Here is a 72,089-nt window from a genome sequence, read left to right on the forward strand (position 1 = left end):
ACTAAGGAGGAGATCTCCCAGCTGAAGTTTCATAAGTCCAAAGCTACAGAATCTTTCTTTGGGTTCTTTTGTTTTAATCCTTCATATTGGTTTTATGTTCTTTTACTTTAATTACATTTTATTTGTTAAACTCATCATGAGTGAGTAGTTTCTTTAATTCTGGAATTAGAAAAGTAGCACTTTTAATTTTTATTATGGATACACACTGAGTTTTATTTAATGGAATTGAGTTTTGTGCTTTGATTCAATATTCTGTGTCCTTAATACATGCTATGTGTTGGTACCCACCTAACTATGATCTAAGATATTAATTGAAGAACTGAAAGGTGAAGATTAGTATTTAAAATTAGGATTTGGACCTAGAAAATCTGATCTAGAGATATGCTGATGACCTTTGTGGAATTTCATAATTAATCAAAGATCTTAAAGGGTTTTAATTAAGATTAATCACCATGAAAGTAGGATTCGGATTAATTAAAATACATCTTAGATACCTTGAGAGAGGATCTAGGATACTTTAAGATTAATTTCCATCAAAGTGACAACACCGAATCCATTGAATGAGCAAGGTTAAAACCATAACAAGGTCAAAGTGTGAAATCTTAATTCTGGAATTGTTTATTTCATAGAATCTTTTAAATTCTCAGCTTTATTTTCTCTTGCTTTTTAATATTCTTAGTAGTAGTTTAGATTTAATTCCTTCATAACCTTTAGTAGTTTAAATAGTTAAAATTGTTGTCTAGCTTAGTAATATTACTGTCTAGTTTAGTACTTACGCCTATAAATTCCTCATGGGAATGATATTTTACTCATCACTTTATTACTTATTCATGATTTGTGCACTTGCAGGGTTATAAAACTAACAAACATTTACTTATGGATCCATAACATTCATTATGTTGCATAATCGTAAGATGGGGGGAGTCAGTGGGTCATCCAATATCCATCAATGCACCAATAATAAATTATGCAATTATGCAACATCTTCGTGCTCTAGATGCATATATCCTAAATAAATATGACATGATGCATGAGGATGCTAATTAATTACCTGTAAATAGTTTCCATTTTATTAAGGTTAGATTTACTCACCTCTTGTAGCCTATCAACCACCTTAGTCGAACAGGAGCTTTCCTCAAATCCTTACCCTTCTAAGTCCCTCAAGCCCGATCCTATAAAATCGGACCCTAAAGTGTTATACAAGGTTTTAAAAATCTACATATATCATAAACATCCTATTCTAGGCCCTTTAGAAACCTTGAAACCATGTTTTGGAATCTTATAAAAGAAGGGAGAAAAAGTCGGAAAAACCCACTTCGACTGTCAAAGTATTAGGCTTCGGACAACACTTTTGTCCAGTGCTGACTACCGAACCTAGAAAATTTTCTAGATTTTTTGAGAAACTATATGCATTTGCTATTAAACCTCTGGTTTTTGACAGCCGAACCTGGGAATTTTCAGAATTTCCAAGTTGAAAACCTGTAGAGTCTTTCTCCCATCAATACCTAAACTCATTTCAAAGTTCTAATACAATCCCATCACATATACACATCTTTGGGGCCTAAAACAATTTGAAAACATGCTTAATACCCATATAGATTAATCAAAAACTCAAATCCTAGAATTCCTCCAAACCCAACTTAGCATATACATGGATTTCTTCAAATCCATCAAGGGAAATTAGCCATTTAAGGCTCATAACACTTAAATATAACTATTCTAACCATAAAACATACAACTTCAACAGAAGATCACAAAACCCTAATAAATTTCCCTAAAACTTAACTTAAAATAACTTTTCATAAAATTAAAGTTATAGAAATATAATTTCTCATTAACTTTCTTAGATCTACACTTAGATTAAGAAGAAAAGAAGGTTATCTCTTTTCTTGGAGCATGAAAGTGAGAGGACTAAAACATCAAAGCTTGAATCCACTCTTACACACTTCTAAATAGAAGAATCCATCTCCAAATCTTCAAAAACTCAAGAAAATCTCTTCAAAGAGCTCCTTGTATGTCCAAAGTTGAGAGAGAGAGAGGAAAGAAGAAAACCCTAAATATTGTTACAATAAAAATAACCTTTGGACCCTTTTTATAGCCTCTTTGTCAAGGGTTTTTCGACTGTTAAAAGTTTAGCTTTTTAATACGCTTGTATCATATAGGTATTTTAAGGTACTTTTACATTCTATGTCATAGTATTTAGGTAGTTAATTGCATGCATTTTATTTAGGATCATTAGTTTTTGTTAGTTTTGATAATCTCTGCTTAATTTTTTTTTTATATAAATCTTTTTAAGTGTTTTAATGAAGATCCAAGGTGTAGAAGTCAATTAGACAGGTTTAAAAGTTAGGAAAAGCAAGAAAGCCTATTGCACAACATTACACAGGTCGTGTAAGCATGAACCAGGACCCGTGTAACCTTCTGGCCATTAAAACATGAAGAAACATAGAAGGACCATAGTACAGAGGCTGTGTGGTTTGCCTTGTGTAACTCACCAGACCCCGTGCAATTTGCTGTCCTCCCCAAAACATGAAGCATAGAGTGTCCAAAAAATTACACGGGCCAGGGCCATGTAGTGCCACACGAGCCATACACCTTATACCAGAAAGACTTTTGTTTCGACCTGGATTCTCTTATATTTGTTCCTAATAGACTTCTAAACTTTTGGGACTCTGAAACATGACTTTTAGGCACTTGATATAAATACTAAAAGACCAAAATAAGTAGGGGAGTTTGAAGAGTTCACCTAGTTTTCTAAGTGATTTGGAGAGAATCTGCATCAAGGCTTAAGGAGAAGGACTCTCAGCTATAGTTTCAAAAGTTCAAGGCTGCAGACCTTTGTTCTGGGTTTTTTTTATTTTATTTCTTCATATTGTCTTATGTTCTTTTATTTTAATTTCATTATGTTTGTTAAACTCACTATGAGTGATTAGTTTGTTTAATTCTAGAGTTAGGAAAGTAGCACTTTCAATTTTTGTTATAGATCTATACTAAAGTTATTTAATAGATTTGAGTTTTGTTCTTTGATTCAATATTTTGTGTTCTTAATACATGCTATGTGTTCGATCCCACTTAGTTATGATATAAGATACTGATTGAAAAGCTGAAAGGTGAAAATTAATATTGAAAATTAGGATTTTGAACCTAGGAAATTGACCTAGAGATAAGCTAAAATCCTTTGTGGAGTCTTATAATTAATCAAAGAACTTAAAGAGTTTTAATTAAGATTGATCGCCACGAAAGTAGGGTTCAGGTTTATTAAAATAGACCTTAGGTGCCTTGAGAGAGGATTTAAGATATCTTAGAATTAATTTCCATCAAAGTAACAATTATCAATCTGTTAGATAGGTAAGGTTAAAGTCCTTAATAAGGTTAAAGTGTAAAATCTTAATTCTGGAATTGCTTTAGTTAATTGTTTTCTAAATCAAAGTTTATTGCTTTGTCTTTTTTTATTGTCACATCTTTAGTTAGTTTAAATTTAATCTCTCATTATATCCGATAGTCTAAATAGTCAAAGTTGTTGTCTAGCTTGGTACTTACACTTACAAATTCCTCATGAGAATGATACTCTACTCATTACTATATTACTTGTTCATGATCCATGCACTTGCAGGGTTGTAAACCAGCAAACACTTTTGGCTGCCAAAGTCTAATCTATCCAAAAGAGCTTTTAGCTAGGAAAAAGGGCTTCAGATATCGAAAATCCATACTTTGGCAATCGAAACTCCTTTTGCCAAAAACCCTTACTTAAAAACTTTTTAGAAATAAAACTTTTAAAATATTTTTCTTTCTTAAATACATTTTGAACATTTCAAACCCACATATGTGAACATACTTTCTCGCCTTACCACTACTCCTTTGCCAGTGAAGTTTTACTTTTCACCAGAATACTTTGTTAAGGACAAATATTTCGATATCAGAAAATGGTGGGTATTATACCCCCCCCCCTGTACATTCATTCTCGAACGTTAAAACAAACACATAAAAACATAACATAATAAACATAACATACAAAACATACCTAGAAAAGGTGAGGATATTATTGTATCATGGAATCACGGGTTTTCCACATGCACTCTTCTATGTTGTGGCAGTTCCATAACACCTTGATTATAGGTATCTCCTTATTCCTCAGCTTCCTTACTTAAGTGTCTACAATTAAGATAGGTTGTTCGACATAAGAAAGATCTTTTTAAATTTTCATGTCTGGTTCACTTATAACTTTGTTCGAATCTAACACAAACTTCCTTAATGTAGAAACATGGAACACTGGATGGATTCTCTCCATTTTTGGTGGCAAAGCTAACTTATAAGATACATTTTTTACCTTTTGCAACACTTCATACGGTCCAATGTACCTTCGACCTAGTTTGCCTCTTTCCAAACTGGATGACACCCTTCATTGGAGACACTTTCAGAAGCACTATGCCCCCTTCCTGAAAAACCACTTATCTTTTATAGAGATCTGCATAACTTTTCTACCTACTGGCTACTGCCTTTAACCTTGCCCTAATTAAAGACATGGCTTGATTGGTGACTTCCACTAACTCCATTTTCGCTAAGGCTCTTTCATCTACTTCTTCCTAACACATAGGAGACCTACATTTCCTCCCATATAGAGCTTCATATGGTGCCATTTCGATGCTAGATTGATAGCTGCTGTTGTATGCAAACTCAATTAGGAAAGGCACTTTTTTCACGATCCACCAAAGTCAAGTACACACATTCTTAGCATATCCTCCAAAGTCTGTATGATCCTTTCTAACTATCCATCTATTTAAGGGTAAGAGGCTGTGCTAAAGTCTAATATAGTACCTAACTCATTTTGAAGACATTGTCAAAACCTTGATGTGAACTATGGCCCCCCTTTATCGGAGACTACTGTTACTGGAGCTCCATTCAACCTTATTATCTCCACTATGTATACTTGAGCTAACTTATCCACAGAATAGTTAAATCTTATAGGAATGAAGTGAGTAGTCTTAGTCAATCTATCCACTATAACCCATATTGAGTCATGTCTATTGGAGGCTACTGGTAACCCCACAATAAAGTCCATGGCCACATTGTCCCATTTCCACTCTAGAATGGGTAGTGGGTTGAGTATTCCTACTGGCTTCTTATGCTTCAGCTTCACTATCTGAAAGACCTCACAAGCATTCACAAACTATGCAATCTCCTTCTTCATGGAAGGCCACCAATACACCTTCTTTAAGTCTTGATACATTTTGGTGGCTCTAGGATGCACACTACACTTAGAGCTTCCCTCATAATGTCTCCCTTGAGTTGGATGTTGTTTGGTATACACAACCTATTACCAAACCTCAACACTTCTTTTCCATGGAAATAGAACTCAATGCTCTTACCTTTTTAGACCACTTCTGCTATTTGCACCAACTCAGGGTCTTCATGCTGTTTCTCTACTATTTGCCATAAGTACACTGGTGTTACCTTCATCTGAGCTCTCTAGGTACCATTGGTTGAAAACTCTAGCTGCAACCCTTCTTTATGAAGGCATGGGAAGCATGATTTAGGGCCTTTAGAAGGTTGAAATTTAAAATTTCAACTAGGGTTTCATGCAACATACCAAATGGATTATGTACCTAACCAACTTCTAATGCCCATAAGCATACCAAAACACATTTTAGCATGCATTGGAGGTTCATTTGCCATTAAGAATTGAGGTTTAGAATTTAATCTCATTAAAACCCAACTAAAAGAGGGATTATTGATTTCTAACCTCTAAGGCATAGAATCAAACTTCCTAATCCCTTTGGTAGTCTCCAAGAGCTCCAAATATAGCTCCTCTAGCTTGTCCACCATAAGCTTCACCAAGACACCAATGCCAACCACTTGAACTTTAGGGTTTTTTGCTTTGGTGAAGGTTAAATGGATATATAGGAACTAAAAACCTTTTCTAGCAATTTAATTCAAGAAGAAGTCAAGCTTTCCTTCTAGAATTAATGGAGAAATGAAGAAGAGAGAGAGAGAGTGTAACACCCCTGTTTGCATAGCCTGGTAGATTTCACTGTTCCGGTGACCCGTGTCGGTCCGGACAATTAAGGGGATTAGAACCACACTTAAGATAACTAGATAAAACATAAACACAAATAATTAGTAATGTTCAATTAGTTAAGTATAAACAAGAAACACCGAACAGAAGAAGTTAAACTAGCCGAGAGTCATAGCGATGGGTGACCTTCCCGGGAATGACTGCGAAGTCATTTTAAACTCAAATTTTGAATCGTAAAAAGTGACGCTGCGGTCCTTAGGACCCTTATGAACACAGTGGAAAAAAGAAAATCACGAAAAAGAACTGTTAAGCCAATCAAATAATTAGGTCAGGGTGCCGGAAGAAATATGGAATTATTTGCAAATCGGGATGAACCGGCGAGGGGCAATTTGGTCAATTGACCCCGAGAGCTGACTCCCGACCTAACTGTCAAATAAAATCAGACAAAAAAAATTTCGGAATCGAGAATTAAATTAAAGAACTAATAGAAAAATTAAAAAAAAAGAGAGAAAAATGAAAAAGTAAAAAGGGTGATGACATCATGCATGACATCATGCATGATGCCATAAAAGGTATAATTAATAAATTAATTAATTAGGTTTTTGTGGTCTTCCATAAGCAAAATTGATAAAAGAAAACAAAAGAAAAAAAAATAGAAAAATCTCTTCTTCTTCTCCTTGGTGCCGCCCCACTCCCTCCTTCATTTCACCATTGCTAATCCTCCATTAAAGCTTGCACTTGAGCTTTAATTCCTCCACTCAACCTTAATAACTCCCCTAAAAACCTCACTAGACCTTGCAATCTCAACTTAAGAACAAGAAAGAAAGAAGAAAGAAGGAGAACAATTGAAGATTTGGTGTTTAAGTTGAGGTTAGTATGTTAACTTGTCATTTTTCCATTTTAAATGCATATGTGATGGTTGAAATGAGCTTAGAATTAATGAAATGAAATGAAAATATGGGGGAAGGACCATTATTGAATTTTCGGCCAGCTTGAAGGGGACCATGATTTGCATGAATTTAATGGGTTTGAATGAGTTATGGACCTCCCTTAGTTGAATGATTATAGTTGGGAACTTTGAAATTGCTAATGGTAATTAAGTAGTGAGATTAGGGTTTGGAGGCCTAGGGTTTTGAGGCAAATTTTGGAGAAATGCATAAATGATGACCTTGACCTATTGTGAAGTGAAAAATGGTCAATAATGACCAAAAGAGATGTGTGGGAATTGTTAGAATGGAAGTCAAATTCGTAGGGTAAATGGTCATGCTGCTGGCAGCATGACCAAGCCAACTTTGAAGGACCAAAACGGAAATTTTACAAGTCCAATTGATATGCCACCAATTGGGATGAAAATAGACATAAAATGACACAATTTTCATTAAGAAACCATGCCCAAAAACTGACCAAAACCTAGTGAACCAATTGACCAAAGTTGGTTAAGAGCAGTCTGCCACTGCACAAACTGACCAAATGAACAGTATTTGTTCATTTGGTCATAACTCGAGCTAGGAAGGTCAAAATGACCTGAAATTTTACCAGTAATTAGATAAGATATAGATCTAAAACTTTCATGAAGAACACAAACCCAAATTATGCCATTAACCTAATCAAATTATTGAGCAAAGTTGAGTTACTGAACCTGCAAAACTGCAGAATTGCCATTTGAACAGTAAAGTTTCAATGGCTATAACTCTCTCTAGAAAACTCCGATTTAGGTGAATCTTGAACCGATGGAAACCTAAGACATAGTAGAACATTTAGTATGAAGGAAATTAGATCAAATTATGGACTTAACTTGATCAAATTATTGAATGAAGTTGGATCAAAAATCTGCCAGAACCAAAATCTGTAGCATGAGCGATTGCACGTGAGCGATGCGTATTTTGGCTATAACTTGAGTTACAAAACTCCAATTGGGGTGATTCAAAAAGGAGAATAAACTTAAGACAATGGGAAACATTTTCTATGAAGATAGTTTTGCCAAATTCTAACAATAAAGTGACCAATGGAACAGTGCAACTTAGGACTCCAAAACTAAAATTTACCAAATTTGCCTAAAAGACTTAAGATTTGAGTAAATAACCAAAACCAACAAGTTTAGTGACCAAAATGTGGTATGTGGGTGAAGTTGGAGTTCCCATACCTATTAAGCCTTAGAAAGTCAACTATTTGACTTGAATAGTGTAGTGAATAGTAACCCGAAACACAAAAATTTCGAGAACGTCGAATTTAACATGTTAGAACTAGGTAAATGTGAAGCTAAATTTATTTTGGATTTATGTTAAGTTCTAGTACTGAAACATTGTAAAATTGTGTGTTTCAGTTGAAAAGAATACCGGGAAAAAACCCGAGGAACAGAGTCAAGGCCAAGAGGCGACTCGCTTGAGGTTTGTGCACAACGTATGCTTTTTATAATTATCTTCTGCATACTGTTTTGAACAATGTGAAATATTGAATTATGGCATTCTTATGATGTTTGATTTAAATTGTGAAAGTTATTGTGTATATTTGAAATGACAATGTTTAGCAAATTGTTAAGATAAGTTTTGAAACCACAGTGTTATGACCATATATTTGAACACCTCACTAGCACGATTAGTGGGGGTAATTAGTTTTGAATTTTGATTCCTTCTCTGGAGAAGTGTTGAGGTGTGTCCATTATATTTGTTCTAGCTAGCCTTGTGATGTGATTTCTCTTTAGCCTCTGGCTATTGAGATTCTATTTGTTTCGAATGGCATGATCTAACTGTGGGTTTTATGAAATGTGTTTTGATACTTTGAAATGAACTTGGTTTGCATTTAAAATCTCACAATGCATGATTTGTACTTAATTCTCATGTTCAGCCAAATTTTTGAATAAATGTGATTTAAGTTTTGCATAAAGATTATTTTAGTATGTTGTGCACCACTGTGTCCAAGTACTCAGCGATAGCTTCTATTCTTTATCAGATACTGAGAGACTAGAGGAGCATGACGGTAGCTTTGAGGTGTGAGGAGCTATCAGCTTAAAGTCTTCGGGTATAATTTATACCCTAACTGTAAATATTTCTTTTGATGTATATATTGCACATAAATGTATGGACATGTAAAAATGGGTCTTGAGCAGTTTGTATAAAATTTGTATAAAGTTGTAATATATATTGTAGTTTGAAATTCTCTTAATGTAAATTTTGTAATGATGTATATAAATTGTTTTGTTTCTAATGAAATATGAATGAAACTATTTTATTTAATTTAAATGAAATGTATTGCTAGTATGCTGAGGATTACTGAATTTTGAACTTGAGAAATTTATTGAAATGATTGTGAAATTGATTGAGTTTGATTGTGAAATCGAAGTAGTGGTTGAGAAAAACTTTTAGAAGTGCTTTTTACAGGTATTTGAAGAACTGGTTTCTCAAAATACAGACAGAACTCTGTCAAAATTTTTATAAAATTCGCGAAAAACTAAAATGGACCAAAAATATTAATTAGATTTACTTTTAATCATATGTTTTAAATACCTATTAGAAAATGCTCACCACTTGTCAAAAGTAAGAAAATTGTTTAAAATCCCTTGTGGGGTACTTAATGAGTTATCGGTAGGTGAAGTTCGGTAGTTCATTAGGTATTCTACGGGATCATGTTATGCCTTACAGAGGGGTAAGGTGTGACATGTTTTAGTGGTATCAGAGCAAATTTTTGAAGTATGTTTTAACATATAAATTTGTGTCTTTCTTGTTAAGTACAACTGCTCAATGTCCATAATTGTTACATACAGTGCATTACATCATGAATATGAACTAACGGAGGGAAATCTCCTTGTGTTACTTGTTCAGGAGATACCCTACTCCAGACTGTTATGGAAGAAGGGGATCGCTCAGTTGAGCAGTCTGTTGAAGCTGAGGCACAAGGGGAAGCCCCAGCTTTGCAGAATGTCAGTGGGTCAGCAGCACCAGCCCCACAAATGCCGCAGTTCCCTGCACAATTCGCACAGCAGATGGCTGTGATGTTTCAGCAAATGGCTGGGGGTATGCCTGCTCAAGCTCCACCCCAGACACCTGTGACACAACCACTGCCTCCAGCCAGACAGTATGATAAATTACTGAAGTATGGGGCTGCAGAATTTAAGGGTACAGTGGACCCTTTAGAGGCAGAGCAATGGCTTGAAAGAATGGACAGAGTGTTTAAGAAACTGCACTGCCCAGATGAGCTGAAGTTTGAATATTCTGTGTCGCTACTGCAAGGGGATGCGTATGATTGGTGGAAGACCATCCCCCACAGCTTAGCTGAACCACCAGTGCTAACCTGGGATGACTTCATCAGAGAGTTCAGACAAAAATACATCCCAGACGCATATGTTGATCAGAAATTGCAAGAATTTTTGAGTTTGAAACAAGGAAATCGATCAGTGGCAGAGTATGAAAGGGAGTTCTCCCGCCTAAGTCATTATGCTGGGAGCCTCCTTACTACCAGCAAGGCAAGATGCAAGAGATTTGAGACGGGTTTGAAGTCCAGTATAAGGATGCAAGTTGTGGGATTTCGACACAGCAACTTCTCAGAGCTTATGTCTCAAGCACTTGAACTGGAGAGAATTGAATCAGAAGCAACCCCAGTGAAAGAAAAATCAGAAAAAGCTGAGAAATCAGAAAAAGACAAGGGGGAAAAATCAGTTGAACAGAGTTATGATGCTACCTCTAGAAAGAAAAAGAAGTTTAGTGGACCCAGCAGGGGTCGAGGTGGAAGATTTGGTAGGCGGATCTTACGACGAGAACCCCTAGGTCCAGTCGTGATCGAGCAGGGGTTCATATTCTGCCTGCCCCTGTGAGACTTGTGGCAAGGTTCATGGGGGGGAATGTTATTGGGCCACTGGAGCCTGCTTTAACTATGGAGGCAAGGGTCATTTAGCAAGAGACTGCACTAGTGCTCCGTCTTCGAGATATGGTCTAGCTCCTACTACTGCCGAGGGAGAGTCCTGCTCCTAGAGGTTCACAGTCAATTGGCAGAGGAAGAGGCAAAGGTAGAGGCACTGCTTCAGGCAGTCAGGGCACAGTTGGTCAATTAGCACAAGGAAGTGCTTCAGCTAGAGTCTACACAATGAGACAGCGAGAAGAGGCTAAGACTTCCGATGTGGTAGCTGGTACATTCTCTATCTCTGATCAAGATGTATTTGTGTTGTTTGATCCGGGTTCAACCCATTCATATGTTAGTGCTAGCATAGTCAGTTCACTTGTTGTTCCATGTGTGCAAATGGGTTTTGAAGTGCTAGTAACTAATCCATTAGGACAATAGGTCCGGGTCAACAGAATCTATAGAGACTGTCCTTTGGTGATCCAAGGACATGTTTTCCTATCAGACTTGATTGAAATGCCCTTCAGAGAGTATGATATTATCTTGGGCATGGATTGGTTAGCCAGGCATCACGCCATGATTGACTGTAGACTGAAGACAGTCACTTTTGGTCTCCCTCTGTACGGTGATGTGGTAATACACGGGGAGAGGCATTTACTGCCATCAAACATCATTTTGGCTGCACTAGCCAGAAGAATGATCAGAAAGGGGTGTGAAGCATTCTTGGCACATGTAATAGACACCCAAGTGGGGAGTCCAGCACTGAAGGACATCCCTATTGTATGTGACTTTTCGGATGTATTTCCTGATGAATTGCCAGGATTACCTCCAGAAAGAGAGGTGTAGTTTGAAATTGATATTATGCCTGGTGTGGACCCAATCTCCATAACACCATATAGAATGGCACCAGCAGAATTGAAAGAGTTGAAAGTGTAATTGCAAGAATTGCTTGACAAGGGCTTTATCCGCCCTAGTGTGTCACCTTGGGGAGTGCCAGTGTTGTTTGTAAAGAAGAAAGATGGCACTCTCCACTTGTGTATTGATTATCGGCAGTTGAATAAGGTGACAATAAAGAATAGATATCCATTGCCCCGCATTGATGACTTGTTTGATCAGTTGAGGGGTGCAGCTGTGTTCTTCAAAATTGACCTGAGATCAGGTTATTATCAGCTGAAAGTACAAGAGCAGAGTATTCCTAAAACTGCCTTCAGAACCCGCTATGGCCATTATGAGTTCCTAGTTATGCTATTCGGGTTAACTAATGCTCCGGCTGCTTTTATGGATCTGATGAACACTATCTTCAGACCATACCTCGACCAGTTTGTTGTGGTATTCATAGATGATATATTGGTCTATTCTAGGAATGCAGAAGAGCATGATAGACATCTGCGAATTGTACTGCAGACTTTGAGAGAGAAACAGCTATATGCCAAATTATCGAAGTGTGAATTTTGGCTGAAAGAAATATTTTTCTTGGGGCATGTAGTATCAGAAGAGGGCATCAAGGTAGAGCCAAGTAAGATTGAAGCTGTCCTTAATTGGAGGCCACCCAGAAATGTCACAGAAATTCGTAGTTTTAGGTTTAGTGGATACTCCGTAGATTTGTGAAGGATCTCCATGTTGGCATCTCCATTGACCAAGTGCTTAGAAAAGATGTAAAATTTCGGTGGGACGGATAAATGCCAACGAGTTTTGATGAATTGAAGAAATGTTTGGTGAAGCTCAGTTCGACTTTACCTACTCCGGGTAAAGAATACACAGTATATAGTGATGCTTCTCACAATGGGTTAGGCTGTGTATTGATGCAAGATCGAAATGTCATTGCCTATGCATCACGCCAGCTAAAACTGCATGAGAGGAACTATCCAACACATGATTTGGAGCTTACAGCTATTGTGTTTGCTCTTAAGATCTGGAGACACTATTTGTATGGGGAAAAGTGTTACATCTATACAGATCATAAGAGTTTGAAGTATTTGGGCACTCAGAAAGAGTTGAATTTGAGACAGAGGAGATAGTTAGAGTTGATAAAAGACTATGATTGTTTGATAGACTATCAGCCAGGGAAAGCTAATGTTGTGGCTGATGCCTTAAGTCACAAGACTATGGCAAGTCTACGGGTTGCTCCTTTGTCTTTGGTACATGAGTTGAGATCATTGCATGCCAGCTTAGAAATTAATGATGATGGGCAGACAGCAGTTGCATGGCATGTACAGCCAGTGTTAATTGATCAGATTAGAATGGCTGCTCAGAATGATCAGAAGTATCAGAAGCTGTTGGAAAAAGTCCGGCAGGGCAAGAAACCAGAATTCTTAATCAGAGATAATGGTCTACTGCAACACCAGGGCAGAATATGTGTTCCTAATGATGTTGAATTGAGGAAGATCATTTTGAAGGAAGCACATGAGTCTCCTTTTGCCATGCACTCTGGTGGTACAAAAATGTATAGAGGGCTAAAGGAGCATTACTGGTGGATGGGTATGAAAAGAGATGTGGTAGAGTTTATTTCTAAATGCCTAACTTGTCAGCAAGTAAAGGCAGAGCATCAAGTACCCGCTGGGTTGTTACATCCACTACCAGTACCAGAGTGGAAATGGGAGAGAGTAACGATGGATTTTGTGATGGGACTTCCGAGGACACAGAAGAGTCATGATGCAGTTTGGGTCATTGTTGACAGACTGACTAAATCTGCTCATTTTCTGCCAGTTCGGATGGACTACAATTTAGAAAGATTGGCCAAGTTATACATTGATGAGATTATGAGACTGCATTGAGTGCCAGTATCCATCGTGTCAGACAGAGATCCTAGGTTCACTTCTAGATTCTGGGGTAGTCTTCAGAGAGCCCTAGGAACTAGATTGAACTTCAATACTACATTCCACCCACAGACAGATGGCCAGTCTGAGAGGGTAATTCAGATTCTGGAGGACATGCTACGGGCTTGTGTGATTGAATTTAAGGGCAATTGGGATACACACTTGCCTTTGATTGAGTTTGCTTATAACAATAGCTACCAATCAAGCATTGGAATGCCTCCATATGAAGCTTTGTATGGCAGAAAATGTAGAACCCCATTGTGTTGGGATGACGTGGGTGAAAGAAAGATGATTGGACCCGAAATTGTTCAGCAAACTGAGGAGAAGATCAGGGTGATCCGAGATCGACTTAAGACTGCATCGGACCGTCAGAAGTCCTACATTGATTTGAAAAGAAGGGATATTGAGTATGCAGTGGGTGAGAAAGTATTCCTTAAGGTTTCTCCTTGGAAGAGAATTATGAGATTCGGCAGAAAGGGGAAACTGAGTCCTTGTTTTATTGGGCCATATGAGGTTCTGGAAAGAGTGGGTCCTTTGGCATATCGGTTGGCACTACCTCCAGAGTTGGAAAAGATACATAATGTCTTCCATGTATCTATGTTGAGGAGGTATCGATCAGACCCATCTCATGTACTACCAGTAGAGGAAATTGAAGTAAATCCAGACCTCACATATGAAGAAGAACCCATAGAAATTCTAGCTTATGAGGTGAAGCAGCTACGAAACAAGTAGATACCGTTGGTAAAAGTGCTGTGGAACCATCACTCGGGCCAGGAGGCTACTTGGAAACAAGAAGAGGACATGAGGAGACAGCACCCACAGCTGTTCAGAGATTGATACCAGGTAAAATTTCAAGACGAAATTTATTTAAGGGGGGGAGAATTGTAACACCCCTGTTTGCATAGCCTGGTAGATTTCACTGTTCCGGTGACCAGTGTCAGTCCGAACAATTAAGGGATTAGAACCACACTTAAGATAACTAGATAAACCATAAACACAAATAATTAGTAATGTTCAATTAGTTAAGTATAAACAAGAAAAACAGAACATAAGAAGTTAAACTAGCCGAGAGTCACAGCGATGGGTGACCTTCTCGGGAATGACTGCGAAGTCATTTTAAACTCAAATTTCGAACCGTAAAAAGTGACGTTGCGGTCCTTAGGATTCTTATGAACACAGTGGAAAAGAGAAAATCACGAAAAAGAACTATTAAGCCAGTCAAATAATTAGGTCAGAGAGCCGGAAGAAATATGAAATTATTTTCAAATCGGGATGAACCGGCGAGGGGCAATTTGATCAATTGACCCCAAGAGCTGACTCCCGACCTAACTGTCAAATAAAATCGGAGAAAAGAAAATTTCAGAATTGAGAATTAAATTAAAGAACTAATAGAAAAATTAAAAAAAAGAGAGAAAAATGAAAAAGTAAAAAGGGTGATGACATCATGCATGACATCATGCATGATGCCATAAAAGGTATAATTAATAAATTAATTAATTAGGTTTTTGTGGTCTTCCATAAGCAAAATTGATAAAACAAAAAAAAAAGAAAAATCTCTTCTTCTTCTCCTTGGTGCCGCCCCACTCCCTCCTTCATTTCACCATTGCTAATCCTCTATTAAAGCTTGCACTTGAGCTTTAATTCCTCCACTCAACCTTAATAACTCCCCTAAAAACCTCACTAGACCTTGCAATCTCAACTTAAGAACAAGAAAGAAAGAAAGAAGGAGAACAATTGAAGATTTGGTGTTTAAGTTAAGGTTAGTATGTTAACTTGTCATTTTTCCATTTTAAATGCATATGTGATGGTTGAAATGAGCTTAGAATTAATGAAATGAAATGAAAATATGGGGGAAGGACCATTATTGAATTTTTGGCCAGCTTGAAGGGGACCATGATTTGCATGAATTTAATGGGTTTGAATGAGTTATGGACCTCCCTTAGTTGAATGATTATAGTTGGGAACTTTGAAATTGCTAATGGTAATTAAGTAGTGAGATTAGGGTTTGGAGGCCTAGGGTTTTGAGGCAAATTTTGGAGAAATGCATAAATGATGACCTTGACCTATTGTGAAGTGAAAAATGGTCAATAATGACCAAAAGAGATGTGTGGGAATTGTTAGAATGGAAGTCAAATTCGTAGGGTAAATGGTCATGCTGCTGGCAGCATGACCAAGCCAACTTTGAAGGACCAAAACGGAAATTTTACAAGTCCAATTGATATGCCACCAATTGGGGATGAAAATAGACATAAAATGACACAATTTTCATTGAGGAACCATGCCCAAAAACTGACCAAAACCTAGTGAACCAATTGACCAAAGTTGGTTAAGAGCAGTCTGCCACTGCACAAACTGACTAAATGAACAGTATTTGTTCATTTGGTCATAACTCGAGCTAGGAAGGTCAAAATGACCTGAAATTTTACCAGTAATTAGATAAGATATAGATCTAAAACTTTCATGAGGAACACCAACCCAAATTATGCCATTAACCTAATCAAATTATTGAGCAAAGTTGAGTTACTTAACCTGCAAAACTGTAGAATTGCCATTTGAACAGTAAAGTTTCAATCGCTATAACTCTCTCTAGAAAACTCCGATTTAGGTGAATCTTGAACCGATGGAAACCCAAGACATAGTAGAACATTTCTTATGAAGGAAATTAGACCAAATTATGGACTTAACTTGATCAAATTATTGAACGAAGTTGGATCAAAAATCTGCCAGAACCAAAATCTGTAGCATGAACAGTGCACGTGAACAGTAACTGTATTTTGGCTATAACTTGAGCTACAAAACTCCAATTGGGGTGATTCAAAAAGGAGAATAAACTTAAGACAATGGGAAACATTTTCTATGAAGATAGTTTTGCCAAATTCCAACAATAAAGTGACCAATGGAACAGTGCAACTTAGGACTCCAAAACTAAAATTTACCAAATTTGCCTAAAAGACTTAGGATTTGAGTAAACAACCAAAACCAACAAGTTTAGTGACCAAAATGTGGTATGTGGGTGAAGTTGGAGTTCCCATACCTATTAAGCCTTAGAAAGTCAACTATTTGACTTGAATAGTGTAGTGAATAGTAACCCGAAACACAAAAATTTCGAGAACGTCGAATTTAACATGTTAGAACTAGGTAAATGTGAAGCTAAATTTATTTTGGATTTATGTTAAGTTCTAGTACTGAAACATTGTAAAATTGTGTGTTTCAGTTGAAAAGAATACCGGGAAAAAACCCGAGGAACAGAGTCAAGGCCAAGAGGCGACTCGCTTGAGGTTTGTGCACAACGTATACTTTTTATAATTATCTTCTGCATACTGTTTTGAACAATGTGAAATATTGAATTATGGCATTCTTATGATGTTTGATTTGAATTGTGAAAGTTATTGTGTATATTTGAAATGACAATGTTTAGCAAATTGTTAAGATAAGTTTTGAAACCACAGTGTCATGACCATATATTTGAACACCTCACTAGCACGACTAGTGGGGGTAATTAGTTTCGAATTTTGATTCCTTCTCTGGAGAAGTGTTGAGGTGTGCCAGTAGAAGAGGATGTGAATGGATATCCATATATTTGAGCTAGCTAGCCTTGTGATGTGATTTCTCTTTAGCCTCTGGCTATTGAGATTCTATTTGTTTCGAATGGCATGATCTAACTGTGGGTTTTAAGAAATGTGTTTTGATACTTTGAAATGAACTTGGTTTGCATTTAAAATCTCACAATGCATGATTTGTACTTAATTCTCATGTTCAGCCAAATTTTTGAATAAATGTGATTTAAGTTTTGCATAAAGATTATTTTAATATGTTGTGCACCACTGAGTCCTAGTACTCAGTGATAGCTTCTTTTGCTGTCGCAGATACAGAGACTAGAGGAGCAACAGACTGAGCTACTGAGGTGTGAGGAGCTATCAGCTTAAAGTCTTCGGGTATAATTTATACCCTAACTGTAAATATTTCTTTTGATGTATATATTGCACATAAATGTATAGACATGTAAAAATGGGTCTTGAGCAGTTTGTATAAAATTTGTATAAAGTTGTAATATATATTGTAGTTTGAAATTCTCTTAATGTAAATTTTGTAATGATGTATATAAATTGTTTTGTTTCTAATGAAATATGAATGAAACTATTTTATTTAATTTAAATGAAATGTATTGCTAGTATGCTGAGGATTACTGAATTTTGAACTTGAGAAAAAATTGATTGAGTTTGATTGTGAAATCGAAGTAGTGGTTGAGAAAAACTTTTAGAAGTGCTTTTTACAGGTATTTAAAGAACTGGTTTCTCAAAATACAGACAGAACTCTGTCAAAATTTTTATAAAATTCGCGGAAAACTAAAATGGACCAAAAATATTAATTAGATTTACTTTTAATCATATGTTTTAAATACCTATTAGAAAATGCTCACCACTTGTCAAAAGTAAGAAAATTGTTTAAAATCCCTTGTGGGGTACTTAATGAGTTATCGGTAGGTGAAGTTCGGTAGTTCATTAGGTATTCTACGGGATCATGTTATGCCTTACAGAGGGGTAAGGTGTGACAGAGAGAGGAAACCAAGTTGCTGTCTACTTGAGGAAGAAGAAGGGAAAATTAAAATTTTATTAATTTTACATCTTCTTATCACTTAAATAGCATAGGACAAAATCATTTAAATGCCTTGCCACATGTCAACTTATAATTTAATCTTGCTTTATACTTGTCTTAATCTCATCAAGATAAGTGTCAAGCTTTAATTAAATCATCAAAAGGTAGTCTTCCATCATGGGAAGACAAATGGCATGCATATGTGAGTGATACATGTCACCATCTCATGGTGCCATGTGTCAACATGTAAAATGACCATTTTGCCCTTATATGTAATTTTGAGTTCTCAACCAAAAATTGTAATTTTTTCCTTAAATTAATTTATATCAAATATAAATTAATTAATTAATTAATCTCCATTAATTAATTTCACCATTTTATTTATATTATACATCCAACAACCTAGATTCGATTTCAGGTCATGCTAGGAACTTTGCAATCTTATTACAAACCAAACCTATTTAATTAATTAATTAAACTCTTTAATTAATCAATTAAATCATAATTTATTTAGTGAATAACTTGTGTAGGTGTGTGACTTACTAGGCTCATTACTAATTGGTAATGAAAAATGATATTAACTCTTAATATCATTAGAACTCTTTCTTAGCGTAAATGATTTCTCTAAATCATTTTAGACATTTCATAGACCATGGTTGACACCTAGCATAGCATGCCATGGCCACCCAATTAGTAATAAGGAAAACCTTAAATATGAACCTTTAATTATATTTTACCATGCACTAAAATCTCTCCGTTATAAAATCCCAATTCTAGTTGGAGTCATGGTTAATGTCAAACTCCATTTGTTATGAATATTATGTTCTCTTTTAATTCTAGTTCTTGATTAATCAAACTTTCTTGTCAAAAACTCTTTTTTGGCTAAGTCTATCTGTCCTGGCTAGGAACTTAAATCATCAAGAATAATTAAATGTACATAGGATTTCATCCCTATTTATTTAGGGTAATGGATCCCATCTTGATTAACACCTATCTCCATATATAACTAGTAGGAGCTAACACATGCCCATATACCCATACACAGTACGAGTATGAAAGTAGTATCAAACTCAAACTACCTATATATAAGATAACTGTGTTATTTCAGGTATAGGGATTACATGCACTAATATGATATTTATGACAATGCATTGATAAGAGTAAACTCCATGTGCTTGTCATAATCGTTACTGGTTTGGCTTATTTATCGTATAAGTGCCTATCATGTTTGTTATATGGCATGAGACTCGCCACTCTAACTTATTAGCATCTCATACTAATACTTTAGGAACTAACATGAATAATAATCTTATTGGATAAGTCATGTCCTTTGTGAAGTTTCCTCGATTGTGAACCAATTTATGATACTTTGTGCTAGAAAAACTGTCACTCATATTCTTCACATCTTAAGAATAGAATTTCTAATAAAATATGAATGGACCCTTTCCATTACAGATAAATAAATTATGTAAATAGAAAATAACAATTGTCTTTTATTAATTAAATATATACAAGATACATACAAAATGATATGCTCTAGGGTATACTACTAACACTTTAATCAGCTAGTGCAACTTCCTTTAAGATGGGCCATCTTTTTATCAATATGTGAGCCAAACTGCCAAATGATTTCTGACTAAGGGCATTTGTAATAACATTTTCCTTTCCTGGATGGTATTGGATTATATAGTCATAATCAATAAGTAGTTTTACCTATCTTCTCTGTCTGAGATTTAGCTTTTTCCACTTGAAGATGTATTGGAGACTCTTCTGATCCGTGAAGATCTCGCATTTTACTCCATAAAGATAATGTTTCCACATCTTTAGAACAAAAACTATGATTGCTATTTCTAAGTTATGGGATAATTAGCTCATGCTTCTTTAATAGTCTTAAAGCATAAGGTATTACTCTTCCCTTCTACATGAGAACACATCCCAAACCCACTTTAGAGGCATTATAGTAGACAGTGAAATTTTATTGCCTATACGCAGAGCCAGTATTGGTGCTACAATCAGATACTCCTTAAGCTTTTGAAAGTTCTCCTCACATTCATCACTCCATTCAAACTTCCTATTCTTTTGAGTTAACCTAGTCATTGGAGCAGCTATCTTGGTGAAATCAGGTACAAATCTCTTATAATAGCTAGCCAAACCTAGGAAACTCTTAATCTTTATCACTATGGTTGGCCTTAGCTAATCTGCCACTGCTTCTACCTTCTGAAGAAGATTAGAACCCTGTTTAAGACACCTAGAAAAGCCCTGAATGGAAATAAATAGTGAGTACCAGATAGTGAAGTATAAATAAGAAAAACAAAGCATAAAAGGTTAAATGAGCCGGGGGTCACAACGATGGTTGACCTTACAGGGAAGTGACTGCGAGGTCAATTGTAATCCTAATTTTGAATGGGAAATTGTGACACCGCAGTCCTAAGGACTATGGCGAAGCTAGTGGAAAAGAGAAAATCATAGAAAAGAGTTGATAAGTAGGTCAAATAATTAGGTCAGAGTTCCGGAAGAAATACTGAATTATTTGCAAACCGGATCAAACTGGTGAGGGACAAATTGGTCAATTCAACCCTAGAGGTGACTCAGGACCTAACTATCCTAAAAAATATGAGAAATGAAAATTTTGAAATATAGAATTAAATTAAAGAGGTATGAAAATATAAAAGAAAAAGAAAAGAAAAGTAAAATTTGATTAATGACATCACAAGGATGACATAAGCAATAACCTCAAAAATGAATTTCATTTAATTATTTTTTTACCAATTCAATTATGGGCATAAAATAAAATTAAAAAGTTATTTTTTTTACTTCTCTTCTTCTTGGTGCCGTGGTCTTCTTCTTCTCCCAACTCTCTCTCTCTCTAAAACTCCATGGAAGCTTAATTTTAAGATTCATAAACCCCAAAAATTCCCATAAATTCTCCACTTGTTTTTTATTAAACCTTGCTCTTGCAACTTAAGAAGGAGGTTAAAGAAGGAATTGTGAAGGGAAGTGGAGAAAATTGAAGAATTAGAATTCAAAGAAGAGGTTAGTAGTGAAATTCAATTTCACTCTTTAAATTTATGTTTATGTAGTTAAATTAACTTAGAAATTGTGAAAAATTCAAACAAATCAAACTTATTAGACTCTTTGGGGATTTCAGCCAGCACATAGGGAATTAGGGTTTGCTTGAGTTTGATGAATTTAATATGGTAATTAAGTTGAATTAAGTGTATAAAAGATGATTGTGCACTTTAATTGTACTAATTGAGCCATTTGCAAAAATTAGGGTTCTTGAGTTCATGAAATTGGGAAAAAAATTGGAAGAAATGGTCAATTGTGACTAATTGAGATGTGTTGGAGTGATTAGAAGTGCAATGCAATTCGGATTGGAGAAGGGTCAAATTTAGGCAGTATGACCAAGGTCCTTTTCAGGGACCAAAACTGTAATTCTGCCACCCCAATTGGTGTGAGCCCAATTGGATATGAAATTAGACACATAATTCCACAATTTTTGTGTGGAAACCATGCCCAAAAAATGACATTAAGATGGTGAACAATTAGGTCAAATTCGGGTAATGTGCACTGCCACTATACCAGATTGACCAAAAGAACAGTGTTTGTTCATTTGGCCATAACTTGGTGAAGGAAGGTCCAAATGACCTGAATTTTATACCAATGAAAAGCTGAGACATAGCAATACAACTTTTATGAAGAATACAAATCCAAATTCTGATCATAAACCATCCAAAAAGTGAGCTGCAATCAGCACACCAAAACTGCCAGAACCAAGAAAGTGCCCAGAATTCTGGGTTTGAACTAATCCGGCCAGCCTTAGAAAAATGACCATATCTTGGGCTAAAAAACTCCAAATGGAATGATTCAAAAAGGGAATTAAAGATAAGACAATAAAAAACAACTTTGATGAAGGACACTTAGCCAAATTCCCGCAGTAACTAGACTAATGGAATAGTGCAAAGCAGGGCATCAAAACTGAAAAATGGTAATTTCTCTTAGGAGAGTTAGAAATTAAAATGGCAACTATTACCAACAAATGAGACACTCAAAACGTGGTATGTGGGTGTATTTGGAATCCACATACCTATTAAGCATGAGAAAGTCAATATTTTGACTTGAATAGTGCTATAAAAAGTAACCCCAAAATGCAAACTTCAAAGAACATTATTTTAAGCAAATTAAGGCTAGAATTAAGTAGGTGTGAATTTATTTATTGGATTAATTATGAGATATGATACTGAAACACTGTAAATTGTGTGTTTCAATTGAAAAGGACGTTGAGAAGCCAAAGGAACATTGAGTTAAGGCCTAGAGGCGACTCAAATCAAGTCTGTGCACAATAACTCTCAATTATTATTTCCACCTTGAAAACTTGATTTATTATGTATTGTAAATGTATTGTGTTAATTATGAATTCTGAGAACTATTGTGTTGCTACTTTGTGAATGAAAATATGACTTTGGAAATTGAGTGTATTTTGCATGCAATATTTGAATAAATTGTTTTGAATTGATTTCCGACTCACACTTAGCATGACAGTACCATATTATTCCTCTTCCATTTATGGGGCTGAGATCGATTATTTTTCCTCCCTCTCTGGCTTACCAGTTGAGGTCGAGATCGGATGAGTACTCATTAGCTAGCTAGCCACCTCCGTCACTGATGTCGATTAGTGAGGTTGTAGATTGCTTTGTCGAGGTGTACAACACGGCATTGATCGAAAATTTTGTGTCATGACTTAAGTTGTGTATGAATTGGCAATACTGTGTTTATTAAATTATTTGACAAAATTGTGTTATAAATGTGATTTGAAAATTGTGAAATGTGCTTGTGTAATGTTTAAATTATGATTTGACAATGGATGGTTTATGTTTAGCTTTTAAATTTTATTGTGCACCACTGAGTAAATTATACTCAGTGATAGCTTATTTTGATATAGCACATAAAGGAAAGGAAAAAGCAGCAGAGTGAGCTGCTGAATTGATAAGGACCGCATTGACTTTTTGGTACGGGTATTATTTATACCCTTGTAGTTTATTTTGATGTAAATATCGTACTGTCATATGTATTAATGTAAATTGAGCAGTTATACAGTAAACTTGCAATAATATTATTTTTGAAATTGTTGTCTGTAAATTTAACTTGTGAATGTAAATTAACTATTTCAAATGCAATGTTGATGAGTTTATTTAATTGTTTTGAAAATATTGTGAATTGAGAATTTTGAATTGCATTTGTGTTGATTGCGTTGATTAGTGGATTTGAGTTGCAATGGAGGTTGAGATTTGTGAAGTGATTTATTGGAAGTACTTTTTTACAGGTTTAAAATTTTAGTTTTTCTCAATTACAGACGGCACTCTGCCGAAAATTTTACAAAATTTGATGAAAGATAAAAGTTATCAAAATTTTTACCTAGTCTTTAAAATGAAATTAAAAGTTTTTAATACCTGTTAAAAGTGCTCACCACCTTCAAAAGAAATAAAATTTTTACAAAATCCCTTGTGGTGTATTTAATGGGTTATCGATAGGCGAAGTTCGGTAATTTATTAAGTATACTACGGGATCATGTTATGCCTTACGAAGGGGTAAGGTGTGACATGTTTTAGTGGTATCAGAGCATGGTTTTGAAATGATTTTTTATTATGATTATGATTATTTCTTTTGATAAGTACAACTGCTCAAGTGTCCTAAATTGATACATATGACATATTTACATCATGAATGTGAACTAACGGAGGTCAATCTCCTTATGTTTGTTATCAGGGAGTAGAAAATTATTGGAATCGGAATGGAAGAAGGAGATCATTACGTGGAACAATCTGTCGAGGCTGAGGCACAAGGGGAAGCCCCAGCACTCCAGAATGTGAGTGGGTCAGCCACTCTAGCTCCTCCTCAAGTATCGCAGTTTCCTGCTTAGTTTGCACAACAGATGGCTGCATTGTTTCAGCAAATGGCTGGGAACTTGCCAACACCAGCATAGACACAAACCCCTGCAACACAACCTGTAACATCCTCCCGGTAGCAACTCCGTACATTCTACTGTTCCGGTAACCGGTATCGGTCCGGACAGCTAGAACGTCCGGAAAAATATTTAAACTAAAGTGAGGGACCATAATTAACTCAAATATTAATAAGAAACATTTAGTAAAAATTTTAGAAATAAAATACAACCAAGTTAAATGAGCCGGTGCCCAAGCGAGGGGTAACTCAGAGGGAAGTTGCGGTTCTCGCAACGAGGAGCCCTAGACCCAGGGAAAAATTCATAAAATAATTTTTGGGACTCCATAGAAGGGTTATTGAGGTTCCTATGGCATTAGAATTCCAAGAAAATATTTAGAAAAATTTTTCAATCAGTACAAACAATTTTGACCCGTTAAGCCAAACGGAGGGCATTTTGGTCATTTCGCCTTCAGAGGTGATTTTTGGCCGACTTGTCCAGTTAAGTAAATAATTATTATGATTCAAAATATGAATAAATATTGCTAGAAATTAAATTGAAAATGAGTAGTGATGAAAAGAAAAGAAAAATGAAATAAAAAGCAAATTATGACATGTGATGATGTCATTTATAAATTACCAACCAATCACAAGCTAATAAGCTTTCTTAAATACTTAAAAGAGACAAATGGACCTAAAAATTCTGCTCTTCTTCTTCTTCTTCTTCCTCCAATACGTGACCTCTCTTCCATAGCTAAGTATATTCAAGCTTTTCAAAGCTTGATTCACCCATTTCTACCCAACAAAATCATAACCTAGCTTCACAAAAAATTAACCTAGCAACTTGAGTAACCTCTAGGCAGCCAAAAGAAGAAGAAAGAAGGAGTTTGGGTAGCTTGAAATTCTGCCCCATTCAAGGTTAGTGCTTACTTATGCAAAGATTTCTTTATTCCCATGTTAGGGACTTGAATTTAGTAGGAAATTGTAACTTAAATGGACTAGAGATTATGTTTGAAGTAAATTATATATGTTAGAGTATTTTCAATTTTTGGCAGCCCTAAGGAAGGATGAGTTTGATTGTTTTAATGGACTTAGAGTGGGCTAGAAATGATATTTAAGGTATATATATGCATGGATATTGAACTAGTGTGCTAACTAAGGTGTATGAGTAAATTGAAATGGATGCTAGGGTTTTGAGAAGTGAAAATTTGGCTTGGCTTAGGAAATTGTTAGAGAACATTTTAATGGTCAATTAGTGACCATTTTAGGTAAGTTGACCATAATTTGGACTGAAATATAGCATGGCAAAGTGAAGGAGTATCTGCCTAGGGACAGTGGGGTATTGAAATTTCAGTCCACTTGGACTGCCATATCCTTGGCTGTGTTGGTCCAATTGGTGTTTGGCCAATTGGACATGAAACTAGGCTTATAATGGCACATTTTTTCTGAAGAAACCATGCCCAAAAGACCAAAGCAAGAGGACCAAAAGTTGGCCCCAATCCGGATACCCTGCAACAGCACCTGCAGAAATGACCAAATGAACAGTAACTATTCATTTGGCCATAACTCACTGTAAATATGGTCAATTGACCTGAAATTTTTACAACAACAAGATAAGATATAAACAAATAACTTTCATGAAGAAACCTACCCCAAATTATGCCATTAACCCATTCAAATTATTGAGCAAAGTTAAGTTATCAAACCTGCAATCTGCAGATTTTCATTTGAGCAGTAATCTTTGGATGACTATAACTCTCTCTAGAAAACTCGGATTTAGTCGATTCTTGAACCGACGGAAACCTAAGGCATGGTAGAACATTTCATATGAAGAAAGTTAGACCAAATTATGAACTTAACTTGGTCAAATTACTGACCAAAGTTGGACCAAAATCTGCCAAAACCCAAAATTTCAGCATGAACAGTACACGTGAACAGTAAACTTATTTTGGCCATAACTTGAGCTACAAAACTCCAAATGGAGTGATTCAAAAAAAGAAATTCAACTAGACAAAATAAGGAACAACTTTCATGTTTACCATTTCCTCAAATTCCCACTGTAACAGTGCTTAATGGAATAGTAAAATTAAGCTTTAAAAACTGAAAATTTTGTTTCCCTTGTTTTAAGCCTATAAATGGTAATGGTGATCACTTCCAACAAGTTTTAAATGAAAAATGTGGTATGTTTGAAGTGCCAAAGTCAAGGTACCTACTTTCTATGCAAAAGTCAACTTTCTTGTTGACCAATGAAATGAATAGTGACACCAAAAGTTAAAATTCAAATATTGAAGAATTTTAAAGTATCAAATGCCCTAGTATACCTAACAAGATTGGTTTGGATAGTTTGGAATGCCAATAGGGTATTGTTTTAGCAGTACTGCGAAAGGCTTTATGCCTGTATTCATGGCTTTTATGCCCGTATTCATGGCTTTTATGCCCGTATTCATGGCTTTTATGCCCGGTTATGTGATATCATGGCTTTTTAGCCATACGATTACATCGTGGTAGGCGTTCTGCGTCCCATGGTATGACGGCGAGGCACGCGGTGTCGGTGCCAATGACCCGTTATCGATCGATCGTCCAAGATAGGTTACTTGGGCATGGAAAAGTATAACTGTGGTTGCACTGATTATTAAAGAAAATACGAAAATTAAGTATCAGGAATGATTACAAAAATACAAAGAAGCTCAAGATCATGAAGAAAATAATTAACGAAATGCATGAAGAAGTTAATATCATAAAACATGATTAGCCCTCGACTAAACAATAAGTTAGTAATTAGTCAATTCTTATGAACACAATAGCAAGGAAATTATTATTTTTATTTGCATATATTATATTTTCTTGTATTATTGGCACCACTAAGCTTTATGCTTAGCGTCGCTTTGCAACGCGTGAGTACTGAAAGATTTGGACAGAGGGCCCGGTAGACCATAGATTGGGTAAGGCCATTCACAGTTCTACATAGCGCCGTGTCACCTCACAGACTATAGTGCATTGGTAGGACACTAGGTCCCATTTTGTATTTTGAGATTTTTGTAAATTTGGTAATTAAACTCTTATTTTATCATATGTATTTGAACAAATGTAAGATAATTTTGTATTAATGTAAGTACTTTTAACTTGTGATTATAAATCACATGTGAGAATTTATTTATGATTTGAGTCTAATGATGATGTGAAATGACAAATAGAGGAATCGTTAAGAAATTGCTGTAACTTGATGTGATACAAAATGTGAATTGTATATGAGTACCATGAGATGAATGATTGAGAAATAAATGAAATTGATGAAATTATTCTGAGAGTTTGTTGATAATTGGAGTTGGGATTGATTGAATATGATCATAGGAAGTGTTTTTCACAGGTTCCGAAGAACTGTTTTCTCCATTTTTAGCCGGTACTCCGCCGGATTTTCTATAAAATTTTCGGAACCTCAAATAAATTACAATTTCAATAAATGAATTATATTTCACAAATTATTTTAAAAAGCTATGATAAAAATGAATTAAGATAAAATAGAGTGCTCCGGCACACTGAGTGGCATAACTTGCTCGGCTACACTGTAGTCGGGTAAGGGGTGTCACACAACCACAGCCCCTAGCAAGACAGTATGAGAAGCTAATGAAATTTAGGGCTATTGAATTCAAAGGAACTGTGGATCCACTGGAAGTAGAACAGTGGTTAGAAAGGATGGAACGGGTGTTCAGGAGGCTACAGCGTGCAGAATAGCTGAAGTTTGAGTACTCTATTTCACTTTTGGAAAGGGATGCCTATGAATGGTGGAAGACCATCCCCCACAGCCTGGTGGAACCTCCAGTCCTTGCCTGGTCAGACTTCTTGAGGGAGTTTCGACATAAATGGGTCCATGATACTTATGTGGATATGAAATTGTAAGAATTTCTGAGTTTGAAGCAAGGGGACAGAACCATAATAGAGTATGAGAGAGACTTCTCTCGGTTGAGCCACTATGTTGGAAGCTTAGTTTCCACCCTTAGATATCGGTGTAAGCGGTTTGAGGCCTGGTTAAGGCCTAATTTGAGAATGCAAGTTGTGGGGTTCCAACATCAGAATTTCTCTGAGCTGATCTCATAGGCTTTGGACTTAGAAAGAATTGAAAAGGAAGGATCAGTTAAGAAGGGTACACAAGAGAAAGAGAATACTGAAAAGGCCACTGATCAAGCACCTGAAAGTGGTTCTAGGAAGAGAAAGAATTTTGGGGGATCCAGATCTCGTAAATTTGGTAGAGGCAGATTTTCTGGCCAAAGACCACCCCGATCTAGTCAGCAAACCAAGCAGACACCTAGAGGGGCATTATTAGTCCGTCAATGTGAGACTTGTGGCAGAACACATGGTGGGGTATGCTTCAAAGCCGCAAGTGCATGTTACCCACAGACAGATGGCCAGTCTGAGAGGGTAATTCAGATATTGGAGGATATGCTTCGGGCTTGTGTAATTGAGTTTGAGGGTAGTTAGGATACACACTTGCCTTTGATTGAGTTTGCTTACAACAACAGCTATCAATCAAGCATTGGGATGCCTCCATATGAAGCTTTGTATGGCAGGAAGTGTAGAACTCCCCCGTGTTGGGATAAAGTGGGCAAAAGAAAGATGATTGGGCCAGAAATTGTTCAGCAGACAGAGAAAAAGATTAGACTAATTAGAGATCGACTCAAGGCTGTGTCAAACCGTCAGAAGTCCTACATTGATTTGAAGAGGAGGGATATTGAATATGCAGTGGGTGATAAAGTATTCCTCAAGGTTTCCCCTCGGAAGAAAATTATGAGATTTGGCAGAAAGGGGAAACTGAGTCCTCATTTCATTAGACCCTATGAGGTTCTGGAAAGAGTGGGTCCTTTGGCATACCGATTGACACTACCTCCAGAGCTAGAGAAGATACATAATGTCTTCCATGTATCTATGTTGAGGAGGTATAGATCCGACCCATCTTATGTACTACCAGTGGAAGAGATTGAGGTAAACCCAAACCTCACATATGAGGAAGAACCCATAGAGATTCTGGCATATGAGGTGAAGCAGTTGAGGAACAAGCAGATACCACTAGTTAAAGTGCTGTGGAACCATCATTTAGGCCAGCAAGCTACTTGGGAGCGAGAGGAGGACATGAAAAAACAGCACCCATAGCTGTTCAGAGACTGATACCAGGTAAAATTTTGAGATGAAATTTATTTTAAGGGGGGGAGAATTGTAACACCCCTATATGCATAAATATGTGTAATGCTCTGTTCTAGTGACCAGTGTCGGTCCGGACAATTACGAAGATTAGAACCATGTTTAAGACACCTAGAAAAGTCCTGAATGGAAATAAATAGTGAATACCAGATAGTGAAGTATAAATAAGAAAAACAAAGCATAAAAGGTTAAATGAGCCGAGGGTCACAGCGATGGGTGACCTTACAGGGAAGTGACTGCGAGCTCAACTGTAATCCTAATTTTGAACGAGAAATTGTGACATCGCAGTCCAAAGGACTATGGCAAAGCTAGTGGAAAAGAGAAAATCACAGAAAAGAGCTTATAAATAAGTCAAATAATTAGGTCAGGGTTCTGGAAGACATACCAAATTATTTGCAAACCGGATCAGACCGGCGAGGGGCAAATTGGTCAACTCACCCCTAGAGGTGACTCAGGACCTAACTGTCCAATAAAATCTAAGAAATGAAAATTTTGAAATATAGAATTAAATTAAAGAGCTATGAAAAAATAAAGGAAAAAGAAAAGAAAAGTAAAATTTGATTAATGACATCGCAAGGATGACATAAGCAATGACCTCAAAAATGAATTTCATTTAATTATTTTTTTACCAATTCAATTATGGGCATAAAATAAAATTAAAAAGTTATTTTTTTTACTTCTCTTTTTCTTGGTGCCATGGTCTTTTTCTTCTCCCAACTCTCTCTCTAAAACTCCATGGAAGCTTAATTTTAAGATTCATAAACCCCAAAAATTCCCATAAATTCCCCACTTATTTTTTATTAAACCTTGCTTTTGTAACTTGAGAAGCAGGTTGAAGAAGGAATTGTGAAGGGAAGTGGAGAAAATTGAAGAATTAGAATTCAAAGAAGAGGTTAGTAGTGAAATTCAATTTCACTCTTTAAATTTATGTTTATGTAGTTAAATTAACTTAGAAATTGTGAAAAATTCAAACAAATCAAACTTGTTAGACTCTTTGGAGATTTCGGCCAGCACATAGGGAGCTAGGGTTTACTTGAGTTTGATGAATTTAAAAGGGTAATTAAGTTGAATTAAGTGTATAAAAGATGATTGTGCACTTTAATTATACTAATTGAGCCATTTGCAAAAAATTAGGGTTCTTGAGTTCATGAAATTGGGGGAAAAATTAGAAGAAATGGTCAATTGATGCAATTGACCCTAATTAAGGTTAGAAATGGTCAATTGTGACCAATTGAGATGTGTTGGAGTGATTAGAAGTGCAATGCAATTCGGATTGGAGAAGGGTCAATTTTAGGTAGTATGACCTAGGTTCTTTTTAGGGACCAAAACTATAATTCTGCCACCCCAATTGGTGTGAGACTAATTGGATATGAAAGTAGACACATAATGCCACAATTTTTGTGTAGAAACCATGCCCAGAAAATGACATTAAGATGGTGAACAATTAGGTCGAGTTCGGGTAATGTGCACTGCCACTGTACTAGACTGACCAAAAGAACAGTGTTTATTCATTTGGCCATAACATGGTGTAGGAAGGTCCAAATGACCTGAATTTTATACCGATGGAAAGATGAGACATAGCACTATCTATTAAGCATGAGAAAGTCAATATTTTGACTGAATAGTGTCATGAATAGTAACCCCAAAATGCAAACTTCAAAGAACATTATTTTAAGCAAATTAAGGCTAGAATTAAGTAGGTGTGATTTTATTTATTAGATTAATTATGAGATATGATACTGAAACATAGTAAATTGCGTGTTTGAGTTGAAAAGGACGTTAAAAAGCCAAAGGAACATTGAGTCAAGGTCTAGAGGCGACTCAAATCAGGTCTGTGCACAATAACTCTCAATTATTGTTTCCACCTTGAAAACTTGATTTATTATGTATTGTAAATGTATTGTGTTAATTATGAATTCTGAGAACTATTGTGTTGCCACTTTGTGAATGAAAATGTGACTTTGGAAATTGAGTGTATTTTGCATGCAATATTTGAATTTTTTTTTTAAATTGATTTCCGACTCACACTTAGCATGACAGTACCATATTATTCCTCCTCCATTTGTGCAGTTGAGATCGATTATTTTTCCTCCCTCTCTGGCTTACCAGTTGAGGTCGAGATCGGATGAGTACTCATTAGCTAGCTAGCCACCTCCCTCACTGATTTCAATTAGTGAGGTTGTAGATTACTTTGTCATGATGTACAACATGACATTGATTGAAAATTTTGTGTCGTGACTTAAGTTGTGTATGAATTGGCAATACTGTGTTTATTAAATTATTTGACAAAATTATGTTATAAATGTGATTTGAAAATTGTGAAATGTGCTTGTGTAATATTTAAATTATGATTTGACAATGAATGATTTATGTTTAGCTTTTTAAATTTTATTATTCACCACTGAGTAAATTATACTCAGCGATAGCTTATTTTGCTGTCACAGATAAAGGAAAGGAAAAAGCAGCAGAGTGAGCTACTGAATTGACAAGGACCACATTGACTTTTTGGTGCGTGTATTATTTATACCCTTGTAGTTTATTTTGATGTAAATATCGTAGTGTCATATGTATTAATGTAAATTGAGCAGTTGAACAGTAAACTTGTAATAATATTATTTTTGAAATTTCTGTCTGCAAATTTAACTTGTAAATGTAAATTAAATATTTTAAATGCAATGTTGATGAGTTTATTTAATTGTTTTGAAAATATTGTGAACTAAGAATTTTGAATTGCATTTGTGTTGATGGGGTTGATTATGTGGATTTGAGTTGAATTGAAGGTTGAGATTTGTGAAGTGATTTATTGGAAGTGCTTTTTTACCGGTTTAAAATTTTGGTTTTTCTTAATTACATACGGTACTCTGCCAAAATTTTTACAAAATTTGTAGAAAAATAAAAGTTATCAAAATTTTTACCTAGTCTTTAAAATGAAATTAAAAGTTTTTAATACCTGTTAAAAGTGCTCACCACCTTCAAAAGAAATAAAAATATTATAAAATCCCTTGTGGTGTATTTAATGGGTTATTGGTAGGCGAAGTTGTAACATCCCCACTGTACGTATTTTGTATGTTCTGTTGCTTCGGTGACACAATATCAGTCCAGGTAAGTCAGGATGTCTGGAACTACACTTCGGTGATAGTGAACTGACATATAATGATGAAATAAATAAAAATAAAATACACGAAAAATTAAAGAAAAATGAAAGAGAGAAAATGAAACTAAGTTAAACGAGCCGGCACCACAGCGATGGGTGACCGCACCGGGAAGGCCCTTGCCGACCCCAGAACAGCGGGGAACCCTCGGAATTAAATTTCGGGACATAATTAAAGGTTTATTGAAATATAATTGACACTAGAAATATAAAAAAAAAAATTAATAAATTAGTACAAAGAAAAACGAAAAATCGAAAATATGACCCAAAGAGGAGCATTTTGGTCATTTGACACCTAGGGTTGCCTTTTGACCTCAATTTCCATTAAAAATAAATGACATTACACTTTGAAAATGTCATGAAAAATTAAAATAAGAAACATTATACGAATAGTGCAAGAAATGGGGTATAAATTGAATAATTAAAATCTCAACATATAAAATAACTTAATTAAAAATGAGTGGAGCACTAAGGGGTATTTTAAACACCTAATGGACATGTGTATGTCCACAAAACAATTCAGTTTCTGCATCATCTTCTCCAGCCGAAATGAACCTCCATGGAAGCACCATTGCCACCCCACATGCAAGCTTCATTGGTGCATGATCAAGCCATCCTTTCCACTTGGTTTCTTCATTAAAACTTGCCTACTCACCTTGGGGAAGATATTGGCAACAAGAAAAACAAGATTTGGTGAAGTTTGAAGGAAGCTCTCAAGTTATAAGTGTCCAAATCTTCTCCCTAGCTTTAGTAAACCTTGTGTTTAGGTTGAGATGAGTAGTTTGGTTAAGAGAAATAAAAAAATAGTGAGATATGAACTTATCCATTTTCAGTAGCCATAAAGGTTTGTGGTGTTTGAGTTTTTCTTACCTCTAATGGATGGGAATTAAGGTTGATTATGTAACACCCTCCCTGTAGCAACTCCGTACATTCTACTGTTCTGGTGACCAGTGTCGATCCGGATAGCTAGAACGTCCGGAAAAATATTTAAACTAAAGTGAGGAACCATAATTAACTCAAATATTAATAAGAAAAATTTAGCAAAAATTTTAGAAATAAAATACAACTAAGTCAAATGAGCCGGTGCCCAAGCGATGGGTAACCTAGTTGGAAGTTGCGGTTCTCGCAACTAGGAGTCCTAGACCCAGGGAAAAATTCATAAAATAATTTTGGGGACTCCGGAGAAGGGTCATTGAGGTTCCTATGGCATTAGAATGCCAAGAAAATATTTAGAAAAATTTTTCAATCGGTACAGACAATTTTGGTCTGTTAAGCCAAACGGAGGGCATTTTGGTCATTTCGCCTTCAGAGGTAATTTTTGGCCGACTTGTCCAGTTAAGTAAATAATTATTATGACATAAAATGTGAATAAACATTACTAAAAATTAAATTGAAAATGAGTAGAGATGAAAAGAAAAGAAAATGAAAGAAAATACCTAATAATGACATCATATGATGTCATTAAAAACCTATCCACCAATCACAATTTGTTAAACTCATTAAAAGAGATAAAAGAGACCAAAAATTTGAAAAACCAATCTGCATCTTCAACCTTTGGGCAGCCTAAAAAACGTTGAGAGAGAGAGAGAGAAGAGGTTCCACCATTAAAGCTCCCTTAAGCTTCATTTCCCACTTCAATTCACCTTAAAAGCTTATCCTCCCTTCACTAAAAATTATACCCACACCAAGGAGAAGTATTTGGCAGCCAAGAAAGAGTAAGAAAGTGAAGAAAAATTAAAGTCTTGGTTGGCTTGGATTTGAGCTACAAGAGGTTAGTGCCCTAAACAATTTCTTTTCTTTCTTTAATCTTGTAAGCATGCTAAATCAAGTAGAAATTGTGTGAAATTAAAAGAAAAACTTGAGTAAATGAAATCTATAAATTTGGCAGCCATGAGAAAGTTTAAGGATTGTTGGTTTTTGATGAAATTAAGTGGCTTAATTATGTTATTGATGAGTATAGATGATGCATAAAGTGATTTGGTATGAGTTTGGTGTGTGTATGCCATGAATTGGAAATTGGAGTTAGGGTTTGAGCATGAAATTGAGACTTTGATCATGTAATGATGAAAGTGAGTTTTAATAGTCAATTAGTGACCATTTGGTTATTGGTAAACAAGAAATGAAGTGTGTTTAGTGAGGGGATTTAGGTTTAGTGTGGCTGCCCTAGGTGACCTGCAGAATTGGACATGAGTCCAGCAGGTTTGGGCAGCCATAACTTGAATTGTAGAGGTTCAATTGGTGTTTGGCCAATTGGACATGAAACTAGACACATAATGGCACAATTTTGGTGAAGAAACCATGCCCATAAAACCAAACCAAGTGGACCAAAAGCTTGCCCAAACCCGGGTGACCTGCAGTCTGTTTCTGCAGAATGACCAAATGAACAGTGATTGTTCATTTGGCCATAACTCAATGTAGAAAGGTCCAATTAACCTGAAATTTTACCAGCAATAAGCTAAGATATAGACCAACAACTTTCATGAAGAAACCTACCCCAAATTATGACCAGAACCTATCCAACAAGGGAGTTGCAGTCACTATTCACTGCACTGTAGATATGGTCAGTCCAGAAAAATTCCAATCCGGCCAGTTGTGGTTTTTGGACCATAACTTGAGCTACAAAACTCCAAATTGAGTGATTCCAAAAAAAAAAAATATTCAACTAGACAAAATAAGGAACAACTTTCATGTTGATCATTTTGCCAAATTCCCACTGCAAAAATGACTAATGGAACAGTAAAGATGAGGCATGAAAACTGAAAATTCTGCTTACTTAACATTAAGCATAGAAATGGTATTGGCAACCAATATCAACAAATTTTGAATGCAAAATGTGGTATGTTGGGAGTATTAAAACCAATGTACCTAATGTCTATGCAAAAGTCAACATTTTGGTTGACTAATGAAGTGAATAGTAACACCAAAACTTGAAATTCAAAAATTATAAAACTCAAAAGTGTAAAATGCCCTAGTATACCTAACTAGATTGGTTTGGATAGCTTGGCATGCCAATAAGGTTCAGTTAGCAGTACTACACATGGCATTATGCCTTTCTGTGATTTCATGGCTTTTAGCCATTCTGACATTATGTTGATACTTGGCCTTGTGCCTAATGTTATCTGACTTATTAGGCTTATTTGCACTGCCGGAGACACATATGTGACCGATGGTGTGGCCCGAGGTACTTGATACCCGGTGCGGTTACCCATTTATCGATCCGATCGTCCAGTATAGGTTACTTGGGCAACCAAAAATGAAAGTGGATAAATTTAATGAAATAATGAATATAACCAGTACAAAATAAGTACGACTACAAATACTCATCAAAAATTTATTTGCAATGAGACATCAATACATTCACTGCATATTTATTTTCTGTTATTTCTTTTTATTTTATTATTGGCACCACTAAGCATTATTGCTTAGCGCGTTGCTTTTGCCACGCGTAGGTTCCGGAGATACTGACAGAGAGCCCAGTAGACCACAGACTGGGTGAGACCTCCTGCAGCTCTGCATAGTGTCCGTGTCACCTCACCATCTTCAGTGCATTGGTAGGACATTAGGTTTCATTTTGATATTTTGTAACTAACTTTTATTTTCTCTTGTGTAATTGAGACTTATGTAATGTATTTTGATGTTAATGTAAATAGTGGAAATTGTGCTTATGAATGGAAAATTAAGTATTTATTTATTGCTTATATATGAATACCAAGAGAAATGAATGATTGAGAAATGGAAATGTTGTTGAAAAATATTGAGATTTTGATGATTATTGGAGTTTGAGAATGATTGCAAATGATTATTGGAAGTGTTTTTCACAGGTTCCGAAGAACTGTTTTCTCCATTTTTAGCCGGTACTCTGCCGGCTTTTCTATAAAATTTTTGGAACCTCAAATAAATTATAATTTTAATAAATGACTTAAATGAATTATATTTCACAAATTATATTCAAAACTATGATAAAAATAAATTAAGGAAGAATAAAAATGATTGAGATAAAATAGAGTGTTCCGGTACACTGTGTGACATATCTTACTCGGATATACTATAGACGGGTAAGGGGTGTCACAGATTAACTCAAATAGAAGTTGTAATAGGTTAATGTCCAAGTATGTGCATGTTAGTGCTTGAATTAAGGGTTTCAAATGGGACCTTGATGCTTTGGCAAACTGCCATGTTTGGCAGTCTATAATATCATGAATTTATATGTGTGAATATGAAGTTTATTAATGAAAAATGTTGGTATTGAATTGTGGGCAGTTTGTATAATTGCCATGGTAGTGTATGTGTAATATAAGTGTTGATGTACATTGAATTTTGGTGGATGTAAATGTTGAATTTTAATGGTGTATTATGTGCATTAAGCACTTGAATGTTCTGCCCAAAATGCTTGCTGGAATTGTGTACAATATATATAGAAGTGCCATGATTAAATGTTGAAGTATTGGGAGGAGGAGGATTATCAAAATTGGAAGTGTGATGTTCAAATGCAGGTTGTGTATGTTGGCAGCACCTAAAGTAAGTCATAAGTGCAAAACTGTGAACCCAATTGGTATGAGGCCAATGGGGGGTGAAACTAGACACCAAATAGGCCAACTTTCATGTAGAAATATTGTCAAAATTCTGCCTAGAAACAGACCTTAAAAATGAAAAAATCCGGAATGGCAACCTTGCAAACCCAGATTTTTGACCATATGAACAGTAGTCATTAGGATGACCATAACTCACTCAAAACAGATCTAATTGACCTGAAAGTTTTACCATTGATAGCTTAGACATAGAGCTACAATTCTTATGAAGACACCAAATCCCAGAAATGGCCAGAACCAAGTCAAATAGCTTGCACAAGTTCAGGTACCAAAACTGCTAGAACTAAAAGTGACCTAAAATTGACCAAATTTTGCACTAAAGGTGCAATCTGTCCAGCTTTAGTAAATTGACCATATCCTGGTCTATACAACTAGAATGACCTGAAATTTTGCCCAAAGTGCAATAAGACATAGAGCTACAATTTTTCTTCTTTGACCAGAAGCTAAAAACTAAGAGAAATAGGACTTTAAGCTGGACCAATCTAGCACACAAAAATTGAGAATTTGACATTTACATACAATGATGCTTGTGGTAATTTGGCAATGAATGCCAACTTGTAAAAAGGGTAAATTACATTATATTGACATCATATTGAATTGTAAATTGTGACATGTTGATGCTAGAATCAACTTATCCATATTACCTAAAAAGGTCAACATATGCATTGACTTATGAAATTACATAATAGCTAGTAAACTCTAGAAATTGAAGAATTAAACAATTAATTTATAATGTGCCCTAGTTTGTCTAGTTGACTAGTTTGGATAGGTTGGCATGCCAATAGGATTCTGACAGCTGTTCTGTAAATGGCTTTATGTCATACTGTGTTTTTACAGCATATTATGCCGCACTGTGACTTTAATAGCCTACGGCTATACATATTGTGTTATTATACTTAGCTTATCGCCAGATTGACTATATGGCTTTTTAGCCACACTATTTGCATACCGGGAGACACTTTGTGACCGATAGTGTGACGGCCCGAGGTACTAAGTACCTAGTGCCAGTATATTTGTTTATCCAGTCTGGTTAGTGTATAGGCTACACGGGCAGTTAATTTAAGCACTATTAAATTCAAATAGTTAAATCCAATCTTCTGACATACAGCACCACCAAAATTAGCACAAATTGAAATGTTAGCAAATAAAAGTAGAATCAACAATTGTAAAGAATATCGATGTCATAAATTCATAAACAATTCATTTACTTTATTTTAGTGTATATTTCTTTATATTTGGCACCACTAAGCAAAATTGCTTAGCGCGTTGCTTTTATAATGAGTAGGTATTGGAGACACAGTTGGGGAGCCCAGCAGACCTACGACCGGGTGAGACATTAGATCTGCACAGGAGTTCAGAGTCATCTGCACTGCATTGCATACATGGTAGGACTTAGGATATCTTGTATTTTGTACTTCTGTTGTATTTTTGAAATTTGGCCCTGTATTTTGTAATATTATGAAAGCTCTAAAGTTTGTAATATTTTATACATACTAAATAACATGGAGATTTTCTGGATATATTTAAATTATTATGGACTGTATTATGGAACTGTTTAATGACTGTAAAAGTCTATTGACTTTACTGAGAAATCGAGACTGTGCAATAGTTGAGATTTTGATATTATCATATTGAACTGTTTTTAACAGGTTTGGAAGGATAGTTTGTCCGGAATACAGATGGCACCTTGCTAAATTTTTATTATCATTTTTAAAACACTGATTTTATTAAAGTATGAAAATAGTATTAGCATGATATGAATATTACATAAAAGACTTCTTAAAATCAAATTGAGTTCAGGAAATGAGTTGATTACAGACTAGGTGCTCCGGCACGCCGTGTAGCACGCCTTGCTCAACTATACTGTAGACGGGTGAGGGGTGTTACATTTAGTGGTATCAGAGCATGATTTTGGCATTTCTAGACCTAGATAGATTGCATATCATGTATTGCATTGTAAGTGTTATGATGACTCTAATGCAGATCTTTTGATTTGTTATTTTCATCAAAATATGGACTCCACATAGCAGAGAGCGGTCAATGAGGAGGTGGAGAGTCATGCTCCATCTATGACTGAACCAGGAGACAGGAGGGAACCTGTTCCACCAGTACCAAATGCACCAGCCACATTTCAGCAAATGGCTAAGTTCTTTAGATAGATGGCAGGAGTTATGCCGCCACCACCACCTCCATATCAAAAATCTCATATGGAGAGTCTTAGGAAGTTTGGAGCAGTGGATTTTCTGGACAAAAGGGAAGATGATTCTATCACAACTGAAAACTAGTTGGACAGAACTAGAAGAGCCTTGAAACAACTTCATTGTACTCCAGAGCAGAATTTGGAAGCTGCTGTATCCTTACTGCAAGATGATGCATACCAATGGTGGGATACAGTAACTAGTGGGTGCCACCAGAACAAATAACTTGGGATTTCTTTCTCACTGAGTTCAGAAAGAAGTATGTGGGCAGTGTATACCTGGAAGAGAAGAGAAGGGAATTTATTACCCTATACCAGAGATAGTTGACAGTGGCTGAATATGAAAGAGAATTTGTCAGACTGAGCCGCTATGGGTAGGAAATAGTCCCTAATGAGGCAGAGAGATGCAAGAGATTTGAGGAAGGACTCAATGATAACTTTAAAGTAATGATTATAGCCTTGGGGATTACAGAGTTTGCCAAGTTAGTGGAAGCCGCACTGAAAGTCAAAAAAGTTAGAATGAATGAGCGAGCGAGAAGGGACAGGCAGTGAGAAAGAGGTCGTGTCGGACCCGGTACAACTTACGCCCTAGTAAGAAATTCAGAGGTTCGCCTACTCAGAGTTTCAGTAGTGCACCAAGTTAGGGTCAGTCACAGAGGTCCAAATTTCAGTTTACTCCAAGGAGAGGCCAGTCCACACCTTCAGTGGCTAACTCTCCAGGGACAGGGTTCAGGGGACCAGCCCCAACAGTATCTGTTGCTTACCCTCATTGCCAAAAATGGCATAAGGGTGAATGTTGGAGAATTATAGGTGTTTGTTTACAGTGTGGGTCTATAGACCATCTAATCCGAGATTGTCCGCATAGAATTGCTACATCTACTCCGGTATCAACTGATAGGCCTGCCCCTCTAGCTCCATGGGGTAGAAAGCCAGGTAAGGCTGAGGCAGCCGGTACTTCACAGAAACCTATATCAGAGTTTGTGGAGAGAGCAGAAGGTAGAAAACCAGCCAGAGCCTATGCTATAAGGGCACAGGAGGAACAGGATGCTCCAGATGTCATCAAGGGTACGTTCCTCCTCTATAATACTTTTGTGCATGCATTAGTGGATCCTGGATCTACTCATTCATATATTTGTATCAAGCTGCCCATAGAAAAGGGAATACCAGTAGAGGAAAGTGACCAAGACATCCTGGTCACAAATCTGCTAGGCCACAGAGTGATAGTAAACAAGGTGTATAAGGGCTATCCATTGGGAAAGAGTTCTCAGCAGACTTAATCAAACTGCCTCTCCATGAGTTTGATGTGATTTTGAGAATGGACTGGTTATCCCATCATCAGGCAATAGTAGATTGTAAATTGAAGAGAATCTCTCTGAAAAATGCTGAGAACGAAGAAATAACAGTTGTGGGTGAAAGGACAGATTTCTTGTCGAATGTCATCTCAGCTACAGTTACAAGGAGATGGTTGAGAAAAGGGTGTGAAGCCTATCTGGCACACATGGTTGACACTAGGCAGGGTAAACTTAACTTGTCTGATATACCCACAGTAAGGGATTTCTCTGAGGTATTTCCTGAGGAATTCCCTAGTTTGCCACCAGAAAGGGAAGTTGAGTTTGCTATTGAGATTATGCCCGGTACAGCTCCTATTTCAATTGCTCCATATAGGATGGCACCTGCTGAATTGAAAGAGTTAAAAATCCAGCTACAAGAATTACTAGACAAGGGGTTCATACGCCCCAGTGTGTCACCGTGGGGAGCTTCGGTACTGTTTGTAAAGAAGAAAGATGGGACACTAGATTATGTGTTGACTACCGACAGTTAAACAGAGTAACAGTGAAGAACAAGTATCCGTTGCCTAGAATTAACGATTTGTTTGATCAGTTGAAGGGAGCCGGTGTGTTTTCTAAGATTGATCTCATATCAAGGTATCATCAGCTAAGGGTTAAGGATGCAGATGTGCCTAAGACTGCATTTAGAGCCCGGTATGGACATTATGAATTCCTGGTGATGCCATTTGGGTTAACAAACGCTCCAGCAGCATTCATGGACCTTATGAACAGTATCTTCCATCCATACTTAGATCGGTTCATAGTGGTCTTCATTGATGACATCCTGGTGTATTCTAAGGATAAAGCAGAACATGATGAGCATTTGAGAATTGTTCTGCAGACTCTAAAAGAGAAGAAACTATATGCTAAATTGTCCAAGTGTGAGTTCTGGTTGAATGAGATTGCATTCCTTGGACATGTAGTATCAGCTGAAGGGATTAGAGTGGATTCCAAGAAGATTGAAGCAGTGATGGAATGGAAGTCTCCTAGAAATACAACTGAGATCAGAAGTTTCTTGGGGTTAGCTGGATATTATAGAGGATTTGTAAAGGGATTTTCCCTGATAGCTGCTCCAATGACTAAATTACTACACAAGAATATGAAATATGACTGGAATGACAAGTGTCAAGCCAGTTTTGAGAGGCTGAAGGCTATGTTGACACAGGCACCAGTGTTAACACAGCCAGTGTTGGGAAAAGACTTTATAGTCTATAGTGATGCCTCACATAATGGGTTAGGGTGTGTACTCATGCAAGAAAGGAAAGTGGTCGCATATGCTTCCAGGCAGTTAAGGCCATATGAAAAGAATTACCCTACTCATGATTTGGAGTTAGCAGCAATTATCTTTGCATTGAAGATATGGAGGCATTACTTGTATGGAGAAAAATGCTGCATATACATAGACCATAAGAGTCTGAAATATCTGCCAACCCAGAAGGAACTTAATTTGAGACAGAGGCGATGGATTGAATTCCTGAAAGATTATGATTGTCTGATTGACTACTACCTTGGGAAGGCAAATGTAGTCGCTGATGCCTTAAGCAGAAAATCTATTGTAGCATTAAGAGCTCTGAATGCCCAACTATCCTTAACCCATGACAGAATTATTTTGACTGAGTTGAAAGTGAAGCCAAATCTGTTACAACAGATACAGGATGGGCAGAAGACAGATGAGAAATTAATGGTTTTTATGGATAAAATCACTGAGGGGAAGGAAACTAAATATGAAGTGAAAGAAAATGGGTGCCTGTATTATAAAGAAAGAGTATGTGTACCAGATGATAAAGAGTTGAAAACCAGTATTCTGAGAGAAGCACATAACATTGTGTATGCTATGCACCCAGGAAGCACAAAAATGTACCATGACTTGAAACTTCGATACTGGTGGCCAGGTATGAAGAAGGACATAGCTGATTATATAATTAGATGCTTAACATGTCAGCAAGTCAAAGCAGAACATCAAGTTCCATCATGTTTGTTATAGCCCATAAACATACCTGAATGGAAATGGGACCGAGTCACTATAAACTTTGTCAGTGGTTTACCTCTCACTCAGAAGAAGCATGATGCAGCATGGGTGATTGTGGATAGGTTGACCAAATCAGCACATTTTCTACCAGTCAGAACTTACTACTCACTGGAAAAGCTAGTAGAATTGTACATCAGTGAGATAGTTAGACTACATGGAATTCCGCTTTCCATTATATCTGATAGAGACCCAAGGTTTACATCTAGATTTTGGAAGAAATTACAAGAATCCTTGGGCACACAACTCCATTTTAGTACGGCTTTTCATCCTCAGATGGATGGATAGTCAGAAAGAATAATCCAGGTAAATTTTGAAACTCATTGAGTTATTGTAAATAATAAATTGAACTGATAATGATAATAATAACCGAACATATGTGATAGGTCCTCGAGGATATGTTGAGGAGTTGTGTTATTGAGTTTGAGGGAAGTTGGGACAGATACCTTCCACTGGCAGAATTTACATACAACAATAGCTATCAAGCTAGCATACAAATGGCACCCTATGAAGCACTATATGGGAGAAAATGCAGAACACCTGTATGTTGGACTGAATTGGGTGAAGATAAGTTAGTGGGGCCAAAACTGATAAAACAGACAGAAGAAAATGTGAAACTAATAAAGGCCAATTTGAAAGTTGCCTCAGACCAACAGAAATCTTATGCTGACTTGAAAAGAAAGGACATTGAGTATGAAGTTGGTGAGAAGGTATTTCTCAAAGTATCACTGTGGAAGAAAGTGTTGAGATTTGGGAAAAAGGAAAAACTAAGCCCTAGGTTCATTGGCCCATATGAAATTATTGAACGTGTGGGACCAGTAGCCTACAGATTAGCCTTACCACCTAAGCTGGACAAGATACATAATGTGCTCCATGTCTCGATGCTCAGAAGATACAGATCAGATCCTTCACATGTCATCTCAGTAGAAGAAATTGTGGTACAACCTGACCTGACATATGAAGAAGAACAAATTAAAATCTTGGCAAGAGAGGTAAAAGGGCTCAGAAACAAAATAATTCCACTAGTGAAAATCCTATGGAGGCACCATAACACGAAAGAGGCAACATGGGAGAGCGAGGAGACAATGAGGCAACAGTTCCCTCAGCTCTTCACATCAGGTAAATTTCGAGGACGAAATTTTTATTTAGAGGGGAAGAGTTGTAACATCCCCACTATACGTATTCTGTATGTTCTGTTGCTTTGGTGACATAATATCAGTCCAGGCAAGTCAGGATGTCTGGAACTACACTTCGATGATAGTGAATAGACATATAATGATGAAATAAATAAAAAGAAAATACAAGAAAAATTAAAGAAAAATGAAAGAGAGAAAATGAAACTAAGTTAAACGAGCCTGCACCACAGCGATGGGTGACCACACCGGGAAGGCCATTGTCGACCCCAGGACAGCAGGGAACCCTCAGAATTAAATTTCAGGACATAATTAAAGGTTTATTGAAATATAATTGACACTAGAAATATCAAAGAAAAATTAATAAATTAGTACAAAGAAAAACAAAAAATCGAGAAACAGACAAAAATCGGTGTTATCGAAAAATCGAGAATACAACCCGAAGAGGGGCATTTTGGTCATTTGACACCTAAGGTTGCCTTTTGACCTCAATATCCATTAAAAATAAATGATATTACACTTTGGAAATGTCATGAAAAATTAAAATGAGATACATTATACGAATAGTGCAAGAAATGGGGTATAAATTGAATAATTAAAATATTAACATATAAAATAACTTAATTAAAAGTGAGTGGAGCACTAAGGGGTATTTTAAACACCTAAAGGACATGTGTATGTCCACAAAACAATTTAGTTTCTGCATCATCTTCTCCAGCCAAAATGAACCTCCATGGAAGCACCATTGCCGCCCCACATGCAAGCTTCATTGGTGCATGATCAAGCCATCCTTTCCACTTGGCTCCTTCATTAAAACTTGCCTACTCACCTTGGGGAAGATATTGGCAACAAGAAAAACAAGATTTGGTGAATTTTGAAGGAAGCTCTCAAGTTGTAAGTGTCCAAATCTTCTCCCTAGCTTTAGTAAACCTTGTGTTTAGGTTGAGATGAGTAGTTTAGTGAAGAGAAATGAAAAAATAGTGAGATATGAACTTATCCATTTTCGGCAGCCATGAAGGTTTGTGGTGTTTGAGTTTTTCTTACCTCTAATGGATGGGAATTAAGGTTGATTAACTCAAATAGAAGTTGTAGTAGGTTAATGCCCAAGTATGTGCATGTTAGTGCTTGAATTAAGGGTTTGAAATGGGACCTTGATGCTTTGGCAAACTGCCATGTTTGGCAGCCTATAATATCATGAATTTATGTGTGTGAATATGAAGTTTATTAATGAAATATGATGGTGTTGAATTGTGGGCTGTTTGTATAATTGCCATGATAGTGTATTTGTAATATAAGTTTTGATGTACATTGAATTTTGGTTGATGTAAATGTTAAATTTTAATGGTGTATTGTGAGCATTGAGCACTTGAGTGTTCTGCCCAAAATGCTTGTTGAAATTGTGTACAATATATATAGAAGTGTCATGATTAAATGTTGAAGTATTGAGAGGAGGAGGATTTTCAAAATTGGAAGTGTGATATTCAAATACAGGTTATGTATGTTGGCAGCACTTAAATTAGGTCATAAGTGCAAAACTGTGAACCCAATTGGTATGAGGCCAATGGGGGGTGAAACTAGACACCAAATAAGCCAACTTTCATGTCGAAATGTTGCCAAAATTCTGCCTAGAAACTAACCTTAAAAATGACCAAATCCGGAATGGCAACCTTGCAAACCCAGATTTTTGACCATATGAACAGTAGTCATTAGGATGACCATAACTCACTCAAAACAGGTCCAATTGACCTAAAAGTTTTACCATGGATAGCTTAGACATAAAGCTACAATTCTTATGAAGACACCAAAGCCCAGAAATGGCCAAAACCAAGTCAAATAGCTTACACAAGTTCGGGTACCAAAACTGCCAGAACTAAAAGTGACCTAAAATTGACCAAATTTTGCACTAAAAGTGCAATCTATCCAACTTTAGTAAATTGACCATATCTTGGTCTATACAACTCAGAATGACCTAAAATTTTTCCCACAGTGCAATAAGACATAGAGCTACAATTTTGCTTCTTTGACTAGAAGCTAAAAACCAAAAGAAATAGGACTTTAAGCTAGACCAATCTAGCACACAAAAATTGAGAATTTGATATTTACATACAATGATGCTTGAGGTAATTTGGCAATGAATGCCAACTTGTAAAAAGGATAAATTGCATTATATTGACAGCATATTAAATTGTAAATTGTGACATGCTGATGATAGAATCAACTTATCCATATTACCTAAAAAGGTCAACATATGCATTGACTTATGAAATTACATAATAGCTAGTAAACTCTAGAAATTGAAGAATTAAACAATTAATTTATAATGTGCCCTAGTTTGCCTAGTTGACTAGTTTGGATAGATTGGCATGCCAATAGGATTCTGACAGCTGTTCTGTAAATGGCTTTATGCCATACTGTGTTTTTACGGCATATTATGCCCCACTGTGACTTTAATAGCTTACGGCTATACATATTGTGTTATTATACTTGGCTTATCGCCAGATTGACTATATGGCTTTTTAGCCACACTATTTGCACACCTGGAGACACTTTGTGACTGATGGTGTGATTGCCCGAGGTACTAGGTACTCAGTGCCAGTATATTCGTTTATTCAGTCTGGTTAATGTATAGGCTACACGGGCAGTTAATTTAAGCACTATTAAATTCAAATAGTTAAATCCAGTCTTCTGACATACAGCACCACCAAAATTAGCACAAATTGAAATGTTAGCAAATAAAAGTAGAATCAACAACTGTAAAGAATATTGATGTCATAAATTCATAAACAATTCATTTACTTTATTTTAGTGTATATTTCTTTATATTTGGCACCACTAAGTAAAATTGCTTAGCGCGTTGCTTTTGTAACGCGTAGGTATTGGAGACACAGTTGGGGAGCCCAGCAGACCCACGACCGGGTGAGACATCAGATCTGCACAGGAGTCCAGAGTCATCTGCACTACATTGCATACATGGTAGGACTTAGGATATCTTGTATTTTGTACTTCTATTGTATTTTTGAAATTCGGCCCTGTATTTTGTAATATTATAAAAGCTCTAATGTTTGTAATATTTTATACATACTAAATAACTTGGAGATTTTCTAGATATATTTAAATTATTATAGACTGTATTATGGAACTGTTTAATAACTGTAAAAGTCTATTAACTTTACTGAGAAATCGAGACTGTGAAATAGTTGAGATTTTGATATTATTATATTGAAATGTTTTTAACAGGTTTGGAAAGATAGTTTGTCTGAAATACAGACAGCACCTTGCCAAATTTTTATTACCATTTTTGAAACACTGATTTTATTAAAGTATGAAAATAGTATCAGCATGATATGAATATTACATAAAAGACTTCTTAAAATCAAATTGAGTTCAGGAAATGAGTTAATTATAGACTAGGTGCTCCGGCACGCCGTGTAGCATGCCTTGCTCGACTATACTATAGACGGGCGAGGGGTGTTACAGAAGTTTAGTAATTCATTAAGTATACTACGGGATCATGTTATGCCTTACAAAGGGTAAGGTGTGACATTACCATCACTAAACAGGCATAACAGATCATTTCTGTCACCGAATATCACACTTGGGCCTACTAATAAGTAACAGACATTGGAAACTCAAAACTACTAAACCCAATCTTAGAATTATTTCGGGCTTAACAAAAGAATGAGATGCACCATGATCAATCAAAACATGCACATCAAATCTTCTAATGCAAAGGTTACCTAACACCATAATGTTTGAGGTATTGGCTTCCTATTGTGTCATGGTAAAGATCTGTACCAGTGCTGTTGAACCCCTTCCTTGAGAGCCTGGTATAGAGGAAGAAGAACCTCATCCTCTACCCTGTCCCCTTCTTGATGAGGGACCCTCAGAAGTCTGTCTCGCTACTAGTTGAGCCACACCGCCTGACCCAGTCTATTATTATGAAGCCACCCTTTCTATGTTAGGACACTCTCTAGACATGTGCCCCTCCTGACCACACTTGTAACATTAGAAAGTTCCAAACCTACAAACTCCTAGATGAGGCTTCCCACATCTGACACAATTAGAGGTATCTGAACCCAAACTAGATCTACCTAACATCCCAAAGCCTAACTTAATTCTGTTCCAGAACATATTCTTCTTTTGTTTCTTGCCAAACTTGTAACACCCCTCACCCGACTACAGTGTAGCCTAGCAAAGCGTGCTACATTCGGTGCCGGAGCACCCTAACTTATCTTACTTTATTTCTTTAAAAATTTTGTTCTCGTTATATTTAATATCGATTATTTTTCGACGGAGAAACTAACGGAGTTTCCCCTATTTTATTTTTGTTTGACGTGTTTTACTATTCACCTGTTTGAAAATTCACCAATATTTTCTAAGTATAATCTCATCCATACTCATATCATCATTTGAAAAATCATTATGTAATTCAAATCTATACTCATTTGTACAAATTCATTCATGCTCCATTCTTATAGCAAAATTCTCAAATTTGCATTAATTTACATGATTTGCAATAATTACATAAATCCTTAATTTACATGATATACAAATTAATTACATTTTGCTAATTTACATTACAATATAAGAAATAAATAACATACACAAAAATGCTTAATGTGAGCCCTATCTACATGCATTGCTGAGGAGACGACAACCTTGAATACTTCAGACACTTCTGCAGATCAGGACTCCAAAATCTCTGTTTAATATTTTTATCTGGGCTTTACCTTCAGTACCTGCACGAGGAAACAATTCCATCGTGCTAAGCATTGCTGCTTAATGGTGCAATAATATAACAAGGAAATAATATACAAATAAAGATAGAAATAAAACATAATTCAAATAATTAAGATTTATTTATACTTCACATGCAGTTTCTAAAATTTAATATGTTTTATCCTAATTTAGTCTTCTTTGGAAGTGTTTATTTCACTAATGTGTAGTAATAATGTACATAGAAAAATGATCTAAAAATAATAAATTTATGCTTATATTGTTATGTAAGTCACATTTGCAATATTTATGTATATTATAATTTTCTTTGCTAATCTTTTAGCATTTTCTCAATACTTTCTAGGTTGTCTCAGATTATTTCATAATAAGTAAATTTTAATATCGATCCGGTTCATTTCGATTCTTTCTAATAAATAACTATTCTAATTTTTTTTAGGTCATCTTACTCATTTATTTAATTTCTAATATTTTTAATTACTAATATTCTTAACTTATTTCAATAAATTTCACTGCCCAAGTAACCTATGACAGGCTGACTAAACTGGATAACGGGTCGTTGGCACTGGACACCATGGTGCCTCGGGCCGTCATACCATGGGACGCAGAACGTCAACCACGTATGCAGTCAGTATGGCTAAAAAGCCATGATAGTACATAATCGGGCATAAAAGCCATGAGTGCGGGCATAAAGCCATGAATGCGAGCATAAAGCCATGAGTACGGGCATAAAGCCATAAATATAGGCATAAAGCCTTTTACAGTACTGCTAAAACAATACCCTATTGGCATGCCAATCTATCCAATCTGAAACACATGTCTAGGCAATACAATGGCACATAATATCATTAAATATTAATATATTATGTTTTATGAATTCATTATTTCATGACAAATTCCATAATTTATACATTCATCATAATATTCATACATTCCTTACATCATTCATATTGATCACAATTCACATTCATTTGATCTACCATTCAAATTCAAAACATCTTTCCTTTCTCTCTTGATGGGAACCTAAATCCCAAATGACACTTTTATCACATTTATTCATTCAACAATCTATTCATGTAAGGTACATTTCATACTTCAAGTTGTATTGCTAATATATTATGAACTCCATTGGTGTTGGGAGTATAAGTCTCAATTACAAAATTTTTGGTATTCATTAAGTCATTCAAATTCACCAATTACAATATATATTTATACATTACTCATAATGACTTCTTTAATTTCTTTTATTATTTCTTATGTCTTTAAGGTTACCATTCACACATTACTATTCACTCAAATTGTTGACTTTTCATATATAATAGGTGTGTTAATTCTAATTGCACTAAGATCCCACATTTTTTGTTCTAAATTTGTTGGCATTGATTGCAATTCAAAGCCTTCTAAAACTATTTCCAAATTTTTCAGTTTTTATATCCTATGTTTACTGTTTTATTAGTCTATGCTAAAGTGAGAATTTAGATAATATTTCTTCATGAAAGTTGTTCCTTTATGTATCTAGTTTAATTCGCTTTTTTGAATCACTCCATTTAGAGTTTTGTAACTCAAGTTATGGTCAAATAACCATAACTGGTTCATTTCCTAGTTCTGGTTCCTTAGCTAGGCAGATTTTGTAGTTACACTTTACAAATTTTATTGACCAAGTTGCAGTCACATTTAGGTCTAATGCTCTTCATAGAATTTGTTTCCCTATGTCTTATAGTCACTCAAAATTTTTAATCACAATTTTTCAATTTTTTTAAAATTTATTATACCAATTTAATTGGCCTAGACTCCAGTACCCTATGTCTTCACAGTCCAGATTCAGGTCAGTGACTACGAGTGGATTTTTAGGGTTCTTACATTCATAATTTGAGGAAGGTTTCTAAAACAAAGTTAGATCCCTCTGTCTTAGGATTCTGAAAAGGTATGGCTCATCCTAAATGGAGTTTTCTAGTGGAAGATATGCTATAAATACTAATCCGGGGTTAGATGAAATTGGGTAAATTTCTAGGTTTGGATATACTAAGTTCTTTTAAGCATTTCACCTAATTCCTTTGGGTTCTGGGTTTTGGTCAAAATACAAATATTGTAGACCTATGTCTTATAAAACTTTTGCCATTGGTTTCATTGCATTTAAATTTTTATAGACCAAGTTATGGCTATTTTGCCAAAACTGGTCGGGTAGTCTATGTCAAGAAAATTCTGGGCAGAATGGTTCAGGTCAGTTTGGTGTCCTAATTTGAGTCAACAATTTCATTAGGTTAGAAGCATTTCTGGGCTTAGTGTTCTCAATGAAAGTTATAGTACTATGTCTAAGCTTTCCAATGTATAAAATTCAGGTCATTTGGACCTGTCTAAAGAGAGTTATGGCCAAATGAACATGTGCTGTTCATTTGGTCATTTTTCTGGGTTCAGTGTTTGGATATCCGGATTGGACCAGCAAATTGGTCAACTTATGGACAGAATTTAGGCAAGGTTTCTTCATGAAAAATGGGGCATTTTGAGTCTAGTTTCACCTTCAATTAGCCTCATACCAATTGGAGTCACATGATTTCAGTTATAGGTCAAACAATTCCTTGGACTCCTAGGTCCGAATTTCCTGTATAAGAGAAGCACTCCCAATTTTCAATTCCACCCAACTTCCAAACTTCAATTCACATTTATAGCACTTCTAATAGTCAATAATCAATCTCAACATCATCAAATTCAAGTCACAACACAAAATTCCATATTTTAGCAAACTCTAAATCAACTTGCATAAATTTTAAATTCCAAGAGAATTTCTAGCACTAACCTTATTCTTCTAGCTCCAAGCAACCTTCAATCAACCCAACACTTGATTCACCTCTTTGGGGCTGCCAACTAGATTTTCCTTTCACTTTTCTTCCCACTTTCCTTGGGTTTTATGGCTACCTATGGAGGTTTATCAAGGCTGCCAACTATTTTTGTGAAGGAAGGTAATGATTTGGAAGCTTGAAATGGTGTTTTAATGATAGGAAAATGAAAGAATTTGAGAGGAAATGGAGAAGAGAGGGTTGGACGGGAGAATGCATTTTTCATTTTTTTTTTTACTCATTTATCTCCTTTTTACTTGTTCATTAAATGGTTGTCTCATGGTGATTGGTGGAGAGCTTTTAATTGCATCATGCTTACTCAAGCATGATGTAATTATTAAACTTTTCTTTCATTTTTTTTTTTTTTCATTTCTACTCATTTTTAATTAAATTTTTAGCAATATTTATTCATATTTTATGTCATAATAATTATTTACTTAACTGGACAAGTCGGCCAAAATCATCTCTGAAGACGAAATGACCAAAATGCCCTTCGTTTGGCTTATCGAGCCAAAATCGTCTGTACCAATCTAAAATTTTTTCTAAAGCCTTTTCTTGGCATTCTTGTCACACCTTACCCCTCTGTAAGGCATGACATGTTTCCGTAGAATACCTAAAGAACTACCGAACTTCACCTACCGATAATTCATTAAGTACACTACAGGGGATTTTAAAACTATTTTCTTACATTTTGGAAGTGGTGAGCATTTTGGTAGGAATTAAATTCATCTATTCAATCTTAAAAACTAGTAAAAATTTTTGTCCATTTTTATTTCTCTGCAAATTTTATAAAAATTTCGGCAGAGTGCCGTCTGTATTTTGAGAAAACAGTTCTTCAATTACCTGAGAAAAACACTTCCAATAATTTTTCACAACTCCCAACCTCCAAATAATCTCAAATCAACACAATTCAAATCATTCCACAGTTCAACCAATAATTTATCAACTTAAAATATTTCATCATTTCATCCACAGTGCATATAGTATGAAATTCACAAATATAAATCTTAATTTACAGAAGAAAATCCAAAAATAATATTATTACAATTTATTATACAACTGCTCAACTTTACATTGATACATAAAATATTATAATATTTACATCAAAATAACTACAAGGGTATAAAATAATACCCGTACAAAAATATCAGTGTAGTCCTCAATATCAGTAACAGCTCACTCTGCTGCTTTCTCCTTGCTCTTATCTGCGACAGCAAAATAAGCTATCGCTGAGTATAAAAATACTCAGTGGTGCACCATAAAAATTTGAAATATAATACATAAATCATTCATTGACAAAACACAATTTAAAGATTGCACAATTATATTTCACCAATTATCAAAACTCATTATAACAAAATTTTTGGGTCAAATAATTTAATAAACACAGTGTTGCCAATTCATACACAACTTAAGCCATGACACAAAATTTTCGATCAATGTCGCATTGTACACCACGACAAAGCAATCTACAACCCCACTAATCGAAATCAATGAGGGAGGTGGCTAGCTAGCTAATGAGTACTCATCCGATCTACAACCTCAACTGGTAAACCAGAGAGGGAGGAAATATAATCGATCTCACCCCATGAATGGAGGAGGAATAATAAGGCACTGTCATGCTAAGTGTGAAATAAAAATCTATTTCAAACATTTTATTCAAATAATTCATGAGAAATCCGATAGATTTCCAAATTCATAGTTTCATACACAAAGTGGCAACACAATTCATGATTAACACCAAATTTTCATAAATCATACGAAATCAATTGTTTTCAATGACAAAATGCTCAAGTAAGATTTGTTGTGCACAAACCTGACGTGAGTCGCCTCTAGGCCTTGACTCAGTCTCTCAAACCTTCCAAGTCTTTTTCAGTTGAAACACACAGTTTCACAGTGTTTCAGTATCATAAATTAGCATAAATACAAAGATAAATTCAAATTCACTTTTATCTAGCTTATATCTGCTAAACTTGACGTTCTTTAAAATTTTTGTTTTGGGGTTACTATTCACTACACTATTCAAGTCAATTTGTTGACTTTCTAAGGCTTAATAGGTATGGGAACTCCAACTTCACCCACATACCACATTTTGGTCACCAAACTTGTTGGTTTTGGTCACTTTCTCAAAACTTAAGTCCTTTAGGTAAAATTGCAAATTTTCAGTTTTGGTGCCTTAGGTTGTACTGTTTCATTGGTCACTTTACTGTTGGAATTTGGTAAAACTTTCTTCATAGAAAATGTTTCCTAATGTCTTAAGTTTATTCTCCTTTTTGAATCACTCCAATTGGAGTTTTGTAGCTCAAGTTATAGCCATTTGAACCATGGCTGCCGGATTGGACTCAACCCAGATTTTCTGGGCAATTTTTGTTGCTGGCAGTTTTAGGTCACCGAATTGGGGTGGCCAAATGACTTGGTTACTGGCAGAATTTGGGTTTGTGTTCTTCATGAAAGTTTTAGGTCTATATCTCATCTAACCACTGGTAAAATTTCAAGTCATTTAGACCTTCCTAGCTCAAGTTATGACCAAATGAACAAATACTATTCATTTGGTCAGTTTGTACAGGGCAAACTGATTTTTCAAGTTTGGTCAATTTGTTCCCTAGGTTTTGGTCACTTTTTGGGCATGCTTCCTAAATGAAAATTGTGTCATTTAGTGTCTATTTTCATTCCCAATTGGTCTCATACCAATTGGACTTGTAAAATTTCATTTTTGGTCCCTCAAAGGTAACTTGGTCATGCTGCCAGCAGTATGACCACACTCAATCCGAATTTGGCCTTAACTCTAACCATTCCAACACACTTCATTTGGTCACCATTGACCATTTCCCACTTCAAATTAGGTCCAAGACATCATTTACAAGTTTCTCACATTTTTGTCTCTAACCCTAAGTGTCCCAAAACCCTAATTCACAATATCTTTGCATTTAACCAATTCCATGCCTTTAACCATAGTTATCTAACTAATTAAGGTTCATATAGCCATTCTAATCAATCAAACCATGCAATTTATACTCCCTACCATGCTGGCCGAAATTTAGGTTGGTCCTTTATCTTAACATTTTGTTTCAACTTTCATCAAATTCCAACTTAATACAAGTATTTAATCATTAATATAAAGAAAAGTTTGAGGAATAACACTAACCTTGCTTGGAGGGTTTCTAGGCTTTACTTTCTTCAAGTCTTTGGTGACCAATCTCCTTCTCAAGTGACTAGAACAAGTTTTTATGAAGCAATCATGGGAGAAGTTGAGGTTTAGTAAGGATTTCAAAGCTTGAGTGCAAGCTTTAATGGAGGAAAATTCATGGAGATGAGAGGGAGAGTGAGGCGACACAAAGTGAGGAAGAAGACCAAATGATATTTTCTTTTTCTTTTTATTTCTTTTATGTAATTTGTCTTATGAAAGACTAAAAATTCAATTTAATTAATTTATTAATTATAGGATTTATGGCATAATGCATGATGTCATGCATTATGTCATCTCCCTACACCTTTTTCATTTTTTTTTTCTATTAGTTCTTTAATTTAATTCCCGACTCCAAAATTTTCTTTTCTCTAATTTTATTTGATAGTTAGATCAGGAGTTAGCTCTCGGGTTCAATTGACCAAATTGCCCCTCACCGGTTCAACCCGATTTGCAAATAATTCAATATTTCTTCTGGCTCCCTGACCTAATTATTTGACTGGCTTAACAGTTCTTTTTCATGATTTTCTCTTTTCCACTATGATCGTAATGGTCTTAAGGACCGCGGCATCACATTTTACGGTTCGAAATTTGAGTTTAAATCGACTTCGCAGTCATTCCTGAGAAGGTCACCCATCGCTGTGACTCTCGGCTCGTTTAACTTCTTATGTTCCATTTTTCTTGTTTACTACTTAACTAATTGGCAATTACTAATTATTTGGGTTTAAGGCTTATCTAGTTGTCTTAAGTATGGTTCTAATCCCCTTAATTGTCCGGACCGACACCGGTCACCGAAACAGTGAAATATACCAGGGTATACAAATAGGGGTGTTATAATTCTCTCCCCCCCCCCCTTAAAATAAATTTCGTCTCGAAATTTTACCTGCTATCAATCTCTGAACAGCTGTGGGTGCTGTCTCCTCATGTCCTCCTCTCGTTCCCAAGTAGCCTCCTGGCCCGAATGATGGTTCCACAGCACTTTCACCAACGGTATCTGCTTGTTCCGTAGCTGCTTCACCTCATAAGCCAGAATCTCTATGGGTTCTTCCTCATATGTGAGGTCTAGATTCACTTCAATTTCTTCCACTGGTAGTACATGAGATGGGTTTGATCGATACCTCCTCAACATAGACACATGGAAGACATTATGTATCTTCTCCAACTCTGGAGGTAGTGCCAACCGATATGCCAAAGGACCCACCCTTTCCAGAACCTCATAAGGCCCAATGAAACTAGGACTCAGTTTCCCCTTTCTGCTGAATCTCATAATTCTCTTCCAAGGAGAAACCTTGAGGAATACTTTCTCAGCCACTGCATACTCAATATCCCTTCTCTTCAGATCAATGTAGGACTTATGATGGTCTGATGCAGTCTTAAGTCGATCTCTGATCACCCTGATCTTCTCCTCAGTTTGCTGAACAATTTCAGGTTCAATCATCTTTCTTTCACCCACGTCATCCCAACACAATGGGGTTCTACATTTTCTGCCTTACAAAGCTTCATATGGAGGCATCCCAATGCTTGATTGGTAGCTGTTGTTGTAAGCAAACTCAATCAAAGGCAAGTGTGTATCCCAACTGCCCTCAAACTCAATCACAAAAGCCCGTAGCATATCCTCCAAGATCTGAATTACCCTCTCGGTGGCCATGCATGCGTGGGTGGAATGCGATCTTGAGTTCAATCTAGTTCCTAGGGCTCTCTAAAGACTACCCCAGAATCTAGAAGTGAACCTAGGATCTCTGTCTGATACGATGGATACTGGCACTCCATGCAGTCTCACAATCTCATCAATGTATAACTTGGCCAATCTTTCTAAACTGTAGTCCATTCAGACTTGCAGAAAATGAGTAGACTTAGTTAGTCTGTCAACAATGACCCATACTGTATCATGACTCTTCTGTGTCTTTGGAAGTCCCATCACAAAATCCATCGTTATTCTTTCCCATTTCTATTATGGCACTGGTAGTGGATGTAACAACCCAGACGGTACTTGATGCTCTGCCTTTACTTTTTGAAAAGTTAGGCATTTAGAAACAAACTCTGCCACATCTCTTTTCATACCCATCCACCAGTAATGCTCCTTTAGCCCTCTATACATTTTTGTACCACCAAGGTGCATGGCAAAAGGAGACTCATGTGCTTCTTTCAAAATGATTTGTCTCAAATCAACATCATTAGGAACACACATTCTGCCCTCGTGTAGCAATAGGCCATCATCTCTTATTGAGAATTCTGGTCTCTTGCCCTGCTGGACTTCTTCCAACAGTCTTTGATACTTCTGATCATTCTGAGCAGCCATTCTAATCTGATCACTCAATACTGGCTGTACATGCCATGCAACTGCTGTCTGCCCATCATCATTAATCTCTAAGCTGGCATGCAATGATCTCAACTCATGTACCATAGACAAAGGAGTAACCTGCAGACTTGCCATAGTTTTGTGACTTAAGGTGCCAGCCACAACATTAGCTTTCCCTGGCTGATAGTCTATCAGACAATCATAGTCTTTTATCAACTCTAACCATCTCCTCTGTCTCAAATTCAACTCTTTCTGGGTGCCCAAATACTTCAAACTCTTATGATCTGTGTAGATGTAACACTTTTCCCCATACAAATAATGTTTCCAGATCTTAAGAGCAAACACAATGGCTACAAGCTCCAAATCATGTGTCGGATAATTCCTCTCATGCGGTTTCAGCTGGCATGATGCATAGGCAATGACATTCCAATCTTGCATGAACACACAACCTAGCCCATTGTGAGAAGCATCGCTATAAACTGTATATTCTTTACCCGGTGTAGGTAACGTCAGGACTGGAGCCTCAGTCAAACATTTCTTCAATTCATCAAAACTCTGTTGGCATTTATCCGTCCACTGAAATTTCACATCTTTTCTAAGCAGCTTGGTCAAAGGAAATGCCAACATGGAGAATCCCTTCACAAATCAATGGTAGTATCCAGCTAAACCCAGAAAACTGCGAATCTCTGTGATATTTCTGGGTGGCTTCCAATTAAGGATAGCTTCTATCTTGCTAGGATCTACCTTAATACCATCTACTGATACTATGTGCCCCAAAAAGGATATCTCCTTCAGCCAAAATTCACATTTCGACAATTTGACTTATAGTTGTTTCTCCCTCAAAGTCTGTGGTACAATCCACAGATGTCTATCATGCTCTTCTGCATTCCTCGAATAGACCAATATATCATCAATAAATACCACAACAAACTGGTCGAGGTATGGTCTGAAGATAGTGTTCATCAGATCCATAGAAGCAGCCGGAGCATTAGTTAACCTGAATGGCATTACCAAGAATTCATAATGGCCATAGTGGGTTCTAAAGGCAGTTTTAGCAATACTCTGCTCTTGTACTTTCAGCTGATAATAACCTGATCTCAGGTCAATTTTGGAGAACACAGCTACACGCCTCAACTGATCAAACAAGTCATCAATGCGGGGCAATGGGTATCTATTCTTTATTGTCACCTTATTCAACTGCTGATAATCAATACATAAGCGGAGAGTGCCATCTTTCTTCTTAACAAACAACACTGGCGCTCCCCAAGGTGACACACTAGGGCGGATAAAGCCCTTGTCAAGCAGCTCTTGTAACTGCACTTTCAATTCTTTTAGTTCTACTGGTGCCATTCTGTATGGTGTTATGGAGATTGAGTCCACACCAGGCATAACATCAATTTCAAACTGCACTTCTCTTTCTAGAGGTAATCCTGACAATTCATCAGGAAACACATCCGGAAAGTCACATACTGAGAAATGTCCTCGATCTTTGGACTCCCACTTGGGTGTCTATCACATGTGCCAAATATGCTTCACACCCCTTTCTGATCATCCTTCTGGCCAGTGTAGCTGAAATAATGTTTGAAGGCAATAACTGCCTCTCCCCATGTATTACCACATCACCGTACAAAGGGAGACCAAAAGTGACTGTCTTCAGTCTACAGTCAATCATCGCATGATGCTTGGCTAACTAATCCATGCCCAAGATAATGTCATAATCTCTTAAAGGCATTTCAATCAAATCAGACAGAAAAGTGTGTCCTTGGATCACCAAAGGACAGTCCCTATATAGTCTATTTACCCTGACCTCCTGGCCTAATGGACTAGTTACTAGCCAATCATAGTCCATTGGTACACACTGAATAGCAGTAGAACACATCACACTAGCACTAACATACGAATGTGTGGAGCCAGGATCAAATAACACATGTACATCTTGGTCAAGGATGGAGAAAATACCAGCTACTACGTCTGATGTTTCAGCCTCCTCCCTCTGACGCATGCTATACACTCTGACTGGTGCGCCACTGGATACTGGTTGGTTAACAGTGCTTTGACTCCCAGGAGTGTTACCAGAACCCCTACCTCTGCCTCTGCCTCTACCAGCTGGCTGTGATCCTCTAGGTGCAGAAACTTGGGCTGATCCCTCAGATGTAGCAGAAAGTCTAGATCGGCGCGGACTAGTACAATCCTTAGCAAAATGTCCGCTCCCTCCACAGTTAAAAATGCACCGATGGCCTTGAAATAAACCCCACTATGTGTTCTACCACAAGTTTCACACTGCCGTACTGATAGAGCTCCTCGGGGTGCTTGTTGGGTCTGCTGACTAAATCGGGGTGGTCTTTGGCCAGAGAATCTGCCTCTGCCAGATCTGCGAGAGCTAGATCCTCCAAACTGTTTCCTCTTCCCTGAACCACTCTTAGGTGCTTGTCCAGTAGTCTTTTCACTATTCTCTTTCTCTTGTGTACCCTTTTTCACTGCCCCTTCTGATTCTATCCTTTCCAATTCCAAGGCCTGTGAGATCAACTCGGAGAAATTCTGATGTCGGAAACCCACAACTTGCATTCTCAGATTCGGCCTTAACCCAGACTCAAACCTCTTACATCTGTCTCTGGGGGTGGAGACTAAACTTCCAGCGTAGTGGCTTAGTCGAGAGAAGTCCCTCTTATATTCTGCTATGGTTCTGTCCCCTTATTTCAAACTCAGGAATTCTTGTAACTTCATATCCACATATGCATCGGGGACCCACTTTTGTCGAAACTCCCTCAAAAAGTCTGACCAGGTAAGAATTGGAGGTTCTACCAGGCTGTGGGGGATGGTCTTCCACCATTCATACGCATCCCCTTACAACAAAGAAACAGAATACTTGAATTTCAACTCTTCTGCACACTGCAGTTTCCTGAAAACCCATTCCATTCGCTCTAACCACTGTTCTGCCTCCAGTGGATCCACAGTGCCTTTAAACTCGGTGGCCCCAAATTTCATCAATTTTTCATATTGCCGAGCTGAGGGCTGTGGTTGTGCTACAGGTGCTTGCATCTGAGCTTGGGGTGACACATTTCCCACCATTTGCTGGAAAAACGTAGCCATCTGCTGTGCAAATTGAGCAGAAAACTGCGGTGCTGGAGTAGGAGCTAGAGTGGCTGACCCACTCACATTCTGGAGTGCTGGGGCTTCCCCTTGAACCTCAGCCTCAACAGATTGTTCCACGGAATGATCTCCTTCTTCCATTCTATTTTCCCAAAATTTCTACTTCCTGAGATCAAACACAAGGAGGTTGACCTCCGTTAGCGCATATTCTTGATGTAAATATGTCATACGTAACAATTAAAGACACTTGAGCAGTTGTACTTATCAAAGAAATATTCATACACATAGTCAAAATTTATTGAAAAACCATGCTCTGATACCACTAAAACATGTCACACCTTACCCCTCTGTAAGGCATGACATGTTCCCGTAAAATACCTAAAGAACTACCGAACTTCACCTACCGATAATTCATTAAGTACACTACAAGGGATTTTAAAACTATTTTCTTACATTTTGGAAGTGGTGAGCATTTTGGTAGGAATTAAATTCATTTATTCAATCTTAAAAACTAGTAAAAATTTTTGTCCATTTCTATTTCTCCGCAAATTTTATAAAAATTTCGGCAGAGTGCCGTCTGTATTTTGAGAAAACAGTTCTTCAATTACCTGAGAAAAACATTTCCAATAATTTTTCACAACTCCCAACCTCCAAATAATCTCAAAACAACACAATTCAAATCATTCCACGGTTCAACCAACAATTTATCAACTTAAAATATTTCATCATTTCATCCACAGTGCATATAGTATGAAATTCACAAATATAAATCTTAATTTACAGAAGAAAATCCAAAAATAATATTATTACAATTTATTATACAACTGCTCAACTTTACATTGATACATAAAACATTACAATATTTACATCAAAATAACTATAAGGATAGAAAACAATACCCGTACAAAAATATCAATGTAGTCCTCAATATCAGTAGCGGCTCACTCTGCTGCTTTCTCCTTGCTCTTATCTGCGACAGCAAAATAAGCTATCGCTGAGTATAAAAATACTCAGTGGTGCATCATAAAAATTTGAAATACAATACATAAATCATTCATTAACAAAACACAATTTAAAGATTGCACAATTATATTTCACCAATTATCAAAACTCATTATAACAAAATTTTTTGGTCAAATAATTTAATAAACACAGTATTGCTAATTCATACACAACTTAAGCCATGACACAAAATTTCCGATCAATGTTGCGTTGTACACCACGACAAAGCAATCTACAACCCCACTAATCGAAATCAATGAGGGAGGTGGCTAGCTAGCTAATGAGTACTCATTCGATCTACAACCTCAACTAGTAAACCAGAGAGGGAGGAAAAATAATCGATCTCACCCCATGAATGGAGGAGGAATAATAAGGCACTGTCATGCTAAGTGTGAAATAAAAATCTATTTCAAACATTTTATTCAAATAATTCATGAGAAATCCGATAGATTTTCAAAGTCATAGTTTCGTACACAAAGTGGCAACACAATTCATGATTAACACCAAATTTTCATAAATCATACCAAATTAATTGTTTTCAATGACAAAATGCTCAAGTAAGATTTATTGTGCACAAACCTAACGTGAATCGCCTCTAGGCCTTGACTCAGTCTCTCAGACCTTCCAAGTCTTTTTCAGCTGAAACACACAGTTTCACAGTGTTTCAGTACCATAACTTAGCGTAAATCCAAAAATAAATTCAAATTCACTTTTATCTAGCTTATATCTGCTAAACTTGACGTTCTTTAAAATTTGTGTTTCGGGGTTACTATTCACTATACTATTCAAGTCAATTTGTTGACTTTCTAAGGCTTAATAGGTATGGGAACTCCAACTTCACCCACATACCACATTTTGGTCACCAAACTTGTTGGTTTTGGTCACTTTCTCAAAACTTAAGTCCTTTAGGCAAAATTGCAAATTTTCAGTTTTGGTGCCTTAGGTTGTACTGTTCCATTGGTCACTTTACTGTTAGAATTTGGCAAAACTTTCTTCACAGAAAATGTTCTCTAATGTCTTAAGTTTATTCTTCTTTTTGAATCACTCCAATTGGAGTTTTGTAGCTCAAGTTATAGCCATTTGAACCATGGCTGCCGGATTGGACACAACCCAGATTTTCTGGGCAATTTTTGGTGCTAGCAGTTTTAGGTCACCAACTTGGGGTGGCCAAATGACTTGGTTACTTGCAGAATTTGGGTTTGTGTTCTTCATGAAAGTTTTAGGTCTTTATCTCATCTAACCACTGGTAAAATTTCAGGTCATTTAGACCTTCCTAGCTCAAGTTATGACCAAATGAACAAACACTGTTCATTTGGTCAGTTTGTACAGGGCATACTGTGATTTTTCAAGTTTGGTCAATTTGTTCCCTAGGTTTTGGTCACTTTTTAGGCATGCTTCCTAAATGAAAATTGCGTCATTTAGTGTCTATTTTTCTTTCCCAATTGGTCTCATACCAATTGGACTTGTAAAATTTCATTTTTGGTCCCTCAAAGGTAACTTGGTCATGCTGCCAGCAGTATGACCACACTCAATCCAAATTTGGCCTTAACTCTAACCATTCCAACACACTTCATTTGGTCACCATTGACTATTTCCCACTTCAAATTAGGTCCAAGACATCATTTACAAGTTTCTCACATTTTTGTCTCTAACCCTAAGTGTCCCAAAACCCTAATTCACAATATCTTTGCATTTAACCAATTCCATGCCTTTAACCATAGTTATCCAACTAATTAAGGTTCATATAGCCATTCTAATCAATCAAACCATGCAATTTATACTCCCTACCATGCTGGCCAAAATTTAGGTTGGTCCTTTATCTTAACATTTTGTTTCAACTTTCATCAAATTCCAACTTAATACAAGTATTTAATCATTAATATAAAGAAAAGTTTGAGGAATAACACTAACCTTGCTTGGAGGGTTTCTAGGCTTTACTTTCTTCAAGTCTTTGGTGACCAATCTCCTTCTCAAGTGACTAGAACAAGTTTTTATGAAGCAATTATGGGAGAAGTTGAGGTTTAGTAAGGATTTCAAAGCTTGAGTGCAAGCTTTAATGGAGGAAAATTCATAGAGATGAGAGGGAGAGTGAGGCGGCATAAGGTGAGGAAGAAGACCAAATGATATTTTCTTTTTCTTTTTATTTCTTTTATGTAATTTGTCTTATGAAAGATCAAAAATTCAATTTAATTAATTTATTAATTATAGGATTTATGGCATCATGCATGATGTCATCTCCCTACACCTTTTTCATTTTCTCTTTTTTTTTTCTATTAGTTCTTTAATTTAATTCCCGGCTCCGAAATTTTCTTTTCTCTGATTTTATTTGTCAGTTAGATCCGGAGTCAGCTCTCGGGGTCAATCGACCAAATTGCCCCTCGCCGGTTCAACCCGGTTTGCAAATAATTCAATATTTCTTCCAGCTCCCTGACCTAATTATTTAACTGGCTTAATAGTGATTTTCTCTTTTCCACTGTGTTCGTAATGGTCCTAAGGACCGCGGCGTCATATTTTATGGTTCGAAATTTGAGTTTAAATAGATTGCGCATTCATTCCCGAGAAGGTTACCCATCGCTGTGACTCTCGGCTCGTTTAACTTCTTTTGTTCCGTTTTTCTTGTTTACTACTTAACTAATTGGAAATTACTAATTATTTGGGTTTAAGGCTTATCTAGTTGTCTTAAGTATGGTTATAATCCCCTTAATTGTCCGGACCGACACCGGTCACCGGAACAGTGAAATATACCAGGCTATACAAATAGGGGTGTTACAATTCTAATGCCATAGAAACCTCAATGACTCTTCTCTGGAGTCCCAAAAATTATTTCATGAATTTTCTCCTGGGTTTAGGGCTTCTAGCTGCGAGGACCGCAACTTCCCACTGGGTTACCCATTGTTAGGGCCCCGGCTCATTTAACTTGGTTGTATTTTATTTCTAAAATTTTTCTTAAATATTTCTTATTAATATTTGAATTATTTATGACTCCTCACTCTAGTCTAATTATTTTTCCAGACGTTCTAGTTGTCCGGACCGACACCGGTCAGCGGAATAGTAGAATGTACGGAATTGCTACAGTGAGGGTGTTACAAAACTTCCTTCCTTTATCTTTCTTAGTTGCGAATGAAGAAATAGTCTTGGTTAAATGATCAAACCTCCCTGCATCAATAGCCTTAGGAATTGTGGATTGCTCGACTTTTGTACTTTTCAACTTCAGACTCCCTTCATTGATATCCCCAACCTCCATTTTTCTTGCAGCATCTACTATGGAATGGAAGCTGTGGGTTTCTATAACTAAAATCAATGAAGAGTATCTGGAGTGTAACCTCTAAGTGTACCTCTTTGCCTTCTTCTTATCTGTATCATACTCCTGCCGCACATACTACAGAAGCTCAACAAACTTATCTATATAACCGTCCACACTTATATCAGCAGTTTGTCTCAACTGTTCAAAGTCCACCACCTTTAGTTCCCTAGAGCTTTCTAGAAAAGCCTAGTTAGTCAACTCTATCACAAACTGAGACCAGGTTATAATGTTAACTCTGTCAATAATATAAGACTTATACCACTCCTTCCCCTTTTTACATTTTAAGGTAAAGCCAGCCATCTGAATGGCCCTACTATCCTAGCATCCAATTTGTTAGCTATCATTTTGATCGCCCTAATGTACTCAAAAGGATTATTTCCTTCTTGTACTTAGGAGCATCAAACTTTAAGTAGTCTGCCATCTTTGCTTTACCTCAACTACTTATTCCAGTCTCTTGTTAAGAATTGTAGAAGCTGTAGGGGGTGGTAGTGGTATTTATTCTCTTATAACTCCCTCCATGGGATTTTGAGTTCTCATGGTGGTGGAAGAACTTTAGGGGTACTATTGTGGGGGGTAAATGGGATATGGGTTGTACAATAGGAAGTAAGGTGGGTAGGGTATAAAAGGAATATTAGGGGTAGCTCATAAACTCAGGGTTTCCAAAACTTCCCTGTTGCAGGTATTGATACCCAAGCCCATACTCTGGTTCTGGTTATGGAGGACATATGAAATCAAACTCATCTCTTCCTTCCTCAAATCTATCTTCTCCCATCCTTCCCACACTAGAAAGCTCGGGATTCTCATGTTATTGGGAGAAGCCGTAAGAACTCCTTTATGCATCTATAGACATTATAGGTGCCTGTGCAGTCTCCCTACTAACTTCAAAGGACCTTAGCTCTCAAAGATTCTCCCCTTCCACCTCTGCTTGCTCTTACCCTAAAAATAGAGTTAGCGAGTACTGCTCCAACACCCTCATTCTTAAGTGGAGCACCGGTCAACCTAGCAGACCATCTTGAACCTCGCATTTCTGAAAGCAAACAAGAAGTGTTGAGCACATAAAAAGTTTTTGTGCATTCACATGAACACACAACACATAATCAAACATAACATGAAACCTAACATGCACATAACATTCATCACATAACATATAGGGACTCAACCATATTGGACATGTATTTCTTAACTGTGCTGGTCAACATACTTCCTTTCACCTCTCTTTTATACTTTTACTAGCATCTAGATCTACTCATCTAACTTAGGGCTTTGATACCAACTTTGTAATGACCCAAACCAGGGGCCGTTATTGGTACTAGGGATTGGGTCAGCTTAAGGCTGTCGAAATCGTAGCAAGCCTAAAACCTAAAAAACATACATACATTCCTGCATCTCACCATTCAAACATACTTTAAACCATTATACCTTAGTCTTTTCATCAATACATAAGCATCCTTAACATAAAAATGACTCATAATTTAAACCTTAACATATATAAGATCCAAAGTGTAATGGTTTTATATGCATACTACCACAAAGAGATAACATAACATATACATCATCATACTTGATAATATTACATAACTCCATTTTTTTTTAATCACCAGCATAGTGCTATCCATTCATAGATTACATGTCCATCTACCCATACATCAGACATAAAGAGAAAGGTTAAAACTACCCCTGATGCTTTCTCTTCAAAGAACTCTTTTAGTCCTGCAACCCTGTATCTAGGAGTTAGGGGAATGGGGTAAGCTTACACAAGCTCAGTGAGTAAACTAAGCAATCAATAATTATATCATTCATTCACACATGTGTAATGCATCATTCACGTGGGTTTTCACATCACAAACATTTTACGTAAGGTGGACATTATCACCAGTAACTCCCTAAACTTTCCTTTAAAACATAATCTGTGTCATATACCCTGGGGTAACTTACAGATCTCCCTTGAAAGGCAATTTAAAGATCTACCCATGAGATTTACTTATGGATCCATAACATTGATAATTTTACATAGTCATAATATGGGGGGAGTCAATGGGTCATCCAACATCCATCAATGAACCAACAATAAATTATGCAATTATGCAACATCTTTATGTTCTAAATGCATACATCCTAAATAAACATAACATGATACATGAGGATGCTCATTAATTACCTATAAATTATTTTCATTTTATTAAGGTTAGATTTACTCACCTCTTATAGCCTATCAACCACTTTACTCAAACAGGAGCTATCCTCGAATCCTTACCCTTCCGAGTTTGCAATGACTCAAACTAGGGACTGTTACCGACACTAGGGATTGGGTCAGCTTAAGGCTGCTGAAACTCATAGCAAGCCTCAAACCTGTGAAACATATACATTCTTACACCTCACCATCTTAACATACATCAAACCATTACAATTTAGTTTTGTCATCCATATATAAACATTCATAACATAAAAATGGTTCATAATTTGAACCTTAACATACATAAGATCCAAAGTTTAATGGTTTAACATGCATACCCTCAAAAGGGTTTACACAACATTAACATCATTATGCTTAAACAATTATTATATTTTTCTTTAAATCACCAGCACAGTACTATCCATTTATAAGTTACATGTCCATTTACCCATACATCATACATAAATAAGGGCTAAGACTACCTTTGAAACTCTCTCTTCAAGAACTCTTCTAATCCTATAACCCTGCGCCTAGGGGTTAGGGAAATGGGGTAAGCTTACACAAGCTCAGTGAGTAAACTAACCATCATTAATTTCATCATCCATTCATACCTGTGTAATGCATCATTCACATGGATTTTCACATCACAAACATTTGACGTAAAGTGGACATTATCACCAATAACTCCCTAAACTTTCCTTTTAAACATGACCTGTGTCATATACCTAGGGGCAACTATCAGATCTCTCTTGAAGGGCAACGTCAAGATCTCCCCTTAGGATTTACATATGGATCCATAACATTACATAACATAACATGGGGGGAGTAATGGGACATCCAATATCCATCAATGCACTAACAATAATTTATGCAATTATGTAACATCTTTTTGTTCTAGATGCATACATCTTAAATAAATATGACATGATGCATGAGGATGCTCATTAATTACCTGTAAATAGTTTTTATTTTATTAAGGTTAGAGTTACTCACCTCTTGTAGCCTATTAACCTCCTTACTCGAATGGAAACTATCCTCAGATCCTTACTCTTCCGAGTCCCTCAAGTCTGATCCTATAAATTCAGACCCTATAGTGTTATACAAGGCTCTAAAACTCTATACACAATGTAAACATCCTATTCTAGGCCCTTAGGAACCATAAAATTAGATTTTGGAACCTTAAAATCAAAGGAGAAAATAAATGGGTAGAACCAAGTTTGACAGCCGAACCTTAGAATGTTAAATGCCCATTTTGGGCAGTAGCCACTGTGGCTACCAAAGTCTAGGACTTCAGTTGACGAACCTAGAAAACTTCCATATTTTCTAAGAAAATGCAAGCTTCAGCTGCCGAACCTCTGACTTTTAGTAGCCGAACCTGGGAATTTTTGGAATTCCCAAGTTGAAAACCTATAAATCCATTCTCCCAAAAGCCTTAAAACTCATTTCAAATTTCCAAAACACAATCTCATCACATAAATACATCTCTAGGGCCTAGAACAACTAGAAAATATGCTTAAAACCCACATACATTAATTAAAACTTTAAATCCTAGGTTTCTCCAAAACCCAACTTGCATAAACTTTATAAAAAACTTAACTTAAAATAACTTTTCATGAAATTAAAGCTTTAAAAACCTAATTCCTCATCAATTGTCTTAGATCTATCTATTAGATTAAGAAGAAAAGAAGGTTACCTCTTTTCTTGGAGCTTGAAGGTGAGAGAACCAAAGCCTCAAAGCTTGATTATGCTCTTTCCCACTTCCAAATGGAAGAATCCACCTTTGGATTTTCAAAACTCAAAGGGATCTCTTGAAAGAGCCTCTTGCATGCCCTAAAATTGAGAGAGAGAGGAAAGAAGAAAAATCCTAAGTGTTTTTAATTGAAAAAGAGTTGTGGTCCCTTTTATACCCTTGATAGTAAGGGGACTTTTGGCTAACAAAGTTCAAACTTTTGATTGTAGGAGTCGATTCTACCCAAATGGGCATTTGAACCATAAAAGGGGCCTCAACTGCTGAAAGTTTGTCCTTCAGCTATCGAAACTCCTTATGCCCAAAACAACTTCTTTAAAACTTTTAAAGAATAAAACTCTTCAAACATTTTTTATTCTTAAATACATTTTGAACATTTTAAACACACGTACATGAACATATTCTCTCCTCTTATTGCCACTCTCATGTTAGTGAAGTCTCACTCATCATCAAAATATTTCATCAGGGATAGATATTCTAACATCGAAAAATGGCAGGTGTTACAGAGTCCCTCAAGCCTGATCCTATAAAATCGAACCCTAGAGTGTTATACAAGGATTTAAAAATCTATACATATCATAAACATCCTATTCTAGGCTCTTAAGAACCATGAAACCATATTTTGGAACCTTAGAAAAGAAGGGAGAAAAAGTCAGGCAGAACCCTCTTTGATTGCTGAAGTCCTAAACTTCGACTACCAAAGTTTTAAGCTTCAGACAACACTTTTGTCCAGTGTTAACTGCCGAACCTAAAAAATTTTCTAGATTTTCTAAGAAACTATATTTTTTTGCTGCCGAACCTCTAGCTTTCAATAGTCGAACATGGGAATTTCTAAAATTCTCAAGTTGAAAACTTACAGATTCCTTCTCCCATCAACACCCAAACTCATTTCAAAGTTCTAAAACACAATCCCATCACATATACACATCTTTGAGGCCTAAAATAATTTGAAAACAAGTTTAATACCCACATACATTAATCAAAAACTCAAATCCTACAATTCCCCCAAATCTAACTTAGCATATACATGGATTTCTTCAAATCGATCAAGGGAAACTAGCCATTTAAGGCCCATAACACTTAAATATAACTATTCTAACCATAAAACATACAATTTCAATAGAAGATCACAAAACCCTAACCCTAACATGCATAAATTTCCCCAAAAACTTAAAATAACTTTTCATAAAATTAAAGTTATATAAATATAATTCCTCATCAACTTTCTTAAATCTACTCTTAGATCAAGAAGAAAAGAAGGTTACCTCTTTTCTTAGAGCTTAGAGGTGAGAGGACCAAAACATCAAAACTTGAATATACTCTTTCACGCTTCTAAATGGAAGAATCTACCTCCAGGCCTTAAAAAAACTCAAGGAAATCTCTTCAAAGAGCTCCTTGTATGCCCCAAAGTTGAGAGAGAGAGGAAAGAAGAAAACCCTAAGTGTTTTTGCAACAAAAATAAGCTTTGGACCCTTTTTATACCCTCTCTATCGAGGGACTTTCGATTGTTGAAAGTTCAGCTTACGGCTGTCGAAGTCTATTCTGTCCAAAAAAGCTTCTAGGTAGGAAAAAGGACTTTGACTGCAAAAAATCCATACTTCGGCTGCCGAAACTCATTTTGCCAGAAACCCTTACTTAAAACCTTTTTAGAAATAAAACCTTTAAAATATTTTTCTTTCTTAAATACATTTTGAACATTTCAAACCCACATACATGAACATACTTTCACCCCTTATCGCCACGCCTTTGTTAGTAAAGTTTTACTTTTTACTAAAATATTCCGTCAAGGACAGATATTACAACATTGAACAATAGTGAGTATTACAAAAGTGGCACTCAAAGTGTTTTATAAAACACCCACACTAATTTCCTCACTATTTTTGTCATTTCTATTTTAGGAAACTTTCCTAATGCTCACATAAACTGTCTCTTTAATTTTTCTCAAGGCTACAAGCTTTAGATTAACCTTCAAAAATTTGAGCTACTGCCTATTTATAGCGAAGGAACACAAATTCAAATTGAATTCCCTATCTCAAATTGCGTACCAACTAAATTAACTAGAAATCATGCCATCTCAAATTGTGCACCACAGATTTTCGTGGTGGCCTATAATTGTTCACTTTACTTTTTTTTATATAAAAAAACAAAAATTAAACTGCCCCAATTTATTGCCAACTTTGGCCACTTGCCCAATTGCAAAAGTGGGTGCCCTCCATTTTTTTCTTTGTTTCATCTTCTTCATGAAGACCTTTCTCTATTTCATCTTCCTTCGGTGTTATTACTCCTCCCAAGACCCTTTTTAGTTTCTCTCCTTTATGAAGACCCTCTTAGTCTTATTTTTGATGGGATGAGCTTGCATGTGCCAAACCCAAAGAAAGCATCGAAGCCACATGTGTAATCCACTTAGACCTAAGTCATGGAGACGAAGATAGTGGTTTCTTCTTCGAGTCTTGAAGATAAGGATACATTGACAAAAGATGAAGAAGATTGCTCTATTTTTTTTGGATTTCATATTTTGTGTTTGAATTTGATTGTTGAATACTGGGTTTTGTTCAATTTCATGTTTTATGTTTGATTGCATTGAATTAATTGGGGAATTGTGTTTTGATTTTTGGAAAGAAGTGGGGATTGATTTTGTTGAATAATTTTCATTAATGATTGAATTATTTTTATTGTTGCATTTCCTTATTGCTGGGGGATTGTATTTTTTGTTGAGCATTGATGGGATTGGCTAGGGTTTGTTCATTTATTATTGCATTTGCGGAGGCAAATGGAATAGGAAAATTTATAGGTCGAACCAAACCAACCCAAAAATTTTCAATTTAGTTTGATTTAATTTTATCCATATTTCAATTCAATTTGATTCCATTTTTATAATTTTCTAATATGATTATTTAATTATTTTGATTCGATCTGATTCGGAATCGAATTGATTGCACACAGCCAAATGCATTTTGATTTTTTCTTTTTCAAAATTTAGATATAAAGGCTTAATTGTCCTAACTTTAATATCAAGGATTATGGTTGTAGACACCATATTTTAGTCGATCCTCAAATACAATGTTCTTTTAAAATTGAAATTTCATTACATTATCCGATCTCAACTGATAACCCGATCAAAGGTCGCTTTTCCGAACTCAGCAACGGCTTGTCTTCGAAATAACTCGATCTCACGTTCAAGTTAGATTGCTTTCCGATCCTTCACCTTTATCCGATGTGTTCGGATCGATACTGGATCTCTGGACCATTCAATCTTATATGCTATTGTTTTCCGATCTCTCTATGTTCAAATACCTCAAAATTCCAAATCTGCATATAGTGTTGTGATCTGGTATCTCTAAATAATGATTCCGACCCTAATAAGCTCAAGTCATTTTCAAATCTTTACAATTCTATCAAAGCACTCTTCAAATTTTTTAAGGTTTCAATCGATATTCGATCATAACACCATCCGATCTCATGTTCACGTGTAATGGTTTTCCGATCTCTCTAGGTGGCTTGATGTTTTATGATTAATAACCGATCTCAGGTTTAATGTTCAACTGTATTCAATTGATTAAGTACTCAGGTAATTTGGTTTGGATGTTTTCCGATCTCATCAAGAAAATTGGGCATGAAAAGACTTAGATTCATTTCAAAATATAAAAATATACAAGTCATTCGGCAAGAGTGTAACGCCCTCACCATAGGTAGTCCGTATATTTTACTGTTCCGACGACTAATGTCCGTTCGGACAATCAAAATGTCTGGAACTACACTTAAACTATAGTGAGGAGGCATAAATTGAAGGAATAAATGTTAAGAAAATATAGAAAAAATTTAGAGAAAATAAAATAAAAATTTAAAGAATTTATTATTTGGTATAAAATAATAAATAAATAACCTGATATGCACTATGAAGGGCATTTTG

This window comes from Hevea brasiliensis, chromosome 13 (genome assembly GCF_030052815.1).
Source record: "Hevea brasiliensis isolate MT/VB/25A 57/8 chromosome 13, ASM3005281v1, whole genome shotgun sequence".
In the NCBI taxonomy this organism is placed as follows: domain Eukaryota; kingdom Viridiplantae; phylum Streptophyta; class Magnoliopsida; order Malpighiales; family Euphorbiaceae; genus Hevea; species Hevea brasiliensis.